The sequence below is a fragment of the Copadichromis virginalis genome, linkage group LG16 (assembly GCF_057382275.1).
Source record: "Copadichromis virginalis isolate Kocher_CV1m ecotype Utaka linkage group LG16, C_Virginalis_male_GT1.1, whole genome shotgun sequence".
In the NCBI taxonomy this organism is placed as follows: Eukaryota; Metazoa; Chordata; class Actinopteri; order Cichliformes; family Cichlidae; genus Copadichromis; species Copadichromis virginalis.
In genome coordinates, this window is record NC_140633.1 from 13,189,607 (window position 1) to 13,241,996 (window position 52,390).

The 52,390-nt window shown below is 42.1% G+C and overlaps 3 protein-coding genes and 2 pseudogenes across 3 annotated transcripts; 3 read left to right on the forward strand and 2 right to left on the reverse strand.

Annotated features, from left to right (window-relative positions):
• Positions 1-2,091: 2,091 nt before the first annotated feature.
• On the forward strand, positions 2,092-3,512 carry LOC146690377 (trace amine-associated receptor 13c-like). Its single transcript, XM_085434941.1, has 2 exons — positions 2,092-2,264; positions 2,699-3,512. The coding sequence occupies exons 1-2, from the start codon at positions 2,092-2,094 to the stop codon at positions 3,510-3,512; spliced, it is 987 nt and encodes a 328-aa protein (XP_085291067.1).
• Positions 3,513-10,615: 7,103 nt separating this feature from the next.
• Positions 10,616-11,822, reverse strand: LOC146690378 (trace amine-associated receptor 13c-like). The gene is made up of 2 exons (XM_085434942.1): positions 11,647-11,822; positions 10,616-11,429 (listed from the first exon to the last, which is right to left on the reverse strand). Exons 1-2 carry the CDS (start codon positions 11,820-11,822, stop codon positions 10,616-10,618), a joined length of 990 nt encoding a protein of 329 aa, XP_085291068.1.
• Positions 11,823-17,424: 5,602 nt separating this feature from the next.
• On the reverse strand, positions 17,425-19,121 carry LOC146690379 (trace amine-associated receptor 13c-like; annotated as a pseudogene).
• A 7,633-nt stretch (positions 19,122-26,754) lies between these two features.
• Positions 26,755-37,039, forward strand: LOC146690380 (trace amine-associated receptor 13c-like; annotated as a pseudogene).
• A 1,486-nt stretch (positions 37,040-38,525) lies between these two features.
• LOC146690381 (trace amine-associated receptor 13c-like) lies at positions 38,526-39,633 on the forward strand. Its single transcript, XM_085434945.1, has 2 exons — positions 38,526-38,704; positions 38,820-39,633. The coding sequence occupies exons 1-2, from the start codon at positions 38,526-38,528 to the stop codon at positions 39,631-39,633; spliced, it is 993 nt and encodes a 330-aa protein (XP_085291071.1).
• The last annotated feature ends 12,757 nt before the right edge of the window (positions 39,634-52,390 follow it).

A 52,390-nucleotide genomic window follows, 5' to 3' on the forward strand; every position in this document is an offset into this window, starting at 1 on the left:
TGAACGGTTTCCCCGTCGCCGCCGCTGTCGTGTGCACGGTCGGCCCCCTGAACTGTTTCCACTTCACCACCGCTGCCTTCCGTGCAGTCTGCTTTTGGATCTGTGTCGCCAACGCGGCCGGCCTCAGACGATGAATCGTCCTGGACTTCTGAGTTGTCAGCCTCCGGGCCGGCCTCCTGAACTGTGTTTTGTTATTGAACTCCAGCATGTGTGTTTGTGTTTTGGACAATTCACTTGGTTCGCTGGAGCTTGTTTTTGTTCGGTGTTGGTCCCTCCGTCCTGGGCCCCCGCCGCCCACCCTGGGTTGGTCATTTGTTTTTGTTTTGGGCTGTCTGGAGCCAGCCCTTGGAGGGGGGGTACTGTCATGGTCCTGGGTCGTTGACCCAGCGTTTTGTGTTTTGTGATCATTTTCCTCTGTTCTAGTTCTTCGGTGCCCTCCCCCCTTGTGTCCGGTTCGGGTTCTAGATTTCCTGTTTTGTTCTGAAAGTCTGTGTCTGTTGTCATTGTGTTCAGCTTGTCTCCTCCGGTCCTCATGTGTATTGGGTTCAGCTGTTCTTCCCTCCTGTGTGTGATTATCCGATTACCTTGTATGTGTATATTTAGTGGGTGTCGGTCTGTGTTCATTGTCGGCTCGTCTGCGTTCTATGGTGTTCCGTTCCTGTCTCTGCCCCACACCCCTTTTGTATGCTCTCAGGTTTGTCATTTAGTTCTGCCAATTTAGGTTTCTTCAGTTGTTTTCTCATGCTTCGTTGTCTGTTCTGCCACTGTCACCTGTAAATAAACCCTCACTCATATGATCAGTCGGCTGCCTGCATTTTGGGTCCTCCTTTCCTCCAACACCACACGGCTCACCCCGCCAGCCGTGACACCCACAGCTTATTGTGATGGCATGGAAAAGCTCTGGGGAGTGTGAATTGCTCACTTATGCTGAGTCCCTCCTATATTAACCACCCTCGATGAGTAATATGGCTCTATTTAACTAATAGAGCCATATTACATATTACTTAATGTTCAGTCTCGAACAGTTCTTGACCAGCTCACCAAGTGCATCCAAATCACATGACCGATTGAGGAAAAAGGACCATCATCGTGTCTCTGTTTCAGCTTGCGCTAAAAGTGTGGACAGTGTGTCAGTCAAAAACAAAGGAAGTTGCAATCTCATCAAAAATCAGCGATACAGGTCACACAGAAAAAGACCACAAATACAGACACCTGCAGAAACACTGGCAATGACACTGCCAACCACAGGTGCCATAATACCCAATTAACTGGTATTTGTAATATAGACTAACACTACATTAGATCAGCTTAATATAATGAACTAACTAGAACTAACTAACAAACTTTATAAATTACAAATTTGTTCCATTTATTCCGCCCTAGTCCGTGGGTGAGAGAGTTCCTCCCAATGTATGGTTTTCATGCTGGTGTTGCTTCAGCCCCTGGCTCTTTCGAGCACTACACATCTGATGCAAACGTCAAAAGATTTAAGATTTATCAGAAATAAGTACAGTATCATAGCAAACAGACTGCATGAAAGTGCCAATGAAACCTTGTCTTGTCAAAAAACTAATAGCAGACTGATTGCATGTTGTTGGACTTGTTTTCCCATTTCATCATTGGACCCAATACAGTCATTTTTACCAGAAAAGTTAAAGCAAATGGATATGAAGAAATAGTTGGTTAACAAAGTTGCTGTTCTAGCCCTGTACCATCAGCATCTGTGGTAAATACACTTAAAAAAAAAAAAGAGAATTACCTCCGATTAGTATTATTAAAAAAGAATATGGTTTGAAGCTGATTAATAATTGTGACCCTTGTGTATTAAGAAGATATTAAACCATGACAACTTCTGTAGTGACAAGCTGTAGGACTGGTTTTAATAGTTCAAATAAAGAAGACATTAATACGCTTTGCGTGACATAGTGAGTCTGACAAAGTGGAAGTGCCGATTGTGCGCAAAGAAATAGGAGGGACAGTGTGTTTGTGTGCGCGTGTGTGTACGTGAGTGAAGACGAGGGGATTGGAGTGGGGGTTGATAAATCCACCCTACGGCTCTGATCACAGAGCAGCAGGAGCTGGACATGCCTAATGGAGATACAGAAAGTGCCCGCGCTTTGTTTTCCACAATTTCTCAACAGCTCCTGCAGAAAGCCGACACTTCATTGGTCGAAAGCCGTGCTGCTGAACATTGTGTTCTCCTGTATCTCTCTGCTCACTGCTGCTCTAAACCTTCTCGTCATCATTTCAGTCTCCCACTTCAGGCACAGATGATTTTTTTTATTGACAATAATGAAATGCAACTGATAAATATCTCTGTTTATAATTTTTACTTTCGTTTTGTTAGATAAATAAATATCTTTGTCTCAGTTATCACTGTTAAGTTGAATAGGCTTCTTCATGTCTTAATAATGAAACATTTTCACTAAGATGGTTTTAACATGATTGACAAAACATTTTCAGTGCAGCTGTCAGCAGTCTTATTTTCATCCTAATCTTACACTTCAGACACTTCAAACTGAAATTGCTTAGTGATGAGTGGAATCAATTTTGCATGTTCTTGGTGTATTTTAATCACAACTGAAATATTTTATTTGCCTCGATTGAATCATGCCTTATTAATAGGACTTTTTCACTGATGGAATTTTTACTGAAGACCTTTTGAAATGATGAATTACTTTTTTTTTTCTCTTTGTAGGAAACTTCACACACCAAGTAACATCGTCCTCCTCTCTCTGGCTGTCTCAGACTTTCTTGTGGGTCTTCTGTTGATGCCAGCAGAAATATTAAGAAGCACGACCTGCTGGGTACTTGGTGATCTTATGTGTTCTGTTTATTGGTATCTGATGGGCAACATTATCTGTGCTTCAATAGGGAACATAGTTCTAATATCAGTTGATCGTTATGTGGCTATTTGTGACCCCTTGCATTACCGCACCAGAATTACTGTGAAACGAACCAAACTCAGTGTGTGCTTATGTTGGTTTTATGCTATTTTCTACTGGAGTCTTTATATAAAGAATATCCTGATTGAACCGGGCAGGTATAATTCCTGCTACGGAGAGTGTATGTTTGTCAGCAGTGATATTGCAGGGATTATTGACCTTTTTGTAGCTTTTATTGTTCCACTTTCTGTCATCATAGTTCTTTATATGAGAGTATTTGTGGCGGCTGTGTCCCAAGCTCGTGCCATGCGCTCTCATGTTACATCTGTCACACTTCAGCATTCAAGCAATCAAGCAAAGAAATCTGAGCTGAAAGCAGCCAGGACTCTGGGGGTTCTTGTAGTTGTGTTTCTATTATGTTACTCTCCATTTTACTGCTATTATCTTGCTGAAGAAAATGTGGTCAATGATCCATCTGCATCTACTGTTATCATTATTTTTTACATTAACTCTTGTCTAAACCCTTTGATCTATGCCTTGTTTTACCCCTGGTTTAGAAATGCTGTTAAACTTATTGTCACTCTGCAGGTCTTCAAGCATAACTCCTGTGAGGCCAACATACTATAAAAGACTCTGAACTCTTCTCCAACTAATTTTTGTCATTATTTTCAGCTGTTAGATTTTTTTGGTTTGTAAGCACCATTTTATGTCAGTCATATATAGGGATGGGTACCGGTGTCCGGTGCCATGATGGCACCGGTTCTGACATAAACGGTAGTAACCAGACCGAAAAGCAGCGCACATTTCGGTGCTTTATTTCGGTGCTTTTTTTTCCTGAGCTGTGATACACTTTAGATTCTAGCCAATCATTTTACGTTTCCGAGGATAGTAGGCGGGGCCAGGTACGTACGTTCTTTTAGAGCAGAGCTACAGATTAAAAATGTCCAAGGCGAAGCGGTTAAAAGTCTGGCTGTACTTCATAGCAAAATATGCAAACTCAGCAGCCTGCAACAAGTGCTTTAAGCTGATACTGTGATACTGTCAAAGGAGGTAACACCTGAAATCCGATGAAACACCTGGCGACGCATAGCGTTTTTTTTAAAAGCCGAGAAATGCGCCGTATTTGATAGCTTGCTGCGAGACCTCACACCGAGCACATCTACTGCGGGTGGGTTGCCTGTTATGCAACATCCCCCAAAAACAAGAAGAGGAGAGTCCTGGCACCTAGCCCTGCCAGTGTAGCAGAAATGATGACGGATGATGATGGCAGCAGCAGCCGTTCTTCTCTGCGTGAGTAGGCTAACCACGTTATTACATTAATGCATGTAAGGTGAACTAGCAAACATCATCATAGCTACATGCGGCTGTCTTCTTGTTTGATGGCAGATACTCTCTTCACCCTGGCTAAAAAGGCTAAAATGACCAAAGAAAAAGTGGAAAACAGTTAAACATGAGAGGTTTAGGACAAAGTTTGTGTTTTTTCCATTGTTTAAGCACTGCTTCCAGCCAAGAGTGATACCATATATGCCCCATAGCTGCAGAAAAAGCTAACATTGTTATATTTTTACAAAAAACAGCTGAACATGAGAGGTTTTTGGACCAATTTTGTGTTCTCCATTCTTTAAGCACCGGTTTGAGCACCGTTTGAGCACCGGCACCGTTTCAAAAGTACCGATTTGGCACCGGTATCGGATAAAACCTAAACGATACCCATCTCTAGTCATATATATATAGAAACTTAGCAAGCAGTTTGCTAACTGTAGCATGGGAGATGGGTGGTCTCGTAGGGTGTCTTGCATTGAAATCTGCTGCAATGACCCGGTTACTGCGTTCACCAGATATCAACACAATTTCGATCCGCTCCTCATGTGTTAACCTCTTCGACATGTCAATGGCTGTGAACAAAGAGACACTTGTAAATAACTCATGAAAGAATAAACTTACGTTGAAACCAAGCGCACCGTTGTTTTTCTTGTGACATTACCAATAAGTTTGATGTGTCACATGGCCCTCTTCCTATTGAAAAAACAAAAGTTGTATCCAAGATGGCCGACTTCTAAATGGCCACCATGGTCACCACCCATCTTAAGGAGTTTGCCCCCTCACATATACTAATGTGCCACAAACAGGACTTTAATATCACCAACCATTCCCATGTTATTACGGTGTACCGTATAAATGGCCCACCCTGTGCATACATTCAGCAACCACTTTATCAGTTACACTTTACTCCAGTGCTCGCCACAATAATCCATATTTCTAATTAGCCTTTCTCATCAGCACCAATTCAATTTAATTGGATTTTATTTATATAGCGCCAAATCACAACATAGGCGCTTCATATTGTACAGTAGATCCTACAATAATAGATACTGAGAAAAACCCAACAATCATATGGCCCCCTATGAGCAAGCACTTGGGCGACAGTGGGAAGGAAAAACTCCCTTTTAACAGGAAGAAACCTCCAGCAGAACCAGGCTCAGGGAGGAGCAGTCATCTGCTGCGACCGCTTGGGGTGAGAGAAGGAAAACAGAATAAAAGACATGCTGTGGAACAGAGCCCAAGATTAATAGCAGGTACAATTCAATACAGAGAGGTCTATTAACACATAGTGAGTGAGAAAGGTGACTGGAAAGGAAAAACTCATCATGGTAATCCCCCAGCAGCCTACAGGGAGTGCAGAATTATTAGGCAAGTTGTATTTTTGAGAAATAATTTTATTATTGAACAACAACCATGTTCTCAATGAACCCAAAAAACTCATTAATATCAAAGCTGAATGTTTTTGGAAGTAGTTTTTAGTTTGTTTTTAGTTTTAGCTATTTTAGGGGGATATCTGTGTGTGCAGGTGACTATTACTGTGCATAATTATTAGGCAACTTAACAAAAAACAAATATATACCCATTTCAATTATTTATTTTTACCAGTGAAACCAATATAACATCTCCACATTCACAAATATACATTTCTGACATTCAAAAACAAAACAAAAACAAATCAGCGACCAATATAGCCACCTTTCTTTGCAAGGACACACTGTAAAACCTAATAAGTTCACAGAACTCAAAAATTGTTGTGTAACAGATTACACAATTTTTTAGTGATGTTTTTAAAAGTTTTAAGTTTAACTAAAAATTATAGTTGCAGTTGCCTTAAATTACCTCAATGTTAACTCATAAATGTTGATATTCCTCAACTTATAATTAGGGAGTAATAAACTCAAAATGTTCAATATTTTTCAACTTAATTAAAAAAATAATTAATTAATGACGCTGGCCAAATCTTCCCCGCATCAAGGTAAATTCAAGATGGCTGACTCAGCTTTCCTGAAGGAGCGACAAGACTCCACCCACCAGAACGTCACTAATATATGCTTCTTAAACTTTTTGAGCGTTCCAAAAAAATTAGCTAAAAAATATTGAGCCCTGTTGAATTAAAGCTGCATAAAAGCCAACAGAGCTCAATACTTTATAGTTTGCTCAACTACAAAACGACATTTGAGTGTTATGAGCTTATTAGTTATGAGCTAGAACAACTGTTAGGGATTACAGTGCACTCAAAAGCCTGCCATCCATGGATTCTGTCAGTGTTTTGATCTGTTCACCATCAACATTGCGTGCAGCAGCAACCACAGCCTCCCAGACACTGTTCAGAGAGGTGTACTGTTTTCCCTCCTTGTAAATCTCACATTTGATGATGGACCACAGGTTCTCAATGGGGTTCAGATCAGGTGAACAAGGTGGCCATGTCATTAGTTTTTCTTCTTTTATACCCTTTCTTGCCAGCCACGCTGTGGAGTACTTGGACGCGTGTGATGGAGCATTGTCCTGCATGAAAATCATGTTTTTCTTGAAGGATGCAGACTTCTTCCTGTACCACTGCTTGAAGAAGGTGTCTTCCAGAAACTGGCAGTAGGACTGGGAGTTGAGCTTGACTCCATCCTCAACCCGAAAAGGCCCCACAAGCTCATCTTTGATGATACCAGCCCAAACCAGTACTCCACCTCCACCTTGCTGGCGTCTGAGTCGGACTGGAGCTCTCTGCCCTTTACCAATCCAGCCACGGGCCCATCAAGACTCACTCTCATTTCATCAATCCATAAAACCTTAGAAAAATCAGTCTTGAGATATTTCTTGACCCAGTCTTGACGTTTCAGCTTGTGTGTCTTGTTCAGTGGTGGTCGTCTTTCAGCCTTTCTTACCTTGGCCATGTCTCTGAGTATTGCACACCTTGTGCTTTTGGGCACTCCAGTGATGTTGCAGCTCTGAAATATGGCCAAACTGGTGGCAAGTGGCATCTTGGCAGCTGCACGCTTGACTTTTCTCAGTTCATGGGCAGTTATTTTGCGCCTTGGTTTTTCCACACGCTTCTTGCGACCCTGTTGACTATTTTGAATGAAACGCTTGATTGTTCGATGATCACGCTTCAGAAGCTTTGCAATTTTGAGACTGCTGCATCCCTCTGCAAGATATCTCACTATTTTTGACTTTTCTGAGCCTGCCAAGTCCTTCTTTTGACCCATTTTGCCAAAGGAAAGGACGTTGCCTAATAATTATGCACACCTGATATAGGGTGTTGATGTCATTAGACCACACCCCTTCTCATTACAGAGATGCACATCACCTAATATGCTTAATTGGTAGTAGGCTTTCGAGCCTATACAGCTTGGAGTAAGACAACATGCATGAAGAGGATGATGTGGACAAAATACTCATTTGCCTAATAATTCTGCACTCCCTGTATAACTATTGCAGGGTAACTAAGGGAGGATTCAGGGTCACCTGATCCAGCCCTAACTATATGCAAAAAGGAAAGTTTTAAGCCTAATTTTAAAAGTAGAGATAGTCAAAGCATTTAGGCATGTCGATATAATCAAGGTGGTGCCTGCTGGAGGTCAAACCGAGGATCAAAAAATGAAAAAAAGATGAGTAAATGTGGCATAATTGTTGATGTCAAACCAGCGGATCTGAGTATTTCAGAGACATACTGATGTACTGAGATTTTTCTGCACAAACATCTCCAGAGTTTATGGAGTGGTCTGAAATGAGAAAATTATTCAGTGTGCTGTAGTTTTCTGGGTTGAAATCCTTTGTTGATGTCAGAGGAGAATGGCTAGACTACTTCAAGCTGATAGGAAGGCAACAGAACCCAAAATAACCACTTATTACAAACAAACAACTAAGATCATGAAACTGAAGCTATATTTTGCACAAAAAGTGTCAGACGGATTCGTGCTGTGGTTACAATGACGCAGACGCTGTACCAGTCTGAAGGGTGAAGAGACAGTTAAACATAAAAGTGAATCTCTTGATTTACCGGTCGATCTCTGTCCCCACCCTAACCTATGGTCACAAAGTTTAGGTAGTGACCAAAAGAATGAGATCATGGATACAAGCAGCGGAAATAAGCTTTCTCTGAAGGATGGCTGGTTTCTTTCTCCCTTAGAGATAGGGTGAGGAGTTCAGCCATCCAGGAGGGGCTGAGAGTAGAGCTGCTACTTCTCCACATCGAAAGGAGCCAGTTGAGGTGGTTCAAGCATCTGATAATGATGCATCCCAGGCACATTCTGTGTTAGGTGTTTGTGGAAGCAGGTTTCTTTTCTGTTGTGTTAATCACATCAGGGATGTAAGTCCTTAGGTGACGGCCAAGCAGAAAACGAGGTAATAATTCTCTCTGCAAGGGAGAAGGTATAGCCCCCCCCCCCCTCCCCAAGAGGGGCCAACATGTAAGAGTTTGTGGAATGTTCTTTGTCTCTGTCTCTGTGTATAAGATGTAAGGGCGGTGGCCACAATTCAGAGATGGTCCTAGTGTTTCACTGGGATGCTCTCTCCTGGACAAGCTGGAGGAGTTGGTTGGTGAGAGGGAGGTCTGGGGTTCTCTCTTTAGGCTGCTGCCCCTGCCAGCCACCGATAAGTGGAAGAAGATGGATGGATTGATGCAAAACTGTTCACGAAGTGAAAGATATCGAGCTACATTCCAAGTCATACTAAACTTTTTTTTTATCCCTTTTGAAGGCAATTTGATCCATAGTGTAGTGATTTATATGTTTAACTGTCAAGCAAACAATCCCTGGTTCAAGCTTGAGAGAAAACGTAAATCCTTTGAGGGTTATGTCATGAAGGGTGTCTAGTGTAAAAATCTGCCGAATCAACTCTATAATGAATGGTTAATGTGGGTAATGTAGTTAAGAGTAGCTTTTTTTTTTTTCTTTCAAAATTTCTAGACTACACCTAATACCACTAGGTAGCAATAATGTACCAATGGGCAATAGGCCCTGCACTTTGAGTGGTCTGTCCACAGTGTTTCCAAATGGGACCCAAAGGGACAAGTTCGGAAGACAGACAGACATGTCTGTCTTCATGCATGTGCTAATATTGGTCAATTTTGTCAGCAATTCTTAGCCTTGTTCTGTTTTCTATAGCAGTGTGTTTGCAACAGATAATCCAATTCAACTAGGCAGATGTAATCCCTGCTAGAGAGAATGTGTGATTCTCATACGCTGCATTACTGGGACTATTTTTTAACCTTGGTTGTTCCATTTACTCTTATATTATAAGGGATATGGGTTACAGCCATTCCTCTAACACCATTTGCATATAATGTTGTTTTTTGCACAGTCAAAGGAGCATTCAAGAAACATTTCACTGTGTGTTGTGCTCGTATGACTATGCATGTGATAAATAAAGAATTTTCTGGGATGCTTAGGACTCATATTGCACTGCTGAAAATAGTTTATTTTGATGCATATGCTGTTTTTTTTTGCAAATTTGCATTATAATATTTATTTTCGTTTTTGCTGCAGTATATAAAAATTGGTGTATTTCAGAAATAATAATATGAAGACACTTAAAATAAATTTCCTGTGGTGGGAAACTATTTTGTGCAACTTTTTTGTATTTACAGTTTTGAGGGATAAGCCTCTTAAATTTCTCTAACTAGAAATATATGTTAAAAAAAAACAATTTTAATTCTTTTTGTAGTTTATTGCACTTTGTTGCAATTTATGTAAGTACTATGCACTTAATGCAGACATATTATTAAAATTTGGGCTATAATGGTTGTACTGATGTACATCAACTTGAAATGCTCCCAAAAATGGCTCCACAACATGTAAAAATATAATATGAGCTCTGGCGAACTTGGTTCTATGGTAAGCCCAGGTTAGGCCTGGAAGTATCCCCACAGTAGCAGCTAGGTGCAGTTTAGGACATAATGGCTTCCGGGTAGCTATGCTATGGGGACGTGAAAGGGATTGCTCGTTGTGGCATTTGACTGTATGGCGCACTTTGTTATATTTTCGCTTGGGTGATACTTTTATTTATTCACATCATGTAAAATGTAATAAATAAATTATAAAATACAAAAACCAACTATTTGCATTTCAACTCCTAACTATTTAAATTTCAGCTTTTTCCTTTTAAACAAATTTAAAACAACACAAAACACTGCAAACCACAACACAATAAAATATAAATTAAAATATGCAAAGCAAAAAGATGCACATTCTCTGTCATATGGGCTTGCATGAATAAAGTTTCTGAGTCCTTTATCATCTGCAACTGAAAATAGTTGTGGATGATTACTGGCATAAGTAATTTGAATGCTAGTGTTCGTGGAATTGAAGTGGTCAAAAATGCTTTTTTTCCCCTCTGTAATTAATGCAGTAGATTACCACATGGGCCCATTTCCTGATTTAAAGCAGTTTACTGGAGCAGGGTTCATAGTCTTTTTATAGTATGTTGGCCTCACAGGAGTTATGCTTGAATATCTGCAATGTGATAATAAGTTTAACAGCATTTCTAAACCAGGGGTAAAACAGGGCATAGATCAAAGGGTTTATACAAGAGTTAAAATAAAAGATAAAGATCACAAAAGATGTAGCTGGATCATTGACAGCATTTTTATCAGTGAGAGAGTAGCAATAAAATGGACAGTAGCATGACAGAAACACAACTACAAGAACCCCCAGAGTCCTGGCTGCTTTCAGCTCAGATTTGTTTGTTTGATTCAATGAACGCTGAAGTGTGACAGCCGTAACATGAGAGCGCATGGCACGAGCCTGAGACACAGCCACCACAAATACTCTCATATACAGAACTATGATGACAGAAACTGGAAGAATAAAAAATAAAATAAGGTCAACCATTCCAGCAAAATCACTGATGACAAGCACACACTCACCATAACAGGAATTATACCTGCCTGGTTCAATCAGCATTTCTTGCGTATAAAGACTGCAGTAGAAAGTTGAATAAAACCAACACAGACAAACACTGAGTTTGACTCTTGCCACAGTAATTCTCGTGGAGTAATGCAGAGGGTCACAAATAGCCACATAACGGTCAATTGATATAAGAACTATGTTCCCTATTGAAGCACAGGTAATGTTTACAGTCAGAAAAAAATAAACAGAACACATAAGATCACCAAGTACCCAGCACGTCATGCTTCTAAGGATTTCTGCTGGCATCAGCAAGAGACCCATGAGAAAGTCTGAGACAGCAAGAGAGAGCAGGAGGATGTTGCTGGGTGTGTGAAGCTTCCTGAAATAGAACAAAAAAGAATATATTAGTAATTTTAAAATGTAAAAAGGTCCATTATTAAGACTGTAAGACAAAGACATTAAGGTGTATAAAAATTAAATATTGTGGTTTAAATTGACCAAGAATGTGCCAAATTAATTTCAATTTAGATAATAAATCATGGTGTTAAACTTTTTAAATGAAGATACAGTTTAAGTTTTAGAAACATTATATGTGCCTGAAGTAGGAGACTGAGATGATCACGAGAAGGTTTAGAGCAGCAGTGAGCAGAGAGATGCAGGACAGGACAATGTTCAGGAGCACAGCTTTGGACCAGCGAAGCGTCGGCTTCCTGCAGGAGCTGTTGAGGAGTTGTGGAAAACAGAGCTCAGCTCCTTTCTGTATCTCCATCATCAGACAACTACAACCTCTGCAGCTCTCTGACCTGATCTCATTATTATACAGCAGATTTATCTCTGCGTCTGATCTGTCTCCTCCTCTCATTCATGCTCTGTAGAATTCGCTCCTATTTCTCTCTGCACAACCTCTTGGACTGTCATACACCTAATTTATTTTGTTCAACCTCTCTTTCCTTTGCTCTGCTGTGCCTCTTTTTCTCTCTCCCAGTCCTCTCTCCTGTTATTTCTGTCTTTCTCTCATGTGGGCAATTTTGATTTCTTTGCATTTGCTTCACCTGTGGAGTTCCTGCTCCACTCCAATTTCACTTCACCTATTGTATTCTCAAATGCAACTTTCACTTGGTGAACATAATTTGTTCTTACAATAAACTATTAGTAAACTGGCTGAAGGGAGCAATCAAAGTGAAGAAGGGGACCTATCAGGGTTAGTCTGTGGACCTCATCCCTAATATCCAATCTCTAATATTCCTCTAATATCTCTAGTAGTTGGTGCATTGTCCCAATTGCCATCTCCATCTGAGAGAGCACAGACCTTCCTCTTTTCTGGTGGCTGCCACATGAGCTCTGAGCACACTAGCACAAAATAAGGACACCGAGATTCACAGTAAAACTTACAAAAATGATACAGAAAGAAGAGTTAGCACTCACTGCAGATACTAAAAATTATTTTATGCATGTATACTGCTAAAACAGTGTGTTCAAATGTAATTACTATTAACTAGTTCTGATTCTCTCTGCATTTTTGGTCGTAGAAAATCAGGGCTTAGAGAGAGTGTCATTTCTAAAATGTCCTCTTGTGAGATCGGTGAGCAAATTATTTTACCTGTTCATTATTTATTTTCACTTTTTATGAGTTCACTGTGAGTAAAATATTTCTAACATTTACTGAAGAAATAGTTTACAATGTTTTGTAGAAAGCTATACTTTATTTTGCTTAAAAGAAAACTTGAGGCAATGTCCTGCAGTGGTATTTTTTATTCAGAATGTGATTGAAATTGTAAATATTTAAATTATTGAGAGAAGACTGAAGAAGCATTTAAAAAGAGTGTTACATATTTTGGTATTTTATTTTCAATTGTAAGCATGGTTAATGTTACAAGCAGTAATTTTTTATTTGCTAACAAATTGTGAAGTGTTAATTTTTACAAACTCAGTATGTCCTATGACACTGTCGTTGACAGGTCAGGTTTTTTGTTAAATGCGTTAGATTGGATCTGATATTGATGATGAGCCAATCCTGTTGATGGACCAGTTGATTTTTTCCCGTGCTCCAAAACAGAGTGTGGTAGGCCAGCTGCAACAGAAATCTCACGCCATTTTGAACTTGCTGTCCCCTTTCAAACACACACACACACACACACATTCCCCTAGACTTTTGGACATTTTACTTGAAACCTTTAAGGACTTTTACAGACTCCACACATCTCTGCACACAGGAAGTAGACTTGGTGTAGGCAAGTTGGACCTGTTCCTCCAATTTAAGGTTTTACTCCAATCAGCTAACAAGGTCTATGCTATGTCAAATTAATGTTGCTATTTATTTTCTTTGAGAATCAACCCGTGTCTGAACTTGGGAAAAAACGGGGCATATACACAGATTTTTTCAATAAGTAAGGAGCAAGCCGAATATGGTTTTGAGCATAGGGGTGTAAATGTATGTATTTGTTTGTCACTGTTTTTGGTCTATGGCAGTGGTTCCCAAACTTTTTTTGCTGCGCCCCCCTTTGTTTTACAAGAAAAATGTTCGCGCACCCGCGTGCACACGCACACATCCTCCAACCACAAACACCCATATTTTGCTCCATTGCAGTTTATTTCACACCTCAAACATTTAGTAAACAATTAAGCAAATACAAGTAATCTGCAATAAATTACAGGTAGCAATGAAATAAACTACTAACTCTTTTACGCTACGTCCACACCTACACGGGTATTTGTGAAAACGCAGCTGTTTCGTCCACACGTAAACGGCGTTTCGAATCACCGAAAACTGAGATTTTTTTAAAACTCCTTTTTTGCGTTTAGTGTGGACGAGAAATACAGAGTTCGTAACGCAATGTCAAAGGTATGTGCCTTTTTTCACGTCACGCTGTGCGCCACGTTATTGTTTATATGGAATAAATTGCAGAATGGCAGATAGAGACAAAATGTTAATCTGACTATCTGCAGGTTTTACACGCTTACATACACACACGCAGTTACTGTCCCTCCATTTAGAAAGGCAGAGGCGTCACGATGTGATTATTTTACGTGTAGTTGTTGTGGTATGTATTTGTCTGTTTTTGGTTTGGTACTTGTTTTGTTTAAAAGGTGTAAAACCTGTAGAGAGGGAGGGCTGAATAAAAGTGAAAAAGTAGTATCAAAGTAGTATAGAATTAGTCCATTTACTGTTAATAAATAAAACAAGTACAATAAATAAATTCATTGAGTAAGAACTTAAGGAAAAAAATTGAGGATAGGATAAAAAAAATTAATTGATTGATCAACAAAGAGTAGTGATAAAGCATAAAGAAATACTGGCAATTCAAAAAAAGATTAAGCAATGAAAGAAAGAAATTGAAAATAATTGGAAGAATAATAAAATAACAGATGATGTTGAAATAAGTAATAACAAATTAAAAACAGTAAATGAATACACGAGCAACAAAATAATTAAGGTATAATTATATAGGAAGAGTGAAATATAAAAGAAAAATTACAATGGCTACTACCACCCCTGCAACATTCAATGAAGAAGAACTAGCAGCTCCCAGCAATATGAGACACCTCAAGGACTTTGTAAATGCCAAATGTTGGAAAGAGAAACGGAGAAGAAAAAAAGGGCAAAATCGTAAAAATGCTTCGATGATGTCTGGATGGCGTGGGAAAAAGGATTTCTCACTACACATCCAGGAGCACCACTCCCAACTAATGATACAATACAAGCCCTGCATCAAAAAGCAAAAGAGAATTATGATAAGGCACGTGCAGCATGGGAAGAGGGAGTAAGAAAGGCTTTGGGTTCAAAGAAAGTGGACATGGATAAAAAAAAAGAGATCTTCTGGTCACAATAACAACAATGTGTCAAATGATGGTTAACAGGAAGAGGCATAATCATTTAACACAAAGTCATAGTGTTAAAGAAATTGAAACTGGACCAACTGTTGTACAGACCACACCCATGGTTTCACTTCTACATCCCTTCCTATTAATGAACCCTTTTTTTTTTTGCCTGTCCCGTTTGGCTCTTCTGCCATCAGAATTATTGTCTAAAGGCAAAGAAAGATGCCCAACGGATTTACCATCCCAAATTGACCATCCCAGCCTTGCCGTAATGGTCAATTTGATTCACCTTTTATTGTTTATTTTATTTTCACTTGTTAAATACGGGACAGACTTGACTGGGGAAAAGAAAGGGGAGAAAGAAAGAGGGAAAGAAAAACAGCAGGGAAGAGGGACGGTGATAAAGGGAAAAACAACAGCGCACAGTGTGCTTTGAGGTAGGAGCCAAAAAGGGTGTAGTTTGTGTGTGTGAGCACCCGTGTGTACACCTGTGAGCATGAGCACGCTTGTATTTAAAAGGTTCCTACATGTAATGATCTGTTAGAGGGTGTGGGGAGCCACTGCCCCGTCCTCCAGGGCATGAAGCAGGTATGGAGGAGATCAAAACTCCAGACATCCAGAGGCCCTCAGAACACAAGAAACCAAGGAAGACCAACAGAGGGGCAGCCGCGCCACTGTCCCAGAAAGAGCTGAGGAGAGTCCCAGATGAGGGATCACTCAGTAGCTGCGGAGCAGAAGCCAGGAGGGGGGGCTGCCCGTGAGCTCCGCCGGCAGCCAGCTGCGCCCTCGGAGGGGGGGAAACTGCACCCAACCCTTTTCTCTGGGGTGGAGAGAAGCAGACTGCCCTGACTCGGCAGCAGCAGGGAGGCCCCACATTCCAGACCCTGATCGGGCGGCCATCTCCTCCTCCTAGCCCCCCCACTCCGACAGGCTGCAGAGAACGGGGGTGTGTAAAGACTCCAAAGCTTCTTCTGCCCGCTCATATGTAGTGTTGATGCATGTGTGTTCTAAGGTGCATTTAAAACCTAGGAGGACATGGAGCTACCTGCCAGAGAGCAGCAGGTAAGCGCATAGCCTGTCCTGATAGCCCTCAGTGTCTACGTGTATTTAAAATTGAGAGGTGGGCAATGACGCAGGGGTGAAAGGAAGGAAGGGAGGGGCAAGTGACCCCTCCCTGGGGCCAGCTCCCCTGCTGACCCCAGTAGGCATCTCCATACTCTGCAACCCGCCAGGGAAAGGGGGCCCAGGCCCATGCGGACCGGGGCACAGTTCGGCGGCGCTGCCTGGCCCCACAGAGCCCAGGACTTAGCCCACACGACCCCACCACAGAGAAAACTCCACCCACCCCGCCATCCACTCATCTTCCAGACTACACAAGACAATAGACGCCCAGGCTGAGATCTTCCTCCACCTCTGATCATTTATAAAGTGTTGCTCATCCTTGGTGTGTAATTTATAAACAAATATATAAATGTTTATTCTTGATTAATAAACTCATATATAACTTGTTCATGGTAAAATGTACAAAGTCTAAATAAGTGATTCAAGTATTTAGAAGCACATTTATATATATATAATGATTAAGATATAAGTGCATTGTTTGAGTGTGTTAATGGAGGTTTTATTAATACTTATTTCATATTGTAATTCATAGTTAATTCAGGCACTTACTAGTTGTTAAGTATTTTGTTTGACCTCATGTAAATGGAGTGTCGTACCATTATAAAGCATTAATGAAAATGAAAGTAGCTTAAGACTCTAGCAAGTCTCAACTATCCTTACAACAGAAAAATTATGTACATATAGATATTTATTGCCAGATGCAAACGTAACCCACCTGAGGTTTACAGAATACTAAGTTTAAAAGTGAGGTTTGAAAGAAGACTGCAATGCTAATGCATCAAAAAACAGCATAACTGTAAGGCTAGTTAGCCACGTTAGCTCAGCTCAGCTCAGCTCAGCTAAATTAGGGGAGGCAAACTTTGCAGGGCATGTTTAATGGTGTGCTATCAGTTTCTACTTTTAACTATATTTTAGTAACAGTTCCTTCATGGAAATTCTTTACTTTTTCTCAAGGAAGTTTACATATTTGTCAACTTCATTATCTTGAAAGTTCATTAAAAACAGCAGTTAAAGCTAGAAAAAACATTTTTATTAACTAGATAAAACAACCTACTTAAACAACCTACATACCTGCTTCTCTTCTATTGATGGATTTTTAGCATGATTGCCTTCTTTTTCCTCAAAACTGTTATGATATATTTAAAAGGTAACATTTACTGAGATGCTAATTAATATATTAGCCATATTCACAGGTGTGGAAATAGTTAGCTAACTTTTGATTTTTGAGAAAAAAAAATTTTGGTATTAAGCATATGATACAATTGTATCAGAGCTAGAAAAACAACACAGCTGTAAATCAATGTGTGTTTAAGAAACACAGCCAAAGTCAATGTCATTATTGGTTATAAAATAGAAAGTGGCTTAAGCTGAATGCTCTTCATGTTCAAGTTAACTTAAATGTTAACATTTAAACAAATTTTATCGTACTGAATTCATACACATCTCAATACATAGAAGACAGCATTTTTATATTTCCAGACTATGGACACATTCATTTACTGGATTTGAAATCTTTATATAGCAGATGTTAGTCAAGTCACTCCGCATTATCTCTGTAGTATGTTGATCTCACTGCTGTTAGCCTTTAATATCTGCAGAGTGATGATAAGTTTAACAGCATTTCTAAACCAGGAGTAAAACAGTGCATACATTAATGGGTTTAGGCAAGAGTTAAAATAATAAACAATGAGGATAGAAGATGCAGAAGAAGCAGCTGGATCATTGCCTGCAAGAAAAAAGTAGCAGTAAAATGGACAGTAGCACGCCAGAAACACAACTACAAGAATCCCAAGGTTCCTGGCTGCTTTCAGCTCAGATTTGTTTGCTTGATTCAGTGGCCGCTGAAGTGTGACAGCTGTAACATGAGAGCGCATGGCACGAGCCTGAGACACAACCACCACAAACACTCTCGTATACAGAACTACGATGATCGTAACTGGAACTATAAGAGATACAACAAAGTCAACAATTCCAATAATATCATCAACAACAAAAACACACTCTCCATAGCAGGAACCATACCTGCCTGGGTTTATCAGGGCATGCTTTGTATAGATGATGTTGTACAAAATAGCATAAAGCCAGCACAGAAAAACACTGAGTTTGACTCTCGGCACAGTGATTCTGGTGGGGTAATGCAGAGGGTCACAAATAGCCACATAGCGGTCAACTGATACGAGAATAATCATTTCAAATGAAGCATTGATAAGAATGCAGCTCAGATAAGTATAAAGTGAACACATGAGATCACCAAATACCCAGCAGGCCGTGTTTTTGAAGATTTCTACCGGCATCAACAAAAAAACAGACAAAAAAGTCAGAGACAGCCAGAGAGAGGATGATGATGTTACTGGGAGTGTGGAGCTGCCTGCAGGGAGACAGAAAATTATAAATTACACATTAATCATGTCAAAATATCTTCAATGAAGATGTTCTATTAGAGGCATGGTGCAATTAAGGAAATAAAACCTATACAGTCATGATGAAGTACACACAGGACATTCATCTTGACATAATTCATTAATTACTTAACTAATTTACTAACTAATTACTAAACTTGATTTTCTAAAAGTTGAACTTTAGTTTCATCTGAGAGGTTAATCTCTGCCTGAAGTGGGAGACTGAGATGATGATGAACAGATTAAGAGCAGCAGTGATCAGAGAGATGGACGAAAGCCCAACGTTCAGGAGCACCGTTTTGGACCAGTGAAGTGTCGGCTTCCTGCAGGAACTGTTCAGTAGCTCTGGAAAACAGAGCTCTGCCTCTGGATGCATCTGGATCTCCATCATCAGGTTCCTGCAGCAGTCTAATCAGAATTTTCTGTCATACAACAAATTTATCTCCTTCTACCATACCTCCCATCTACTGTTGTGCTCGCTGGAGAATGATATCCTCCCTCTTTTTGTGCACACAACCTCTTGTACTTTTCACTTTTGATTTCTCCGTCTCCCATCCAAACATATCTATCACAATTAAAACCAGAAGATTTACATTTTAATGGCCAAAACTACAAACTTGGGCCTAAAAACAGTCATCTACAAATCAGCCATCCAATTGTCTCTGTTCTCCTTTTACAATCAGTATGTAAGAGTTAAGATGAATATTTTATGCAGCACCTAATCCAGATAAGCTGAATACACACAGGCAATCAATACAATCCTTGATTTATGGCACAATTAATTTGTTCTTACTGTGTAATTGATGCTTATGTTAGTTTCATTTATAATCAAGATACCTAAGTTAGTGTTGTTCCAACAAAACTGACATCATACAGTTTCATATGATGATGTTATAACATATATACAAAACCTCCTAGCACTGAGATTTCAGTCATTCTGTAACTGCAGTGACAATACAGACTTTTATACAGTTTTTAGTTTTTCTGTCAACGTAGTTATAATCAGCAGTCACAGAATCAACTGTTGTCTGTGATTACGCTTGTGGGACAAGACATGAACAATAAATGTTAAATTACAGGCACTTCTATTTGATTGAATCTTGAAAATGTGCACCCTTTAAAAATATGAAGGAAAAAAATGTGGCTCTCTGTAAAATGTAAAAAAAGAAAAAAAAAACACAGAATGCAGGGTGCTGGCATTGTTGATTGATTGAGCAGGCAGCCCGTACGACAAAAATCTACTGCCAAGGCCTGGATTTGACTCCACACCAGGCTATTTGCGTGGCTAAATGCCAAAAACATTAAAAAGAAAACACAAATTGCAATAATTTGTAAACCTCATAAATACAATTTGTATTCCCAAAATAACAAGTAACAGAAAATACACCAAATATTTAAAAAGAGGACATGGAACTTTTTTTGCTTGCCCTGTCTCGCAGTGCAGCAATCAGAATTGTTGAAAACACACTGAACATCTGCTTCAACGCCTGTTAAAAAGAAACAACATAGCAGGCAAACCATAGCAACAACCAACATATGCATAAGTACCACTAAATAATAAATATTAAATGTTACTGAGCAGGACAGAGTATTAATGATACATGACATGTTTAGAGACAGCAGTCGACTAAGATATTGTGAGTCTGTATCTGTGTGCAAATCTGTGCGTGGGAGCATGCTTGTGTTCATGAGGTTTCTCCATTTAAGTATCTAATAGTGTGTGGGGGGAACATTGATCAGTTTCAATATGATGGCAGCAACACGTCTCTGGGAAAGGGCAATGTTTACTATGTGTTGCATCCCCTCTTTGTTTCGCAACAGTCCATATACAACAGAGAAGTGAGGAGACCTCTGGCTGTTATTTACTCTGGGAAAAACTGCACAGAGGTTTATGAAAACAAGCAGTATGTCTGGAAAATAGTGCAGGATACTCTGCAAGAGTTCAAAGAGAGGAGAGAAACACAACTACAGGAATCCCAAGAGTCCTGGCTGCTTTCAGCTCCGATTTGTTTGCTTGATTCAGTGACATGAGACCGCATGGCTCGAGCCTGAGACACAGCCACCACAAACACTCAAATATAAACAACTGTGATGATAATAACTGGAGCAAAAAAAGAGAAAACTAGGTCAAAAATCCCTGCAATATCATTAATGACAAACACACACTCTCCATAGCAGGAATTATACCTGCCTGGTTCAACTAGGATATCCTTCATGTAGAGACTGCAGTAGAAAACAGCATAAAACCAACGCAGACAAACACTAAATTTGACTCTCGCCACAGTCATTCTGGTGGGGTAATGCAGAGGGTCACAAATCGCCACATAACGGTCAACTGAGATGAGAACTATGTTCCCTATTGAAGCACAGACAATGTTGCTGGTCATATAAATATAAAGTAAACACATAAGATCTCACTATGTTATCCCTCTAACAGCCTTCACATGTTCTCACTGTAATTTCCCCTCATGAATGAATTTATGCTGCACTAATGTGAATGTTTGCAGGGAAATCAAAAGCATTTCACTCGCAGTACTCGAGCTGACTTACCTTTGTTTGAATGACGACTTGTACGCGCTGACTCCACAGACAAGGTCAGGCTACGTCAATAGCGGTTGGTCTTCAGGGTTTCTACTCCACGGCCGTATTTCATACGGGTCCACATTTCCAATGCACGCTATTTTCTGCAAGTACCGCTGCTTCGCCTCTGGACGCAATCGGTCTCTAAACAGTTCATTCTCTTTTGAGCTGCTTTTAAGCATCTTTCTTGTAGTCGTCGTTCCAACACAGTGTGTTTGTGTTGATTCGTAGACCCCGAAAATGGCGCTGCGCTCCCATAATGCATTGCGGCGTGACGTCAACTCCAAAGCCCTATAGTGCATACTATAACAGCAGATTTATGATCGAGGCCACATTCCTGTGAGGAAGTTGTGAGGAAGTGTTGTTTCTGTTAGTATCCGTGTGAGTTCAAAACTATTCTACAATGCACTGTGTGCAGTAAAAGACAAAACACAAATATATGATGCTAATTATGAGATATTAGTCTTAACATTAAAATACACTAATACACTGTTGGGGATTAATTCAAAACTGAAGGCACATTGAACCAGTGTGGGTACCACAGCATCTTTTGGTGACCTCAAACACACCTCCAGGCTGTGTATGGCGTAGGGGTATTTTACCAAGAAGGAGAGTGATAGAGTGCTGTGGCACTGCCACATAGAATACTGAACTTGCCACCATTGAGAACAGGCAGCATAGTCCTCAAGACATTGAACGACTTCAGCCTAGATAAAGGCTAAAACTAAAACAATGTTATTAACGGTACAGGGGGACTACGGGGGGATTATTTAGAGGTCAAAAGGTCTATTCAGGGTCAACTTTTCGCATATCCCAATTTTGCCAGGTGGCTATTGTCCTTAGTCTACCATTTGTATAATATAGAGGTGGACAAAGAACTGCTTCACACAGTGTTCATAAAGTTATGACAAAGAGCCTGGCTACCAGTGCCAGCAGGAATGGAAAGGGAAATAAATGAAAATAAAATAACAACAATACAAACAAAAACAGAACAGCTTTACAAAGAATCACAACCTACATTTTAGAACCAAGATAAAAAGACTTAGATTAGCTAAAACTTAGATTAGCTTCTTAGATAAGCTTGACATAATGAGAGCTTGAGGACAACGTCAAATGACAAAAAAGTTTTTTAGTGCAACAAGACACTACAGGCTTGGCAGCCACAGCTGGTACTGGCCACTTCAAGCCACTTCGACAATCTCATTGGACCCCCCCCCCCCAAAAAAAAAAAACAGCTATGGAAAAGTACAGTAAGGAGTCACTGGAAGCCAGGTTAAATCTACCTTGGTCCATACCTCTCGCCACCAGTTTCTTTCTTTTGAGCAAAAAGGATGATAAACTCAGGCCTTGTATAGATTTTGGAGGACTGAATGAATTAACTGTGAAGAACCCTCTGAATCATCGAAACCAGTGCATATCTTACTTGCATCCTGTGTAGTGGGCGCTGTTACCTGGGAAATCAAGACATTGGTGCGCTGTGCACAGCCAGAAGAGCCTGATCCAGCTGCGGCCCACCTCACAGGCTATTTGCTCCACCTACCGCACACTCCCATGTGCTGCACTGGCTCCACACAGCGCACTTTGATCGCAAGGACAATTTCCTTGTTAAAATGCTTTTAGTGACTCTCTTTAGAAGGTGATGCATGCAAATACGTTTTGGCATTTTTTACGCCCCTTAACGGTTTTAAGTCAGCCCTGGTCTCACATTGCCTTAGATTTTGTCACCGGCTTGCCGTACTGCTCTAGCAACTTTGTCATATTTTCCATAATTGACAGGTTCTCCAAAGTGGTCCATTTTGTGCTTCTGTCTCGATTCTCTATTTCTAGTCATCGCTATTCAGTGATATGAATTATATCAGAACGCGGCAAATAGACTCCAATTTGTTCATGTAAATGGGGAGTCTTCTTCACTCGGTAGGATTAATTACAGAGTACCACAAAGTCCTGTGCCAGGATGAACGCTGTTTACTTTATGCATTCTGCTTATGTATGCTTGCCTTAGGCAGTATCTTTGAAAGTCATAGCGTACATTTTCAGTTCTATGTAGATGACCCCTAGCATCATCTAGCCATGAATCAGATAGCACACCAGGTTAAAGTACAGGAATGTCTTGAAGACATAAAGACGTGGTTACCTCTAATTTTCTGTTTCTATATTCAGATAAATCTGAACTTATTGTACTCGGTCTTGAAAATCTGAGGAAAATAGTGGCAAACCAGATACTTACTCTGGGATTACCTTGGCCTTCAATAATTCTGTAAGGAGTCTTGGAGTCATTTTTAAACAGGATATGTCCTTCAATGTGGATATTAAACAAATATATAGGAGAGACAGACACACTCTATTACATTTAAAAGCAACCTTTTTAATAAAGCTGAAAGCTTAGGGCTGAATCAGGTGACCTTGAACCCTCACTGCAATAGGACTAGGCTGCTGGAGGATTCCCATGATGCACTGAGGGTTTCTTCTTCACTTGCCTTTTGTTACTTTTTTGTTTAAATACCACTTTAAGGGAGTTTTTCCTTCCCGTTGTCGTCAAATAATTGCTCATAGAGGGTGTTTTAATTTGTCAGACAATGCTTATGATTTTCTGTGAGTCTGTTCACCCCATTGCCATCCTCTATGCTGTTGCATGCTGGAGCAGCAGGTTAAGATGCCAACACATTTTATGTGTCACACAGAATGAAAAGGCTTCACCACATCTACGAAATTAAAAGAAAAAGGTTAGTCATATTATTCCTCAGAACACCTCAGCGATTCCCCTCTCGAGTATATTTGCTCCGGGCCTGCAAACCTGTGTTAAAAAATGAAATCAGTTTAATTATCATGTCAAATCTTTTGAACTCCTGGCTCCACCCAGAGCCTACATCCACAGAACTACCTAGAAACAAAACCTGTGTGTTAACATGAACTTCATGTCACGATCCTGGGTCTTAGGACCCAGTGTTTTGAGTTTTAGTTCATTTTGATGTTTATAGTATGTTTAGCTCATTAGGCCTCCTATGTTGATTTGCTTATTAGTTCCCCCTTGTGTTTCAACCCATGTTAAGTCTCCCCTGCCCTTCATGTCTCTCTGTGCCCCCTCTGTTCTGTTTATGGTGTGTCTTTGCATGTTTGAGTTTCTTGTTTTCTGTCACCCTGCATTGTGCATTATGTTCTCATGGTTGGTCTTTTGTTACTCCCTCTAGTCTAGTCTCTTGTGTTCAAAGCTGAGTATTTCCCTCTGTGTATTTTGGTTCTTAACAACAACAACAACAACAATCTTTATTTATAGAGCACATTTAAAAGCCTTGGGCATACCAAAGTGCTTTACATAAAACAATAAAAGGTTCAAACATTGATAACGGATAAAAAAAATAAAAAATAACGAGTTATGTTCATAGATAAAAGCTACCAATAAGAATGACTACAGCACATGGGTAATAGCAAGATAAAAGCTGTACCACCATAATAAAAGACACCAATAGAAAGATAGGAGGGAATTAATACAAGAGGTCAATAGGTCACAGCAACCAAACAAACAAACAAACAAACCAGCAATTAAAAGGTGGAGAAGGCAAGTTTAAAAAGATATGTTTTAAGCTGTGATTTAAAAGAATGAATAGAATCAGATGCCCGGATGCCAATCGGGAGATTGTTCCACAGCACAGGTGCAACAAGAGCAAACGATCGATCACCTCTAGTCTTAAGTCGAGATCTGGGCTGAGCCAGCAGTAACTGTGACGATGACCTTAAAGCCCTAGCAGGAGCATAAGGGTTTAAAAGGTCCTTAAGGTAGCTGGGTGCAGTGTTGTTAGTAATTTTAAAAGTAAACAACAAAATTTTAAATTGAATACGATATTTGACAGGCAACCAGTGCAGATCGGCAAGGACAGGAGTAATGTGGGCAAACTTGCTGGTTTTGGTTAGAATGCGAGCTGCAGCATTCTGAACTGTCTGTAATCTCTGTAAAAGGGAAGAGTGGAGACCACAATAAAGTGAATTACAATAGTCTAGCCTCGACGTTACAAAGGCGTGGATGAGCTTTTCGAGATCTTTATGCGGGATATAGCGCCTAGCCTTAGAGATAAGACGAAGCTGGTAAAAACTAGATCTGACAACAGCAGACACTTGTTTGTCAAGTGAAGAGGAGCTGTCAAATAAGACACCCAGATTCCTGACAGTATCAGAGAGAGAACAACTAAGAAAACCAAAGGCATCCCGGAGTTTGGCACGAAGGGCATTACTACCAAAAATCATAATCTCGGTTTTCTTCTCATTAAGGATAAGAGAATTCGACAACAACCACTTCTTGGCCTCAGACATGCATTCTCGGAGGCTATTCAGAGACAGAGCAAGATCGTCGTTTAGCTCAAAATAGAGCTGGATATCATCTGCATAATAGTGATAAGCAATATGGTATTTCTCAAAGATGGCACTTAAAGGAAGCAAGTATAATGAGAAAAGGGTAGGGCCCAGCACAGATCCCTGGGGGACACCACAGCAAACAGGTACAGCCGAGGAAGAGGATGTAGCCAGATGTACCGTAGAGAGCCGATTGGAGAGATAGGATTTAAACCAATCCAGGGCAGCGCCCTTGATGCCTACAGTGTGCTCAAGTCTCGCTAATAAGATATTATGGTCAACCATGTCAAATGCCGATGATAGATCCAAAAGCACTAAGACTGAGGGGCGTCCATTGTCAGCCATTAGTAGGAGATCATTGAAAACACGAAGCAATGCTGATTCTGTGCTGTGATGTTGTTTGAAGGCCGATTGAAATTTATCATTTATATTATTCTCATCAAGGTAGGTCTGCAGTTGGAGCAGAACCACCTTCTCAAGTATTTTAGCCAGAAAGGGAAGCTTAGAAATTGGCCTAAAATTGGCAAAATCACTAAGCTCAAGGTTCCTTTTTTTTAGAACAGGTTGGATTATGGCATGCTTGAGAGCTGAAGGTACATAGCCAGAAAGCAAGGAGAAGTTCAATATGGACAATAAACAAGGTCCAATTACACTGAAACAATCCTTAACAATACGGGATGGGAGAGCATCATGTACACAGTTAGTATTGTTCAGTTTATCAATTAGACGCTTCAGAGTGGAGAGAGAAACGGGTTCAAATTGATAAAAAGTGGCCGAACAATCAGGAGTAGACATACAATCAGTCACCAGAGGAAGAGTAGATCTAAGGGATAAAACTTTATCTAAAAAATAGTTTGAGAATTTTCCACAAAGACCCGGGGAAGACAGCAGTGGCATAGAGGGACGGGGGTTCACCACAGAGTTAAAAATTTTAAATAGAATTCGTGGATTATCACCATTAGTGGTAATAATTTTAGAGAGAAAATTATTACCACTGCCTTATGGTTTGTCTCTGTTTCTTAGTTGCTGTCTCCACTGTGTCTAGTTCGCGTCTCTGTGTGATACTTCCTGTTTTACTTTGAAGGTCCATGCCTCATGTGAGTGTTTCTAGTTTTGCGTCTCTGTCTCGTCCAGTCCTGATTTCTCCCAGCTGTGCCCTCCTTCTGTGTCTCATTCCCTCGTTATCCCTCTGTGTATTTAAGCCCTGTGTTTCTCTTTGTCAGTGTCGTAGTCTCCATCATAGCTGTGTGATTTTTCCCTGTGGCTCCTTGTGCTTTAGTTTTCCCAGTTTAGTTTATTTTGTATTGTTTTTCGTGTCCCACTCCACGCCAGCAATAAAGCTGTGTTTTTTGAGTTTACCTTTTGTCTCTGTGAGTTTGCGTTTGGGTCCTACTTTTGCCTGCACACAGCCGTACTGTGACAGAAGACTACGACCATTACATGGACCCAGCAAACCGCTCTCAGCTGCGTGAGCGTCAGGATGCTGCCTTTGCTGAGCTAGAGGAGGAGCTCCGCTTGAGGCCGTGGCGCACTCCTGACTACGGGCGGATTTTCCGAGGAACGCGGCTGGCTCTCGGTGGTCCCCGGAGCTGCCGAAAGCCCCCACCTGCCGCTTCACCTGCACCCAAGCCGCGGCCGCTTCAGGTGGGAATTCTCCGCGTCCCTTCAATTGCCCACGCTCCAGCCTCCGTGTCGCCGTTCTGCACGCCGGAGGCTCGGCTATTCTCTCCGCCCGCTTCCCCTCCCCGTAGGAAGCGGCGCACACGCCGCAATAAGATGGACCATGTTAAGCAACTCCCGGTGGTGAGTAACACTGATTATCCTTCTTCCGCTTCTCTGGACATTAAGAACAATAGACACACTCCTGATCCTGTCGATGTGTCCCTGATGGACGATGACATAGACTGGGAGAGGTTTTTTCATTTTGCTCCCTCTGAACAGGGAGAAATCACAGACAATAAGCACTCGCCAAAGGCTGTAAATGCTGTTAAAGGGAAAACTGTGAACCACTCTACCAGGTCAAACACACTCAGTTCCGGTTCCGTCTGTTTGGGTTTTGTCAGGTCCGGTTCAGTCATCCCCAAGTCAGCTCACTCTACAACTGTCAACCCAAGGATTTCAAAAACTATTAAAACAAGGACTGCTAATACTAAGACTGCAAAACATGAAGTGGACGGCGGGTTCATTTTTGATAGATCTGTTTTTGTCGACCCTGAGCCTGCTGTTTCTAAGACTGTTTTTTCTGAGCCTGCTCCTTTTCCTGCTCGTGTTTCTCCTCCCGGGGCAGCTCGGGCCCAGCGTACCTCTGCACCCGTACCAGTTCCTCGGGTGGGGGAGGCTGAGGCCCAGTTGGTCCCCGCTCTGGTTTCCAGGCCGGCTGAGGCTCTGTCCCTTTCTGCACCCGTACCAGCTCCTCGGGTGGGAAGAGCAGTTGCCCAGCCGTTGCCGGTGCCTGTTCCGGTCCCCAGGGTGAGGTCAGCCAGGATACAGCCCGTCTCCGCACCCGTACCTACTCCTCGGGTGGGAGTGGCTAGTGTCCGGCATGTGCCTGCGCCCGTCCCTGTTTCTACTAAGGGCTCAGGAGAATTCGGTCTGCAATCCACACCGCCATCACTACTGCATGCCTTTCAGTCTTTAGCTCAGTCATTAGCGCTGTTAGCCACCCAGTCCATAGTACACTTTCCCGTGCTTCCGTTAGCTCAGCCCTTAGCCCACTGTGCAGCTCAGCCAGCTCCCCATTGTTCAGCTCAGTCATCTGTTCCGTCACCCACTCAGCCTTCTGTTCAGCCGGTGGTCTCTGCACCTACTGGTCATGCCACGTCAGCTGGTGGTTCCGGAGAACCACACCAGCCTCATGCCTCGTCCGCTGGAGGGCCCGAGGAGCCCGTCCAGCCTCATGCCTCGTCCGCTGGAGGGTCCGAGGGGCCCGTCCAGCCTCATGCCTCGTCCGCTGGAGGGTCCGAGGGGCCCGTCCAGCCTCATGCCTCGTCCGCTGGAGGGTCCGAGGGGCCCGTTCAGCCTCCTGTCTCCGCTGGAGGGTCCGAGGGGCCCGTTCAGCCTCCTGTCTCCGCTGGAGGGTCCGAGGGGCCCGTCCAGCCTCACGCCTCGTCAGCTGGAGGGTCCGAGGGGCCCGTTCAGCCTCCTGTCTCCGCTGGAGGGTCCGAGGGGCCCGTTCAGCCTCACGCCTCATCAGCTGGAGGGTCCGAGGGGCCCGTTCAGCCTCCTGTCTCCGCTGGAGGGTCCGAGGGGCCCGTTCAGCTTCACGCCGCATCAACTGGAGGGCCCGAGGAGCCTGTCCAGCCGCCACCTGCGACCGCCTCGTCGTCGCCTGGTCCGGCTGCATCCGAGTCTTCGTCATCGCCTGGTCCGGCTGCATCCGCCTGTGCTTCTGCTACGCCTGGTCCAGCTGCATCCGCCTGTGCTTCTGCTACGCCTGGTCCAGCTGCATCCGCCTGTGCTTCTGTTACGCCTGGGCCAGCCTGTGCTTCTGCTACGCCTGGGCCAGCCTCTGCCTCTGCTTCAGCGTCGCCTGGTCCTGCCTCTGCTTCAGCGTCGCCTGGTCCTGTGCCCTCCAAGCCTCGGCCGGTACGCCTGACACTTGGGCGCCGCCGCTGCCTTCCGCGCGGCCAGCCCCCTGATCGTCGCCGCCGTCGCCTTCCGCACGGCCGGCCCCCTGATCGCCATCGCCTGAGTCGCCGCCGTCGCCTTCCGCACGGCCGGCCCCCTGAACTGTTTCCACGCCGTCGCCTTAGGCACAGCCGGCCCCCTGAATTGTTTCCACCCCGTCGCCTTCCGCACGGCCGGCCCCCTGACCTGTTTCCACGTCACCGCCGTCGAGGTCGGCCCCCTGAACCGTTTCCATGTCGCCGCCGTTGCCGTCCGCACGGACGGCCCCTTGATCAAATAAACTATGGACTTCTGGACCGTCACCCTCCGGGTCGGCCCCCTGAGGAGTTGTGAACTGTTCCCTGCGCTCCTGTGTTTTTGATGGACATTGTGTTTTTGTGGCTTTGTTTCTGGCCCTCCGTCCTGGACCCCCGCCGCCCGCCCTGGGTGGGTTGTTTTTGGTTTTGTTTTGTTTTTCCTGGTTTTGGGCGTCTGGAATCCGCCCTTGAAGGGGGGGCTCTGTCACGATCCTGGGTCTTAGGACCCAGTGTTTTGAGTTTTAGTTCATTTTGATGTTTATAGTATGTTTAGCTCATTAGGCCTCCTATGTTGATTTGCTTATTAGTTCCCCCTTGTGTTTCAACCCATGTTAAGTCTCCCCTGCCCTTCATGTCTCTCTGTGCCCCCTCTGTTCTGTTTATGGTGTGTCTTTGCATGTTTGAGTTTCTTGTTTTCTGTCACCCTGCATTGTGCATTATGTTCTCATGGTTGGTCTTTTGTTACTCCCTCTAGTCTAGTCTCTTGTGTTCAAAGCTGAGTATTTCCCTCTGTGTATTTTGGTTCTTAGACCTCTGCCTTATGGTTTGTCTCTGTTTCTTAGTTGCTGTCTCCACTGTGTCTAGTTCGCGTCTCTGTGTGATACTTCCTGTTTTACTTTGAAGGTCCATGCCTCATGTGAGTGTTTCTAGTTTTGCGTCTCTGTCTCGTCCAGTCCTGATTTCTCCCAGCTGTGCCCTCCTTCTGTGTCTCATTCCCTCGTTATCCCTCTGTGTATTTAAGCCCTGTGTTTCTCTTTGTCAGTGTCGTAGTCTCCATCATAGCTGTGTGATTTTTCCCTGTGGCTCCTTGTGCTTTAGTTTTCCCAGTTTAGTTTATTTTGTATTGTTTTTCGTGTCCCACTCCACGCCAGCAATAAAGCTGTGTTTTTTGAGTTTACCTTTTGTCTCTGTGAGTTTGCGTTTGGGTCCTACTTTTGCCTGCACACAGCCGTACTGTGACACTTCACATTTGAGAACCCCGTTTTTATTTTTTTCTCTTACTTTGCTCTTGTTTTCCAAACGCAGGACTGGCAGGTAGGTGAAGGTTTATTATAGGGAGTGGGTGAACAGAGGGTGAACGGACACTGACTGGCTAGACAACTGAACGGCTGACTGAACTGAGGGAACACACGGGAAGGACAACGTAACATCAATGACACGACAGTGAACGAATAGAAACAGAGGGCTTAAATACACAGACTGGTGAGGATGATAATGAAAGACCGGTGAGTACACAGCTGAACATAATCTGACTAATGATACGTGGGAATAACTGGAACACAATACGCAGGCGGTATGCTGCCACAGAAAACAGATGTGAAAATAAACTGAAGATGACAAAACGGAAAACACTGGGTCAACAACCCAGGAACCCTGACAGATCGCATGCCCCTACCGGTTGTGCTCTCTTTTTTAATAATTTACTATTTTAAAGGGAAAAACCTGGGTCACTTGGACCAGTGTTTGTTATTCCATAACTGTACTTTGAATGTGACAAATCTATCCTTCCCCTATGTAATTCATGAATATTGTTTTGGTTCTGACTATTTTCCTCTATAACATTTAACTGACTTCTACAGTGGCCTGCTATGGTTAATGGTTACATGAGTGATATCAAAAATTTTCTTAAAGCAAACATCAGCCCCCCAAAATTAATCTGAAGCTCCACACTCTCATGTGAATCTACAGTCTCCCCCTCTCTCTCTTATCCCCCTGCTCCTGCCAAAAGCAAAAACAAAACAAAGCAAAGCATCTGATAGGTTTGTAGCTTGAACCTATTCGCTGGAACGTTGAAGACAATATAATTACACAGCAAGCAAGACACGAAGTAGGCAAAGTTCTTCATGTTTCTCGTGCACGGGAGAGAACCGGACAAAAGTCCGTTCCTTCGCTTGACCCCAGTTGCTCTCGTCCGCTCCCCCGTAACACTGCTCTTTTATTGAGGTTACATGAATATGCATAGGTTCATTAACATACGACGTCTACATACCAACAAAGAGTACCGTGCGTGCGTGTGTGTGTGTGTGTGTGTGTGTGTGTGGGGTCAGAGTGTGACCCCATAAACAACTTCCCTTAACCTGCTGGTCTGGAAAATCCAACAGTTCATCTATATGTAAAAGGCACTTAGACTCAACTACGTTAATCCTACCATAAAACAAAACAAGGTACGACCTCTTCCCATGCTCCCAGGATGTAGGTGTGCATTCTGGAATGCACACCAAGCCTTTGTAGCCTGCTAAAGATCACACATCCTATCACTACACAATTGATTATACACCTCTAAGCATATATGGTTAAATATTTCTAAGCATAAATGACAATCAACAATACAAAACCTAACAGCATCCACCCTTTTCTGTGAATATTTGTCAACATTTACTCATCCTAACGTTGGTCCAGTCTTTGTCTCAGTGTCAAGTCAGTCAACACTTTAGTCCCCATCGTCAGTCCATCACAGCCCAGTCACACACATTCATGCACACACACTCACCCGCATTCACACGAGATATTACTGATAATAGAGTCCTGTGCGCAACCTTTTCCAGTGTCCATCACCAGGAAGATGACGTCATCATTTTAAAAAGAATAACAAGTGTTTATGATTTTGGACTGATCGGGTCCCCATAGGTAGCTGTCTCCTCAGCCCATTGTAATCTGGAAAAGCTCACCTTATATTTGCTCTCACAAAAATGTTAATTCAATCTTGCAGGCCTGCTTAGAACAAAAAATAATAATCAGCTCTTTTTTTTCTAAGTCATCAAAACAGAAAACATCATCACCATAAGGGTGACACCTGACAGGTTTTCGCTAAGTGCACTGTTACAAAAATAATGGGCCCAGTTCTGGACATGTCCATGTATAGAAAAACTCTTACTAAAACAAAACCCCGAAAATCTGCCAGATTAATCACAGAAAAGTTTTGCTTACTAGTGTAACAATATGTTATGGGACATCACTAAATTATAATTTATTTATTTACCTTTCTGTGGCGATGCTCTGGACATTTCTAAACCTCCACAAGTTCAGCATCAATTTTCATATGCTCTCACTTTAACAAGACCAGCCTTCACCTCTCACCCGTCCTCGTCCCCTATTCTCACAGTTGCCTGTGTGTCCTCCCAAATCTCCAGCAAACACAGGCCCAAATCAGCTGTTTCTTTCTCTCTGTTATTCTCTCTTCCTCTTTTCAGTCTCTTTTGCTGCTTAACTCCCAGCATGGCAAACATAAACCTCAGACAGTCCCATCAAGTGCTTTCACACAATAATGTCACTGGTACACTTCCCAGCTGGTGATTAGAGCACATGTTTCCATCAATGATGGTATTCGTACATGCTGCTGGACCCTTCAGAGTTTTAGCTCAGTTGTGCTGTCTTTTGCTTTTGCCTGCTGTTAATTCTTCAAGTCCACAGTGTTGCTCTGTATGTCTTCATGAAGAGATTGACTGTCCTTTAAGCTTCTCCTCAGGATAAGGACAGGATGAGAGGTGAACCTATGAAATTTTGAGCCAAAACCTGGCCTGTTTGTCGTCCCAATTAAGTTAATCTATCATTTTGCCGCTGTACTCATCCACGAGGTTGAGCTAAGTCCATGGGCACCTGTATCAACACACTAAGACATTTCTTTAATATAATTTTCCTAGTTATCAACACATTCATTGTCTAATTCTTCTATCTAGATTTTAAGACATCTTTCTCTCTCTCACGTTGCACACACATCAGGCAATTTCCTCCAAACTGCCTGCAAACATTTCACTTCCTGTCACAGACACACACACACAGCGGTTTTCACACACACTCCTCACCTCACTCCATTTCATCAATTTCTGCAACCTAATCGAACTCTTGTTTTATGTTCACTCTCTATTAAACTGTACCCTCTGTAACTCTACTCATTTTTAATGTACTCATTTTAAGAATGCACCCTCAGCCACACACACACAAATTGAGCAGCTTCACACAAATATATACTCAGGTCTTTACATTTGCAAGCATTAACCAAACGAAATCCTTCACATCAAAGTCTTCAACGTGTTTATCAGAATTCCTTCAGCACAATTTTTTTTTTCTTTTTTTGTGTCCCGTTTGGATCTTTAGCCATCAGAATTGTTGTCTTAAGGCCAAGAAAGATGCCAAGCGGATATCTTCAGCACAATTAACAGTTTTTCCACACACATAACAATTATTTTAGCTCAGCTCTGCGGCACAATTCACTCAGCTCCTTTAGCAGATCTTCTCTTACACAAGCCACACCCTTTTTCTATCACACTTTCAAAACAATATGCACTTTTGATCATGCATCCAAAGAACAATTTTACACTTTCCTATATATTCACACGTTTATACGTATAACAAAATAACACCAAATGCCAAGATACATTATTTCCATTTCCTTACCACACTTTACATCATCCTGTACTGGTACCAGTTTTCCCTACACAATTTTGACAACTTTAAAAGCCTATGAGCCCAGGTCCAAATTAATTAATCAATTAAACCGTTTCTGTCCCGGACAGAGGCCTGATTTCTAAGTCTTATTTTAATTTAAAAGTGTTTCCCCCACCCGCAGCTTTACCGGAAGCTTTACTTTACCAGCATCTCTCGCCTAAAACTTTACCAGCCACTCTATGTTGAGGTGGTCATGCTCGAGGCCCGGCCTCTTCACTCAAACAATGCACCAAAAGTGGTCCCTGACCACTGGCCGTTAACCAAGGTCCCAAGTCTTGGCAGTGGCCAACTGAGATAATCCTGACGCCGCAGGGTCTTGCCACACGTCCGAAGCAAGGAGGGGGTTCTCACCCCTGAACTTGTGTGCACTCCTAGGGATCGCCCTCCCCGTCCTAAATCAATTTAAATAAATTTTCAAACACCACTGGGGACTCTAACCACCAGTTTACTGATGTCCAGGCCCAGCCTTCTGCCCAAAATGGGAACTCAAATCCCTTAAACAAGTGCCTAATTACCAACTCTAATCTCTTTTCTCTTGGCTGACACAACACAGTTAACATTGCACACAACACATGAACATTAAAATTCAACCCAACATTAACAGTAATACATTTTCATCAGATATTTCCCCAGACTTTACTGTTATTATCACAAATTTCCCAAAATCACCACGGATATTTCACCAGAAATCCACTGAACAAATTTTGTAATTTAGCTTAATTTTACTACAACTGAGCCAATTTAACTGTGAAGATCATCAACTCGGCGAACAGATAATTTAATAAGCACACTTTGCTTTTTTAACAGGTGGTGCTTAACTTTAAATTTGGACCTGTCCTCTGTTTGCCTCATGGCCAAATTGGTCCTCTCAGCCGTCAAAGAATCCGGGTTCACGGCACCAATGATCAAATCCGGTTCCTTTATATTCTTTTACTGACCAAGAAAAAACCCGACTCAGTGTGGTCAAAGCTCAAAAATCCTCTTTAGTCTACATTTCTGGAAAAGTAGATGTGCACAGGCTAAATCCTGAGCAGATCTGAAGCATTACAAGCCAAATGAGCATAACATAATCAGTCATACGTCACACATGGTTTTGATCAAAACAACTGCTGCGCTGCACTCTAGTTTCACTTCCTGTACTCTGCAGGCCTGCACAAAGCGTCTTCTGCAGTTTCCTGTCTTACACAGTACTCTGTGACCTTTAGCACACATTCTAACTCAAAGTGGCGTTTTTTCTACACTGGCCTCTATAAAACATTATAAACAGAAAATAAGCACTAAGAATATATATTTATTCCGTAACACAGTTCTGTGATTTCCTGGATACTGAGTGATCCCCTTTGGTTATCCTGGTTCAGATTTCAATAGGAAGATGAGGCTTGTCTGCTCAAGTTGCCTGTAGTATCATCTGCAGACATAAGTTGAAAATAAAATAGTCATCCCATTTTAGTACTGTTAAAAAAAAGATGAAGATGGTTAACAATTATGACCCAAGTGTCTGCTTGTATAGAAATGTTCAACATTGAGTCCAGAAAAATAAAGGTTTATAAGTTGACTGTGGGAGAGAGCGAGTTTGAAAAAAAGAAAGCTCCAAAGGTTGTGTCATTAGAAAGAGGAGGGATGGGACTGGTGGGTGAAGGACAAAATAGATAAATGAGCTCTGTGAGGAAAAGCTTTGATGAGATGCAGCAGCCTGATGATGGAGATACACGAAGGACTAGAGCTCTGTTTTCCACAACTCCTCAACGATTCCTGCAGAAAGCCAACACTTCACTATTCTACAACTATGCTGCTGTATATTGTGATGTCATGCATCTCTCTGATCACTGCTGCTCTATCACTGCTGCTCTAAACCTTCTGGCCATCATCTCAGTCTCCCACTTCAGGCAGAGACCAACTTTTAAATGAACTTAGATTAAGGTTTAGATATATGAAAAGTGAGATTTGCATCATTGGAATTAGCAAAGAATACATTAAGTGAAACTAATAAATGTCTTTGGCTCAACCATGACTGTTAAGTTGTGTAAGGTTCACCGTGTCTTAATAAGGAAACAATTTCACTAAATACATTTTGACATAATTAACATATGACATAATCTCAACTATCTTATCACTATCATTTCGCTGCCCCACCTTGGGCATAGATAAACCTCAGCTGAAAGGTGAGGTTTATCTTTAGACTGTAATTTAATTTAGTGATGAGTTAAGTTAGTTTGGCACATTCTGTGTATTTTAAACAAGAATTGAATCATGCCTTACTAATAAATCATTTCTACTAATGGAATTTTCACTAAAAACAATGTAACATTTTTAATGTGTATTATTTATTTTTTCTGTTACCCTGCAGGCAGCTTCGCACACCCAGCAACATACTCCTCCTCTCACTGGCTGTTTCAGACTTTCTCGTGGGTCTCCTGTTGATGCCGTTACGAATTTTAAAAAGCACCACCTGCTGGATACTTGGTGATTTTAATTGTTTTCTTTATTGGTATCTGACTGGCAACATTACGTGTGCTTCAATAGGGAACATAGTTCTAATATCAGTCGCTATGTGGCTATTTGTGACCCTTTACATTACTCCACCAGAATTACTGTGGCAAAAGTTAAACTCAGTGTTTGTCTGTGTTGGTTTTATGCTATTTCCAGCATTAGTCTTTATGCAAAAGACTACCTGATTGAACCAGGCAGGTATAATTCCTGTTATGGAGAGTGTGTCATTAATGATATTGCAAGGACTATTGACCTTGTTTTATCCTTTATATTTCCAATTACTGTCATCATAGTTCTGTATATGAGAGTATTTGTGGTGGCTGTGTCTCAGGCTCATGCCATGCGCTCTCAGGTTACAGCTGTCACAATTCAGTGTTCTCTGAATCAAGCAAACAAATCAGAGTTGAAAGCAGCCAGGACACTTGGAGTTCTTGTAGTTGTGTTTCTACTGTGTTTCTGCCCATATTACTGTGTCTCTCTTATAAGGGAGGACTTTAGCTCAGTAGCTCCTGTAATGTTTGCATGCCTCAAACATTAATGATGACACCTTCAGTATTTCTCAGTTCCATTCTTTAATTCGCAGGCTTGCAGCGGCAACACAGTCTGCAGCGCTAACTTGTTCATCTACCGTTTTTCATTGTCCCTCTTTTCTATCCTCTCCTTCCGCCTAACATTCGACCTTTCAAAATAAAATCTCTGTAAACATCACAGCGCTCATTGTGATCAGTCTGTTCTTTTCAAACTCCTGTTTAAACCCAGTGATCTATGCCTTGTTCTATCCTTTTTTTCATAAAAGCTTTGAAACTAATTGTCACTTTACAGATACTGCATTTGTTGTAGAATATGTAGACAGTAATTCATTGTGACAGGAATCACACCCACTTTTACGCTTTTCACAAACTTTATTTCTTATTGTTACTGTTTACACACTGGTTGCAGCTTTGCAGCTCACAGCCACAGACGCTAATAACAACAACAGTGAGGACCTAGTTCATTCTTTTAGTACAGGTGTGGCATGTTTACTCATGCCACTCAGGTGTGTCTGCCTCCCCACGCCACAGACCGCCACATTCATCTACATATTCTGTGGTCATAGTACAGGGTGGGCCATTTATATGGATACACCGTAATAAAATGGGAATGATTGGTGATATTAAAGTCATGTTTGTGGCACATTAGTATATGTGAGGGGGCAAACTCCTCAAGATGGGTGGTGACAACCGCCCCACAACCACATAACGATGTCAGCCTGGAAGAGGAGTATAAGCTCTTTGAGAAATAATTCTTTATTTCCATGAGATTCTTACTGACATGTATCTGGACCACAGTGAGGCTGTGAATGGGTGGATTAGATCAGTAGCCTTCAAGAATCCCAGGCGAATGAACCTGATTTCACACTTCATCCTCCCCCAACAACTGCTCTGGACTCCACACCATAGCATCCTGCCTCGTCTCTTGCCTCCAGCTGTTCATCTTTGCCACTACAGTATTACAACTCCTCACTAAACAGGTCCTTGCTGCTAAAGCCCTGAACCTCAATCACACTGTCATAGTGGTCCTGCTCGACAGCTGCCCTTGCTTTGTCAAAGGTTTCAGTAAAGCTTCTTTAAAGCCCGTTGCTGGTCAGGTTTATGTTGATGGTCAGCATATGCACATGGATAAGAGAGAGTTGGTTGCAGCCCACACTGCAAAATCTCCAGTGTTAAATTGACACTAGAAAGTGTCTATGTGTCCACTCTCCTGAGTGTTAAATTAATGCTTTTGACAGTGTTAGATTTCTAACAGTAACCTAGTCAGTGTTAAAGATTAACAATGACTAACACTGAGTAGTGCTGATTTTCTATCACTGGAAAATAACTAAAAATGCTGGTAACATTTCAGTGTTAGAAAAAACACACTGCTAATGTTAGTCATTGTTAATCTTTAATACTGACTAGGTTACTATTAGAAATCTAATACTGTCAAAAGTGTTAATTTAACACTCAAAAGAGTGGACAACTATAGACACTTTCTAGTGTCAATTTAACACTGGAGATTTTGCAGTGTTTCTTTTATCATCTGCATTGCTTCCTGTGCCCAAAAATAACCCACAGAGTGCTTGATCATCTTGCAGTCTCGGGTGGGATGCTGTAAAGTGTGCGTTCAGGCTGAGGCCACTGTCATTCAGTTCTTGACGACTGAAAGTGATCAGTACGTTGCTGGAGGACACAATAAAACAGAACCACAATCTGTTGATTGTGTATGAGGTTCTGTTGGTAGGGAAGAGAAGAAGGAGAGGTGAAGGGGGTGTGGAGGTGTGGCGAGATAAATCCCCTATGTGACAAGAAGCTCTGATCAGAGAGCTGCAGCTGTATGATTTTGGAGATGCAGAAAGAAGCCGAGCTTTGTTTTCCACAACTCCTCAACAGCTCCTGCAGGAAGCCAACATTTCACTGGTCCAAAGCTGTGCTGCTGAACACTGTGCTGTGCTGCATCTCTCTGCTCACTGCTGCTCTAAACCTTCTCGTCATCATCTCAGTCTCTTACTTCAGGCAGAAATTAACTTCTCAGCTGAAATTGTAGTTTAAGTCTTAAAAACCAATGGAATTAGTGAAGACATTTTTACATTATTAATGTGTAATATATTCTTTTTTTCTCTCTCCTTAGGCAGCTTCACACACCCACTAACATCCTCCTCCTTTCTCTGGCTGTCTCAGACTTTCTCACTGGTCTCCTTATGCTGCCACTAGAAATAATTAGAAACACGGCCTGCTGGGTACTTGGTGATCTTATGTGTTCTGTTTATACTTATCTGACAGCCGGTCTTTTCTGTGCTTCAACTTGGAACATAGTTCTCATTTCAGTTGACCGCTATGTAGCTATTTGTCACCCTCTTCATTACCCCACCAGAATTACCGTGGCAAGAGTCAAACTCTGTGTTTGTTTGTGTTGGTTTTGTTCAACCTTCTACGGCAGTCTTTTAACAAAGGATGTTCTAATTAAGCCGGCCAGGTATAATTCCTGTTATGGAGAGTGTGTGTTTGTCATTAATGATATTGCACGGTTTATTGATCTTGTGTTATCTTTTATTTTTCCAGTATCTGTTATCATAGTTCTTTATATGAGAGTGTTTGTGGTGGCTGTGTCTCAAGCTCGTTCCATGCGCTCTCATGTTACAGCTGTCACACTTCAGCGTTCAAGCAATCAAGCAAACAAATCTGAACTGAAAGCAGCCAGGAACCTTGGAGTTCTTGTAGTTGTGTTTCTCGCATGTTACCTTCCGTTTTACTGTTACTCTCTTATTGAAGTAAATGTGATCAATGACTCATCTACATTTTTTCTGATCATTGTGTTTTACATTAACTCGTGTCTAAACCCACTGATGTATGCCCTTTTTTACTCTTGGTTTAGAAATGCTGTTAAACTTATTATCACTCTGCAGATTTTTAAGCATGACACTAGTGAAGCAAACATGTTTTAAAAAGATAAGGAAATCCACTCTACTAACAATTGAAATCAATAAATCAATAAATTCAGAAATCTGAAAATGAAAATTTTGACCTTGTCACAAATGAGGAAATATAGAAAATGTCATTAAAGTATGATAGTGTTGCGGCAATGTATTTTATTATTTCTTATTTTTATTTGATTATTTATATTATATGCCACTTCCGAGAAGGAAATTGCCAGTAAAATTTCATGAAGTACTTTTTTAAAGGTACTAATACTTTTTACATAGACTTTATCCAGCTTTTGGCTCAGTGTGATTAAAGAATGTGTGGGGATTATATCATTTTAATATCATGTTTATTCATTCATATCCTTTTTATTCGTTTATATCCTTTTTATTAAGCTTTGAGTAGCGGCATTTGATTAAAACATTTATTCAATATATTACACATATAGTTTCAGTTACAGAGGAGTTGGCTTTCTGTCTAGTAAGAGGTTATAAGCTTTAGTTGGCGAGGTGAGACATGAGACAGAGTGCACTGAGGTGTCTCGACCTCAGTGCGAGACACACACAGTTTGCCTGCACACACACACATAGTATATAGACTCATATTTTGCTTGTAACTGCATTTTGTGCCTGCATAAGTGACAGTTTTTTGTAGGATGTGGTTCTGATGTTCCAGAGATAAGCGAGAGTAAGAAGATCAACAGGAAGCACCTGGCGTCAAGACGGAGAAAATGCTCTTTTTGAATGTGTCAAAGGTTGTGGTTATTGTAGTTTATGCATGTTATGTATCTGCTTTGACGCATGAAGGGGCATAATAATACATAAAACATTCTGAGTAAGCTTTCTTTGGGGGATTCATGCTGAGGATTGTGATGGTGTATTTCCTCCACATAAAATCATTGTTTTGACGCACTTGGACTTGTGGTCGTTTGTCTCTCACCTCAATCACGAATCGGGACAAATGTTAACTTTAGTATTGTCTCTCTGTCTGTTGCTATTATCATTTACCACTGTTATACTGGTTTCATAAGTACCATATTACCATGTATTTTATTTTTAAAGGGGCCTACAGAAATAGGTCATACCATAAAAATAACTTTCTATCCAAATTTAAAGATTTTCCAAAATTATGTTAACATTAACTGGAAATGACAAGTAATGAAAATAAGACAGATGTATAAGCAGGCTTAAGCTTTTATTACTCATTTTATATAATTATCTATATACAACAATAATAAAATGTAATGTAAGAAATGTAACAATAGCTGTGTTTTAAAAATACATTTTTGCCATTGAAAAGACTGTTTAGGGCTTAGTGGTCATAGTTTTGTTAGGTGTTTGTTGTCCCGACACCAATATTTGTATAATTATACTCCTATAACGACAACTCCTCACACAGTGTGTATGATGTCATCATAGACAGACTGGCTGCCTATTCCAGCAAAATAAGGTATAAATAAATGCAAATTAAACAAGATGTTTTATAGCTAAAACTTTGAGAAGCGTTACACAACAATTTTATTACATTGTGTAATAATGTATTAATGCATGCTCAATCATCCAGGTAAGAAAATCCCAAAATGCTGATTCTGTTCGTCTGGACGTAGTATTTTCAGTGAGAGAAACATTTCGTCACTCATCCAAATGACTTCTTCAGTCTCAGCTGACTGCACGTTTCCCCATTCTTATAAAAAGTACATTTTGCATAATAACTCAATCTAGCGCCACTGGCAAAAAACGAGCTGTGAGGTCCGTTTCTTGATCATTAATATGGTAATTGTTATGACCATTAATAATAATAATAATAATAATAATGGATTGGATTTATATAGCGCTTTTCAAGGCACCCAAAGTGCTTTACAATGCCACTATTCATTCACTCTGGCATTCACGCACTGGTGGAGGCAAGCTACGGTTGTAGCCACAGCTGCCCTGGGGCAGACTGACAGAAGCGAGGCTTCTGTCAGCCCCTCTGGCCAACACCGGTAGGTGGTAGGTGAAGTGTCTTGCCCAAGGACACAATGACCAGGACAGAGAGCCCAGGGATCGAACCGGCAACCTTCCGGTTACAGATACGCTTCCCAACCCCCTGAGCCACGGTCGCCCCAACAACCACAGATCAAAGACAATGATATTGATCATTCATCACTGATCAGTGACAATGGCCATGAGTACTATTCTCAGAGAGTTGGGGAATGGTTGCAATCACAGCATTACAAGATCTGTCCACCTCAATTCAAAGAAGGTCTTTTCCTTTTTCATGTATATGGCCTCCTTGACTCCTCACTTTCTTCCTGTTCAGGATGTGTACATCCTCATCATTGAAAGAGTGTCCACTGTCTATCTCTCCTGTTGTACAATCCACTTAGGCAGCGGTTGTTTGGTTTTCACAATGTATAAATCATGGCGATCCTCTTGGCTCTTGACAGCGTACACTGTATTACTCTGTTCGTGTCAGGGGATTCGAACCTTGGGGTGCACCACTTTTTGGCACAGCTTGTGTTGAGGTTTAAAAGCCACAGAGACGCGGTGTTTAGAGATAATGTTTCTCAACTGTTTCGATAATCCTGACACATAAAGGATCACTAAGGGTTTTCGCTTAGACAGCAGTTGTCTTTCTCTCCTGGATCGCCTGGAGCTTTCTTTAGGTGCCTTCCCAGCTTTGACAAATGTCTCACTGGGATAACCACATTTACTCAGGGCCTCCATGATATGACGTTCTTCTGCTGGCCACTGTATGTCTGGTGATGGTGTTTGCTCTGAGAGTCAAACCTTAAAAACTGATCCGTATGTATTGGTTTAGGGTACACATTGACTTTTAACTGTCCCCCATTACTGATGAAAGTCTCACAGTCTAAGAAGCCTAACCTGTAATTTTTCTTATCCTCTCTGGTGAACTTGATGTGTTGGTTCATCCCTTGATATGTCCAGATTTGATTTTCACCCAGGTGTCATCCACATACTTGAACCAAGTAGGGTTTCAGCAAAAAGCACAATCATAGCAGTTCCTTTATACCCTTTGTGTGGATACAATCTTTGTCTGTTCAGCAGTTGGGAGTTAAATTCTCAACATCATGTGAGCACCAGCCTGATCATGAACTGTGCTGTGGCCATCAACACAACTTAGAGTCAGTTGTTTTCCCATCTTTGCAAATACATTTTTGTACAAGACAGTTCAAATTACATACCAATAATTGACAGAGGTTAGATGACTGGAAAGACAAATTTTCCATCACACCAACCACATTCATATACATTTTGATGGTCCTCAAGACATTGAAAGACTTCAGCTTAGATAAAGGCTAAAACTAAAACAATGGCATTAACAGTAAAAAATGACTACAGGGGGATTATTTTGGAATATCAGAGATCAAGCGGTGCTTTTGGCATGAGAAAAAAAAGTTCTATTTAGGGTCTAATTAAAATAGAATTTCGCCAGGTGGTTATTGTCCTTAATGTACCATTTGTGTATTATAGAGCGGGAGAAACAACTGCTTCACACAGGGTTCATAGTCATGATCTGGCTGACACTGTCAGCAGAAATGGAAAGGGAAATACATAAAAACTAAAATAACAACAATATACAAAGAATAAAAAACCAGAACAGCTTTACAAAGAACCACAAATTACATTTTAGAACCAAGATAAAAAGACGATAGCTAAAACTAGATAAGCTTCTCAGATAAGCTTGACATAATGAGAGCTTGAGAACAATGTCAAATAGCAAAAAAAGTTTTTTAGGGTAAAATAACACTATAGGCTTGACAGCCACAGCTGGATTTATTGCCCCCACCTCACAGTCAGTGATGTCAGAGTTGGTTTGGAGTCAAAATGTGAGGCAGAGTGAAAAGCCTAATGCCAGAGCTCCAGAAACCCTGATGCTTATAAGATTCAAGATTAAAGATTCAAGAGCTTTACTATCAGTACAGTGGTCTACACAGTATACCAGGGGTCTCAAACTCAAATGAGCCGCGGGCCACTTCTGGCACCGTCATCTCATTGGAGGGCCACTTTAGTGTCCAAGTAGTACAAAAAAACAAAAACAAAAACACCCACTAATATTTCTTAAAACGTAGTGGGTTTTTTTTTAAAAATTTAATTCCAAATATTGTGTAACAAGACAAAATTGCAAACATGAATGCAATTTTTTTCTCACTCTTAACTATCTGAAGCCTTTCAGTTTCAGTTTCATTTGTCATACGCAAGTTAGCGCAGGGTCAACATTGCAATGAAATGTATTTGACCAGAAGACAGTCACTCAGCAGTATAGTACAGTATAGTACAGTAGTTTCATTGAACTACCAAATAAACAGCTCTTTCTGGCCAGACACGTGGCAGCACTTTTGCTACAATTTTGTTTGTATTTAACAAAATAAAAATGCAGGCATAAGTGTACACATTAGTTTTCGACTGCAAGTGAAAATTGTTTTCTTTCCAAATAAATCTCTCACTGAACTAACACAGGCCTCAACATGTTTGCACTCTCTTCTTACCTCGGCCAGGTCCGCGGCTCCGAACCGTGGTAAGGAGACCTCTGGCTATTACTTTGGGTTCCGTGTCGGGCTCGTAGCCGGGAACTAGCTTTACTGTCTACGTTGCAAGCGAGAGACAGAAAGAGGCTTTGAAAGGCTGCTGCAGCAGAACTTTTTTGTTTCGCAGGAAAACACGAACACAGTGTAAAGTCGAGTCTTAATAGCTTACTGGGCTCGTCAGGCACTCTTTTTGGCTGCAGTGGTTATTTTTATATTTACATGCTTCCATCTCCCGTTTCTGCTCGGTAGCACCTGTACTTTTCACTTTCCTTTTTCTCCCTCCCTCACGCTGTCACGAAATTAATATATTGTTAGTGCTTATTTAGTGCATATTGTTACTTGTTTTTAATGTAGTCTAAAAGGGCCAGCTCTGACTAGAGTCTGAGCCAAAACGTACTGACAGGAAACTGCATGCTTTTGCAGAGCATATGAGGTGCAGAAAGAAAGTGAAACTAAGTGTTGGATCGAAACTTAAAGTGTGCGTGACGTCTAGAGGAAGTATATATGTACATCAGGCAGGCTGCTGCTGCTTCAGAGCTGTGTGTGCTCAGTCTCCTTTTTTGGAAATGTAAAATTAAAGATCATTTTTTGAGTTAGACCACTTTGAGCCATGTTTTTCTTTGCCACCAAAAGAATGCAAAGAACTGAATTTAATAATTGGTGCAGTGACCCGGATTCTTTTGCGGCTGAGAGGACTAATTCGGAGCTTAAGGTACAATCTGATATGAGGCGGACAACAGACCAGTCTAAAAAGATTTAAAGGTAGGCACAAGCCTGTTCAAAGTAAAAGCAAAATTGTGCATATTGGATGAAATCTAAATTATCTGTTCACCGAGTTGATGATCGTCACCGTCAAATTGGCTCAGTAGTGGCGAAATTAAAGTCAATTATAAAATCTGTTAAGTAGATTTCGGGTGACATGTCCATGGTAATTTTGAGTGAAGTAAAGTAAAGTCTAGGAATATTTGATAAAAGCTTATTGTTGTTAATGATAAAGTAAAGTTTAAAGTTGATGTGTTGAGTGTAATCTTTTCAGCCAAGTGAAAAGAGATTAGAGAGTAGGTAATTGGACATTGGTTTCAGGGTAGGAGTCCCTTTTGGTCAGAAGGCTGGGCCTGGACATCAGTAAACTGGGTGTTAGAGTCCCCAGTAATGTTTTTAAAGTTATTTAAATTAATCTAGGACGGCGGTGTGACCCCCAGGAGTGCACACAAGTTCAGAGGTGAGAACCTCCCCCTTCGCTCCGGTATCTCAGTTGACCACACTGCCAAGACTTGGGACCTTGGTTAATTGTCAGTGGTCAGGGACCACTTTAGTGCGCTGTTTGGTTGAAGAAGCGGGGCTTCAGGCGTGACCACTTCAACGTGGATTGACCGGTAAAACTTTAAGTAAAGCTTCAGGCCGCAGTTAAATACTGGACGCTAGTTAAGTGGAGTTATTGGTCAAGCTGCGGGGAGCGCTTTTAAATTAACATAGGACTCAGAAATCTGGCCCCTTTGTCCCGGACAGAGAAGGGTGTATTGACCAGCAAGGTGGGCAAACCTGGGCTTAGAGGCTTTTAAATTAAGTCAAAATGGTAGGATGACTAGTACTAAAGGAAGATGATGTGAAGTTGTGATTTGGAAAGGAAAATTATTTATCTTGGCAGTCGGTGTCTTTATAAATGTGTGAATGTATAAATGAAGTGTAAAATTGTTATTTGGATGAATGATTAAAGGTGCACATTGTTTTGAGAGAAAAGGGTGTGGTATGTGTGTGTGTGTGTGAGACGATTATCTTTTAAGGAAGCTCAGGGAAGTGTGCAAAATGCTGATGAAAGTATTGTGTGAATGATGCTACAAAACTGAGCTGAAAGAATGGTGATATGTGTGGAAAAACTGTTAATTGTCCTCAGGATTTGTGCCAAAAGAGCTCTGATAAGCACATTGAAGATTTTGATGTGAATGCTTGCAAATGCAAAGAGCTGAGTATATTTAAGTGTGTGCATGTGTACACGGAATCCAAAGTACCATCAGGGTGCACACCCCACCCCTGGCGTCGTTGCCCACCTCTCAATGTTAAATACACGTAGACATTGAGGGCCAGCAGGAGGGACCATGCGCTTACCTGCTGCTCTCTGGCAGGTAGCTCCATGCCCTCCTGGGTTTTAAATGCACCTTAGAACACACATGCATCAACACTACAATGAGCGGGTGGAGGGAGGTTTGGAGTCTTCTCTCACCCCCATTCTCTGCGACCTGCTGGAGCGGGGGGGCTAGGAGGAGGAGTTGGCCGTCCGACTGCGGTCTGGAGTGTGGGGCCTCCCTGCTGCTGCGGAGTCGGGGCGGTCTGCCTCCCCCCACCGCAGGGAAAAGGGTAACACCACCTGGGTCTGGGTGCAGTTCCCCCCTCCAGGGGCAAGGGTACCTAGACCCGGTTTGTAGAGTACGCTTGGGGAGTGTGATCGTGTGTACAGCGTCTCTTTATGTCTGTCTCCACGTTGGTTGAGTGTGGAGTAAGTGTATATGAGAGCATGAGGGTGGGAATGGATGTTTGTATATGTGTGTGCCTGTATTTCTGTGTCTATATGTCAGGTTGGGTGTCAGGCGCCACCTCTCTGGGGACATCTTAGGCCCTCCAAGGTATGGAGGCCTATCTCCCCCTACCACCACTTCCCCTGCCAGTGGCGGACTCCCTCAGACGTCGGTGCGTTGGTGGTTCTTTGTGTCCGGGGATGGGCGTCCAGGTACACACCGGCTCACTCCTTGGCGGCCGCTTATCGGGGCCTGGAGCCTGGGGCTCGCTCGGGCCACTTCGGAGGTGGGGTGCCCCCGGCCTCTCGGCCTGGGGCTCGGTCACTCAGGCACGGCTGGCTGCCGGCGGAGCTCACGGGCGCGTCACTGCAACTCCCCCTGGCTTCTGCTCCGCGGCTGCTGAGTGAGCCCTCATCTGGGACTCTCCTCAGCTCTTTCTGGGACAGTGGCGCGGCTGCCCCTCTGTTGGTCTTCCTTGGTCTCTTGTGTTCTGGGGGCCTCTGGATGTCTGGAGTTTTGATCTCCTCCATACCCGCTTCATGCCCTGGAGGACGGGGCTGTGGCCCCCCCACACCCTCTAGCAGATTATTACATGAAGGAACCTTTTAAAAAACAAAAAACAAGCGCGTCCATGCTCACAGGTGTACACACGGGTGATCACACCCACAAACTACACCCTTTTTGGCTCCTACCTCAAAGCACACTGTGTTCTGTTGATCTTATGTGCTGCACAATAATGTTTAATATTTAGTATTTACTGTCATATTCCCATATATCATTGTGATGTTGTTTATTCTATTACTCTTGTTCTGTTCTGCTTGTTTTCTTTTTTCTTTCTCAGCAGGTGACCCAGGTGATTGATATATGCATTTTTTTTTCTGTTTTTCTTCTTTTTTTTCTTTTTCTGCTCATTCTGTTGGTTTTTGGTTTTTGCCCTTCTCCCCCGTCCCTCTTCTCAGCTGTTTCTCTTTCCCTCTTTCTTTCTCCCCTTCTTTCCCCCAGTCAAGTCTGTCCCATGTTCAGTAAGTGAAAATAAAATAAACAATAAAAGGTGAATCAAATGGACCATTATGGCAAGGCTGGGATGGTCAATTTGGTAAAGTAAATCCGTTGGGCATCTTTCTTTGCCTTTAGACAACAATTCTGATGGCAAAAGAGCCAAACGGGACAGGCAAAAAAAAAAAAGAAAAAAAAAAGTGTGTGCATGTGTGTGTGTACTGAGGGTCCATTCTTTTTATATTAACACGTAGCAGAGTTACATAGGGTCTATAGACTGTAAATATAAAATAAGAGTTCGGTTAGGTTGTAGATGAAAATTTACTGAAGAGAAGAGTGTGTGTGTGTGTGTGTGCGTGTGTGTGTGTGTGTGTGTGTGTGTGTGTCTGGCAGGAAGTGAACAAGCTTGCATGCCCATAAAAGGAAACTGGCTGATATGTGGAGTGTGCAATCAGAGAGAGAGAGACGTGTTAAAAATCTAGGTAGTGTTAAGAAATGGTAATGAAAATGATATTAAATAAATGTTTTAGTGTGTCAATACAGGTGGACTCTTCTCAACTTGAAAACGTGAGTACAGCGGCAAAATGATAGATTAACAGAATTGGGACGAAAACAGGCCAGGCTTTGGCTTAAAGATTTGACAGCTTCACCTCTCATTCTGTCCTCATCCTGAGAAGAAGCTTAAAGGACAGTCAGTCTCCTGATGAAGACAGAAGACAGACAGAACACCGTGTACTCGAAGAATTAACAGCAGGCAAAAAGACAGTGCAACTGACCTATAACACTGAAGACTCCAGCAGCAGCATGTAAGGAAACACTTGATGGAACATGCACTCTGAATTACAAGCTGGGAAGTTGAACAGTGGGATGACTGTGCAAAAGCACTGGACAGTACTGGATACTGAGTTTCATATTTGCCATGCTGGGAGATATCCTCCAAGAAAAGACTGAAAAGATCAAGAGAGAAGGAATGGAGAGAGGAAACAGCTGATTTGGGCCTGTGTTGATCTGCGAGGCCACACAGAAAACTGTGAGAACAGGGACGAGGATCAGTGAGAGGTGAACCGAGACATGATGCAGTGAAAGCATGTGGGAAATTGGATTGAAGATTGAGACTGAACTCATGGAGGTTTAGAAATGTCCAGAACATCACAACAGAGAGGTAAAAAAAAAAAAAAAAAAAAAAGAGAGAGAGAGAGATAAAGAAATAAATAAACTAACAATTATTGAATTGAACAATTGAATAGAAAAGACACATATACAAATTGTTACATGTGAAATTATTTTTGGAGAGAATCAGAAGTGAGACAGTTTGAATCCACAGCTCAGTGCAAAGATGCATGAATTAAACCTGATTATAAAAACACATCAAGGCAATGAAGACCAGCTTACACTCAATATTAATCTGAATACAAATACATACACGCAATGAAGACATGCTTACATTCATGAATGCGAATACATGACATAAATGCTAAATGGTGGAGATTTAACACACTTAAGTTTGAAGTTGAGGAATAACTCAGGGAGTTCCATGAAAATAGAGGGATTTTTGTGAAAAGGAAAAAGGATAAACCAGTGATTGGAAGTGTAAAGTAGTTTTAGAATAGTGACTTAGAAGTGCTTTTGTGCCAATTGAGCAAAACAAGTTATTACTCTAGAAAGAAAATAAAATAATAATTTAATTATGTGGTAATGTTTTAAATATGCATTTCTCTTGTCAAGGCAACTTCTTATGAGAGGAGAGAGTATGAAAATTAGCTGAATGTGTGGCGACAAAAAAAAAAAGAACTGAAGCTTCCTTTCTGGCTGTGAAAGAAACATGTGTCATGACCCTGTGCCTTCTCGGCTGACTCTGTATGGCTACAAGTGTTTTTGTTGTGCTGCATCTCTCTCTCTCCCCTCCCGCGCACTGCGCTCTACCGGGGCGGAGTCGTGACGGCTCCAGCCCCTGGCTCGGACACCTGCAAGCAATCATCTCACCCACTTCTTAAGGCGGCTGCTGAGAGTGCTTCCTCGCTGGATTATTGTGTAACACTCGTCAGTGTCATCACCTATCTGAGCCGTTTTTCGAGTTTCTGTCGTGCCACTACTTACCTGCCTTTCCTCTCTGTGCTAGAATTCTCGCCAGCCTGAGGACCGCCGTTGGTGAGCTAAAACCGGAGTCCGAGCTACCTGAGCTTCAGTGGATTTTGTACCTAGCCCTCTTCTTCCCGTGCCTGTGTTCCCCGGAGACCCTCTTCCTGTGCCCCCTCACCCGTATATATTCGCACCTGGTGTCTGTGTGTGTAAATAAATCACGAACTTAAGTGACGGTCTGCTTCCGAGTCCCTCCTGAGCCTGACAACATGTCTGTGAATGAGAAGAATTGCTTGGTAAAATATATAATGGTAAAATACAGGATAATTAAATAAAGTGGTCAGGTCTGTGACTAAGTGCAGTATTCCAGATTTGGAAAAGAAATTTAGAATTTAGTGATGATCGATTGTTATAATGTTTTTAGAAAGGGCTTAATGGGAATTAATGTTAATGTTGTGCAAAACTGTGTGGCTTTTAACAAGATTTTCTGTGTATTTAGCAGGTGAAATTATGTCAGTTGACCTCAGAGTGTCAGGATGCTGAAGAACCTGAGGCCAACATATTGTTAGATTAGTAAGCAAAAGTTTTCTCTGATTAAGATTTTTGGGGTTGTTGTTTTATTGATGGGTTGATTCTGTCAGTTAGGTATGGCTTGTTTTCTTATTTCAATAAAGGGAGTTTTATTAAACATGGACATGTCTATAATGGGCCTTTATAATTGTAACAGTGCACTTAGGGAAATCGTGGCAGGTGATTATGTTTTGTGTTTTGATGAGCTAATAATCAGCTCTCTTTTTCTCATTTTTGTTCTAAGCAGGCCTGCAAGATTGAATTAACAGCGCTGTAAAAGTTTTGGGAGAACAAATTTAAGATGACCTTTTCCAGATTACAACTGGCTGAGGAGAAGGCCATCTGTGTGGATCTGATCAGGTTGTAAGATAATAAAGAACTCTTTTCCAAAAACAAAAAACAAAACAAAACAAAACAAATGAATGAGCTCATGTTGCTGAGGGTGGAGAATTTGATTATTAGTCTCCACTGTCAGCAAATATCTTGAGTGAATGACTGAATGTGTGACTGAAATGTGACCTGACACTGAGACAAAGACGGGACCAAGGTTAGGATGCGAAGGGGGAATGCTTTGCTTTGTTTTGCTTTGCCATGAGCAGGAGGAGAAGAGAGAACGGAGGGGAGACTGAAAGGTTCACATGAGAGTTTGGAGCTGCAGACTTTTTTGGGTCGCTGATGTCTGCTTTAAGAAAATTCTGTTTTATTGACTGGGTTTAGATTATGGTAGTACATTATTGTCATGGTCCCTGTGCCCCGCTGGTCAATCCTCTATTGGGCAATATGTTTGTGGTTTGTTTGCTCTCTCGCCCTCTCTCTCTCACTCTCTCTCTCTCTCTCGCCACGGCGATGCTCACTGCGGGCTCCCGCTGCTGGCCCACACACCTGCTCATCACCACACCGGCCGCTGATCCCAGCTGATTACTGCACTACTTAGATGGCGAGTCTGCAGAACGATCCAGCCATTATGGACTCAGCAGGACAGGACCCCGTGGGCCGGGCTCTGGCCGCCCAGGAAGCCGCGCTGGCCCGCCATGAACAAATGCTCGGGCAGCTACGGCAGGATGTCGCCGCATTGACCCTGGCGGTGGCGCAGTTAATACCGCTGGAGGGAAATGCGCAACCAGGGAATCCCCAGCCGCCCAGCCCGGCTCCCCAGGCGGCACCGCCCGCCGTAGCGTCAGGTAGCTCACCGCGGGTCGGTACGCCGTCTGACGGACCTTTACCCACACCGGAACCATTCTCGGGTGAGTCTGACAAATGTGCCGGATTTTTGGCTCAGGTGTCTCTGACGTTTCGCGAGCTGCAGCGTTTTCATAGCAACGATGGGGCGAAGATCACTTATTTAGTTCAACTTCTGAGGGGCCGTGCACTAAAGTGGGCCCAGGTTGTGTTAAACTCTGATCCTGTCATCACCTACGCTGACTTTCTCTCCAAATTTAAGAATGTGTTTAACCCAGGCACCGGGGCAGAGGCCGCTGCTCTCCGTCTCCTCAACTTCAAACAAGGTAGGAGTACTGGTGGGCGAGCTGAGCCAGGAAGAAGCTCCTCCCCGTTTAACACTACCGGCCACGCTTTCCATTCACTCTAAGAGCCGCTCCCTATCGGTGTTAATCGACTCTGGGGCGGAACAAAACTTTATTGACTGTCAGTTAGCCCGGCAACTTGGGTTACTATTGGAGCCCCTGCCTCATGCATTACGTGTTACGGCATTGTCAGGTCAACGCCTTCCAGACATCACTCTGGTGACGGAGCCTGTCGAGCTCACCCTCTCTGGCAATCATTCTGAAGAAATCTGTTTTTTGGTGTTTAAAGCAACTCGCACTCCACTAGTTCTCGGCCATCCTTGGCTACAACAGCACAACCCTCACATAGATTGGCTAAAGGGGCGTGTCACTGGGTGGGGGGAGGACTGCCACATGACCTGCCTTAAAGCAGCCTCGCCTCCAAGCACTGAAACGCCCTCTCCTGGGGTATTGAAATCAGCTGATTTAACTAATGTGCCCTCTGTTTATCACGACCTAGCTGAGGTGTTTCAAAAGGCCCGCGCCCAGTCACTTCCTCCGCATAGACCCTATGACTGTGCTATCGAAC

Bases quoted from the DNA above. Each gene is read 5' to 3' on its own strand.
- LOC146690377 (XM_085434941.1), top strand. From the start codon at position 2,092: ATGGAGATACAGAAAGTGCCCGCGCTTTGTTTTCCACAATTTCTCAAC. The intron at 2,265-2,698 runs GCACAGATGATT...TTCTCTTTGTAG, and splicing joins ATTTCAGTCTCCCACTTCAG to GAAACTTCACACACCAAGTA.
- LOC146690378 (XM_085434942.1), bottom strand. From the start codon at position 11,822: ATGATGGAGATACAGAAAGGAGCTGAGCTCTGTTTTCCACAACTCCTC. The intron at 11,430-11,646 runs GCACATATAATG...GTTCTATTTCAG, and splicing joins ATCTCAGTCTCCTACTTCAG to GAAGCTTCACACACCCAGCA.
- LOC146690381 (XM_085434945.1), top strand. From the start codon at position 38,526: ATGATTTTGGAGATGCAGAAAGAAGCCGAGCTTTGTTTTCCACAACTC. The intron at 38,705-38,819 runs GCAGAAATTAAC...CTCTCTCCTTAG, and splicing joins ATCTCAGTCTCTTACTTCAG to GCAGCTTCACACACCCACTA.